The sequence below is a fragment of the Lactuca serriola genome, chromosome 6 (genome assembly GCF_051521515.1).
Source record: "Lactuca serriola cultivar US96UC23 chromosome 6, Lser_US96UC23_V15, whole genome shotgun sequence".
Lineage (NCBI taxonomy): Eukaryota > Viridiplantae > Streptophyta > Magnoliopsida > Asterales > Asteraceae > Lactuca > Lactuca serriola.
The window spans coordinates 191,209,142-191,281,230 of record NC_136413.1 but is presented as its reverse complement, the minus strand read 5'-3'; the positions used below and the strand labels follow the sequence as shown (position 1 = coordinate 191,281,230).

General features: G+C 36.7%; 3 protein-coding genes and 1 pseudogene across 4 annotated transcripts; 2 read left to right on the top strand and 2 right to left on the bottom strand.

The window, feature by feature from the left end:
• Positions 1-25,414: 25,414 nt before the first annotated feature.
• On the bottom strand, positions 25,415-28,473 carry LOC145059300 (pumilio homolog 12-like). Its single transcript, XM_079007154.1, has 5 exons — positions 27,020-28,473; positions 26,773-26,935; positions 26,534-26,697; positions 25,907-26,165; positions 25,415-25,818 (listed from the first exon to the last, which is right to left on the bottom strand). Exons 1-5 carry the CDS (start codon positions 27,988-27,990, stop codon positions 25,699-25,701), a joined length of 1,677 nt encoding a protein of 558 aa, XP_078863280.1. The 5' UTR covers positions 27,991-28,473; the 3' UTR covers positions 25,415-25,698.
• An 11,567-nt stretch (positions 28,474-40,040) lies between these two features.
• LOC145057645 (protein CHROMOSOME TRANSMISSION FIDELITY 7-like) lies at positions 40,041-45,079 on the bottom strand. 2 transcript variants are annotated; one of them, XM_079005513.1, is made up of 9 exons: positions 44,936-45,079; positions 44,755-44,830; positions 43,754-43,981; positions 43,027-43,282; positions 42,845-42,940; positions 42,717-42,785; positions 42,293-42,642; positions 42,072-42,209; positions 40,041-40,203 (listed from the first exon to the last, which is right to left on the bottom strand). In XM_079005513.1, coding segments are annotated over exons 3-9 (1,092 nt in total). In that variant the 5' UTR covers positions 43,936-43,981; positions 44,755-44,830; positions 44,936-45,079; the 3' UTR covers positions 40,041-40,202. The 2 variants fall into 2 exon arrangements, with proteins under 2 accessions (XP_078861639.1, XP_078861640.1); XM_079005514.1 differs by lacking the exon at positions 44,936-45,079 and having other exon boundaries at positions 44,755-44,929.
• LOC145057646 (major allergen Pru ar 1 pseudogene) lies at positions 41,420-41,966 on the top strand (annotated as a pseudogene).
• A 4,572-nt stretch (positions 45,080-49,651) lies between the features above and the next one.
• Positions 49,652-50,682, top strand: LOC145060509 (uncharacterized). The gene is made up of 4 exons (XM_079008159.1): positions 49,652-49,769; positions 49,872-50,023; positions 50,097-50,346; positions 50,441-50,682. The coding sequence occupies exons 1-4, from the start codon at positions 49,652-49,654 to the stop codon at positions 50,680-50,682; spliced, it is 762 nt and encodes a 253-aa protein (XP_078864285.1).
• The last annotated feature ends 21,407 nt before the right edge of the window (positions 50,683-72,089 follow it).

Below are 72,089 nucleotides of genomic sequence, written 5' to 3'. Positions count from 1 at the left end.
TAAATGCTACCTAGTCCTTTCCCCGTGATTTGTAACTACCTTAGACTTGTATGCTAGTGTGTATATGACTAGAAAACATCAAAATCGGACCAAAACCCCAAGATTTGGGAGTTTACCGCCCAAGAACACTTGGGGAGTAAACTCCATTTTAAGGGCCAAAAGTGTCCCAATGACCCTTAAAGCTTTAGAACTCGAACTAGAACCCACCATTGCATGTTTAGGACACCAAAAGCAATTAAAATCAATGATGAAAGTGAGTTCACGGCCAAGGAGGTTCTTGGGCCGTGAACTCCATGTTTAGGTGTTAAAATGCCTTGAAACACTTCCTAAGGATTAGGCTTGAATTAGGACAAGTACCCTAGTGTGTTTGGAGCAAGCAAACATCATTAAAACACCAAGAAAAAGGTGTTCACGGCCCAAGATGTTCCAGGGTCGTGAACTCCATTAAATGGTGCCAAATGGTGCCATAAATCCCCCTAAAGCCTTGAACAATTGCCTTGATGCATTCCTTGTTAAATTGGAGGTTTGAAAGCACCATAAACCTTCCCCCAAAGGAGATTACGGCCGTAATCTCCATGGGATATGGTCCCAGGGCCGTAAACCCCTATAAAGGGGGCAAATGTCACCCAAACACTTGATTTAGCCTTGAAACAATTCACCACTAGAGTTGTATTAATTCTAAGCTTCATTTAGAGACCTTATTGAGAGTTTACGGCCAGGAGTTTACTCCCCTGGGCCGTAAACTCCAAAGCATATGGTCATTTGACCATAAACTCCCATTAGATGTTTTGCACTCCTTTGTTGCAACCCATTTGCCTCCTAGCACTTGACCAAAAGTGTTTTCCTCGCGTTAAAATGTTTATACTTGTATAATTAGTGTTTTAATCACTAATTATTTATATACATATGTCTTCATATGTAATTAGGATCATTGTGTGTGTCTAAAGTCTTCACTTGACACCAAGCACTTGTCCGATCCTTCCTTACGATAACTGTCCGTTCAATTCCAGTCACTTACTGCAGGTGAGTTCATACCCCTTAATCAATGTTTTAAACTGTTTTTAAATGTTTTATGGGGGGGGGGATACAAGTAGAATTATGCTAATTATTATATCAATCGCATGTGATTAATAAGCAACATTCAAATGATTGGCTACTCATTAGCCGTTTTACCAAACAGTTTCCTTCAAATGTTTTTCATAAACACTTTATGTGTTTAAAAACTCCTTATTACACTGTACATTTTACTCTGTATATTACATTTCAAACTTATTTACAATTGTGTTTCAAACAAATGTTCTTTATACTAAACTGTTTTATCAAACCCATGCCTTCAAAACCATTTTATAGATCGACATCAAGTCGGTCTTTTCTTAGAAAATATTTATGTTCAAAGGTTTTACGAATCTTATTTTATGCTTTTAAATTATAAATTGCATGCATCTATATGTATAGTTATATAAGAAATGTTTAAAATACTTAGGAAGGCTATCCACCCTATTTCCTTTTCGCGCTTGAGATGTGGTCTGGTGGGATATCGGGTACTCGTCCGAAGGTCGTTTAAATATTAGTTATATAACATATGTACATATATAGTCATAAAGGCCCTTCCAGTCCATCCCATTCCCTTGGGTAGCAAGGGTATACATCCATTTCCATACGTACAAGTTAGATTACTAGTAAACTACCATATGGTTAGTTTAGGAAGATACTAAAACTATTACTAGAACACAATATCATACAATGAGTCAGTTCATTCATGAGTCAATACTTTCTAGATCATTACTGTACATTACTATACTTGCTAGGTAGAGAGCACGTACATTACAGCTATAACATTACAGTACATTACTATACTTGCTAGATAGAGAGAGCATACATTACAGCTATAACATTACAGTACATTACTATACTATTACATAGATATGTTTACATGATCACACTTACATGAGAACAACTACATGATCACTTACATGATCACACTTACGTATACATAGGACAAACGTCACTAGGTGCTATAGCATGGAACCAGTTCAGGATCTAACTATACCGATGAATCACAACGCAATTGTGATAGTTATATCGAGTATACATGATCATAGTAATGTAGATGCTCACGGCTTGCATACATGCAGGGGTCGTGGGTAGGTCCCAAAATCCCTTTGACAGGGGAGCGTATAGCCTGGGATCTAGACATCACATTATACCTTATCCCTCAAATAAGGCAATTGAGTACCGATGTAGTTATTTATTACAAATACTATAGTACTTGGAAGTATTACCTAGATTTAAGGTAATAGGTACGGTTGTAGTTCGACACTACACCATAGTACTATTTCTTTTCCCATTACATTCACTTCGTAAATTTTCACACGAAGCACGGTAATGTAGAAACTATATTTTGATTAATGATAGTCAGATTTGGGAAAATACACTCTCTTACGTGAGCCATACACACAGACACTAGATGCCTTGGTAGAAGGATACAATTAGTAGGAAACATAGGGCTTCCTAGGATCATACAAAACATTTTTATACTTACAGTTCATATACATTTTTATACTTACAGTTCATATACATTCTCAATACTTACAATTCATATACATACAAATACTTACATACAAATTAAGACACTAAAATACTTATGATCTCACCAGCTTCAAAGCTGATACTCGCTTTTAAAATTACTTGTATCCTCAGGTCATCATAGACAGGTATTGATGCAAGGATTAGGGAAGATGGAGCTCGTTGAAGACTCATCTTTCATTTTGATTTATGCTTTAGTGTTTATCAAAATTTGACAGAACACACTTGTATAATAATTATATTATTAATGCAATGGATGATGTTTGACAGCAAGTGCGGGTTTGTTCAATTGCTCAAAACCAGTTCATAAGCACTCATGAACGCCGCAATAATCTTTTTCTATGTCTAATACCATTTAGACAATCTATGCACCAATTCACGACAATCTTCATTCATATCTACTTCCAACATATGAACGATTGTGGACAATTTGAATAATTCGATTATTCTTAATAAACTCAATTATTCTGGAAGTCATAACATGCAAAATGAAACAATAGTTAAACAATTAACATAAGACGGTAACATTACTTATAAATAAAACTCCTTTATTTAATCATCAAATGTTAATTACATTTATCTATTACACGTTTCTACTACTATCTAATCTATGCTAATATCATCCTTCAACCCAATACTCCTAGCATGCTGCAAGTGCTTAACCCTACTCATTCCCTTCGTAAGCGGATCTGCTGGGTTATCTTCTGATGATATCTTCTTCACTACGAGTTGTCCTTCTTCTACACGATGTCTAATAAAGTGATATTTTTTGTCGATATGTCTTGATCTACCATGATCTCTCGGTTCCTTGGTCAAGGCAACCGCTCCTTCATTATCACAGAAAATCTCCATGGGCTCCTTTATGGCAGGTACAACTCCAAGATCACCGATGAAGTTCTTCAGCCATATTGCCTCCTTCGACGCTTCGCTCGCTGCAATGTACTCTGATTCGCACGTTGAATCAGCTATGGTTTCCTGCTTGGAACTTTTCCAAGTCACTGCTCCTCCATTCAGGATAAAGACCCAACCCGACTGCGAACGGTAGTTGTCCCTGTTGGTCTGAAAACGGGCGTCACTATGCCCTCGCACCTTCAAGTCATCACTCCCTCCGAGGAATAAGAACCATTCCTTCGTCCTCCGAAGGTACTTAAGGATATTCTTCACCGCAATCCAATGGGCTCTGCCAGGGTTCCCTTGATATCTACTAACCATGCTCAAAGCAAAGGCTACATCAGGGTGAGTACAAGTCATAGCGTACATGATTGAGCCAACTGCGGAAGCGTATGGTACTCGGCTCATTTATGCTATTTCAGCTTCGGTACTCGAACTTTGAGTCTTACTCAACTTGGCATTACTTTGTATCGGTAATTCTCCTTCTTAGAGTTTTCCATACTAAAACGTTTTAGTACCTTCTCTAAGTAAGTGTTTTAACTAAGTCCAATTAGTCTCTTACTTCTTTCTCTTACTACCCTTATTACCAAAATGGAAGAAGCCTCTCCGAGGTCCTTCATAGCGAAGCACTTCCCGTGTCAGGACTTAACTTCCTGCTGAGTCGGGATGTCGCTTCCTATGAGTAATATGTCATCGACATATAGAACGAGGAAGCTAACTATACTCCCACTGGCTTTGACATATACACATGATTCATCTTCGCTTCTTACAAATCCAAACTCTTTGACTTTCTCATCGAAGCAAAGATTCCATCTGCGAGACGCTTGTTTAAGTCCATAAATGGACTTCTCAATCTTACACACTCTATTCGGATGCTTTGGATCCACAAACCCCTCTGGCTGAGCCATGTAAACATCTTTAGCCAACTTTCCGTTAAGGAAAGCGGTCTTGACATCCATTTTCCATATCTCATAATCATGAAATGCGGCAATAGCTAGCATCACTCTAATAGATTTTATCTTCGCAACTGGTGAGAAGGTCTCATCATAGTCAACTCCGGGAGTTTGAGTAAAGCCCTTCGCGACCAATCGCGCTTTATATGTGTGTACGTTTCCATCCCCGTCGGTCTTCTTCTTGAATATCCATTTGCACCCAACGGTCTTACGTCCGGGCACATTATCAACCAAATTCCAAACTTGGTTATCATACATGGATTGGATCTCTCTATCCATTGCCTCTTTCCATTTTGCAGACTCCGGGCCTGCCATGGCATCCTTATAGCTATTAGGTTCATCAAGATTTATTAGTGTATCATCACTAATATACGTGTCCCATTCGGTAGTAATATGAAAACCATAAAACTGGGGTTGAACTCTAACTCTATCGGAACGTCTAAGAGGTAAGAACTCGTCAATTGGTTCAACCGGAGTTTCCTCCTCGGGTTGAGTGCCAGCGGTAGAGGTTCCTTCATCTATCGACTCTTGAATCTCTTCAAGCTCGATTTGCCTCCCACTGTCTCCTTGGCCTATGAGTTCTCACTCTCGGAAAACTCCTCTCCTCGCAACAAAGACAACATTGTCCTTCGGTCTATAGAAGAGATATCCAAAGGATTTCTGCGGGTAGCCGATGAAAATACATCACTCACTACGAGGTTCGAGCTTGTCGTGAGTATCTCGTCTTACGAAAGCCTCGCAACCCCAAACCTCGATATGTGCCAACGAGGGAGCTTTCCATGTCCACATCTTGTGAGGTGTTTTGGCAACCTTCTTAGTAGGGACTCGGTTAAGGATATGGGCGGAAGTCTCTAAGGCATACCCCCAAAAAGAGATAGGTAGTGAAGCACGACTCATCATAGAGCGAACCATGTCCAACAAGATTCGATTACGCCTTTCTGCCACACCATTCAACTTCGGTGTCCTAGGAGGCGTCAATTGTGAAACTATTCCACACTCCTTGAGATAATCGTGGAATTCAAGACTTAGGTACTCTCCTCCTCGATCGGATCGAAGCATCTTGATTTTCCTGCTCAATTGATTCTCCACTTCATTCTTGAACTCTTTGAACTTTTCAATGGTTTCTGACTTTTGCTTGATCAAATAGATATACCCATATCTACTATAATCATCGGTAAAAGTCACGTAGAAGCGGTTCCCATCCTTCGTGGTTGATCTAAACGGTCCACATACATCGGTATGTATTAGGTCCAATAGACCCTCACCCCTTTCGCACGTACTCGTGAAGGGTGATTTAGTCATCTTTCCAAGTAAACAAGACTCGCACGTGTCATCTTCCCTAAGGTCGAATGACTCCAACACTCCATCCTTTTGGAGTTGGGCTGTGCATTTCTTGTTGACATGTCCAAGACGACAGTGCCACAAGGATGCTCTATCCATACTATTGGAAGAATCTATGTTCAAAACATCATTTCCTAAGTTATCAACAATCATAACAGTTTCATATATTCCATTACATGGTATAGCTTCAAAATAAAAGACACCATTTAGATAAGCCAAAATAGAACCATTCTCATTATTAAAAGAAAATCTAAAACCTTGTCTAAACAAACCATGAAATGAAATGATGTTTCTAGCCATTTCTGGCGAATAGCAACAATTGTTCAAATCTAAACATAAATTATTCCTAAGCACTAAAGAATACACTCCAATCTTGGTCACAGGCGACGATCTTCTGTTCCCCATGATTAGATTGATCCTTCCTTGCTCCACATCCCTACTTCTTCTTAGTCCCTGCACATTAGAACAAATGTGATAACCACAACCGGTATCAAGAACCCAAGAAATAGCATGATTAGAATCGTTAGATTTAATTGTATATATACCTGCGAAAGATGGCTTGATCTTTCCTTCCTTAATGGCTTGCAGGTACTCTGGGCAGCTTCTCTTCCAATGTCCTATCTTATGGCAGTGGTGGCACTCTGCCTCCTTTGGGTTAGGGTAGGGCTTAGCAGGATCAACTTTGGTCCCACTAGAAGAGGCACCATCTCGGGCTTTAACCTTGCGATAGTTCTTAGACGAAGCCTTCCTCTTCTTTCCCTTTCCTTGTCCAATAGCCAAGACAGGAGCAGCGGGTGGATTGGGAGTTGGTGCAACAGACTTGTCTTTGAAGTTGCTCTCAGCGACCCTCAAGAGACCTTGGAGTTTGCTTAGGGTGACCTCCTCTTTGTTCATGTGGTAGGTCATCCTAAATTGATTGTAGCTCGGAGGCAAAGAGTGAAGCACCATGTCAATCGCCAAGTCTTCCCCGAAGTCAACATTTAACTTGCGAAGGCGGTCGACATACCTTTGCATCTTTTGCAGGTGCATGGTAAGAGATTCTCCATGACCCATCTTAGCGGAAATCATGTTAGTGAAAATCTCATAACGCTCTTGTCTCGCGTTTTGGTGGTATCTCTCCAATAAGTCTTGATGCATCTCGTACGGGTACATGTCCTCATAGGACTTTTGGAATTCAGAGTTCATGGTGGCTATCATGATGCAATGTACCTTCGTTGCATCTCGCTCGTGAGTTTCAAAAGCGGTCATTTCAGCCGGAGTAGCGATTTCATGGTTGATTTTCTTGAGCTTCTCATCGAGGACATACTCCTTATCCTCATAGCGAGCAATGGTGCGAATGTATCTTATCCATTCGCTAAAGTTCGTCCCATCGAAAGTGACCTTTTGACAAAGGCTTATCAATGTGAAAGAACTAGCAGCAGTGTTGTTTGCGTTCGACATCTACAAATAGAAAGGACAAAGATAGATTAGAATATGAATCCCTAATTATCACCCAATAAGAAAAATTAGGGCTAGGATCCAACAACAATATTTACATATTAGAAAAGGGATGCCGTAATCCAACATGCAAATAATATGAAGGTAATTAAATATTTTATTAGTTGATAAATATCTTTAATTAGATCAAGATTATAGTCATATATATCAAAAAATCGGATTAGGGTTGATCTAATATGATTAAGGTAAGTTTCCATAAAATAATCATGAAGAAATCCCGAATCTGGCCTTTCCTAACGCTTGGACTCGCCGAGTGCATCAAGGGACTCGCCGAGTCTGGCCAACTCGCCGAGTCCACTATGGAACTCGCCGAGTCCATGACTCAGAAACACAAAAATCGAATTTTGCAGTTAAGTTTCAAACAAACAAGCAACAATTTAATAGAAACCAAGCTAGGCTCTGATACCACTGATGGGTTTTAGCCATAAGAACTTTCCTATGTGTGCATGCAAAACCCTAATGCTTGGATCTAGGCTTTTTAATTAAACATGCTTTGAATCCAAGACTTCTAACAACTAATTAGGTTTAAGAACAATACAAAATCAGGTCTAGAAGCATACCTTTGAATCTCTTGTTTGATCTTGTTGTCTTGGAGCTCTAGAGTCACAATTGTCACTCCTCTAATGGCTTACAAACACCAAATAGCAAAGAAGATGATTTGGGAGAGAGAGGCTAGGAGGAAATCGGCCAGGGGTTCTCTATTCTCAATGAGGTACCGATTACCCTAAGCCATGGGGTTTATTTATACTTGTAGACTCCTTAAGGGTTACAACTTAAACCCTAGTTGGATAATCTTCTCTTAAAGCAATCCATATCCTTACCATAGATAGCCTTGGACGATTTTGAGCTATCCTTAGCTCTAGAATTCGTCCAACCCCTATCCAATAAGGATTTACAGTCTAAAGTGTAACTATCAAACAATTGACAGTTTATACCCTCTTATTTAATTAATCTCTTTAAGTCACCAAATTAATACCAATTAATTTATGACTTACATTAATCAAATAACAATATTATTATTATTTATATTATTCTCATAATATATTAATAATATTTATTCTCTCTTAATAAATCATCCTATCAAGTTGCTATGGTGAAGGCAACCCAAAAGGACCATGCACAATCGGGTCAAATACTTGCCTAATATAGTTGCAGCCTTAGACACTATTCCAACACTTATGTGGTCCTATATACTTAGTTCACTATAAACAATGCTCTTATACCAATCTGTCACACCCCCAAACCAGAACGACGGAATCGTTCTAGGGCGGATGACTTCATGTAGTATCATAAAAGTTGAGTAAATAGTACAGAAAGCAAACACAACCATCATAAATATAATTTCAAAAAAGTTACATTTTTTATTGTAATACATGTTTCAAAAGAAATTACATTATGATGATATAATAAGTTTGAAATTGACGCCTTAGCGTCCCTTTCCCAAAAGCTGTTGTTATACCTGTATTACTGAATCCCTGAGAAATACAAGTAGTTTTGAAAAAGTGTCAACAATTAAGTTGGTGAGTTCATAAGTGTTTTTGTATAAGAATTGTATGTCTTTTGTATAAAGTAATTGGGTTTGTTTCTAGAAAATCCAATATTTTCCATAAATGAATAGTAGTTTTAAAAGTTCCAACAAAAAACCGGAATGCATAAGTATTTTCCATACCTAAAATAGTGTAAGCAGATTTATATATGTATATATAACCACTAAGGCGTTTGATAGCCTCATAAATCAAATGTTTTAATACTTTATGTGAGTTTTATAATCGTACTATTGACCCAGACTGCTTGTCACAACGTTCTTCAGGCGTTGGAATGATATGACGTTTGTCACCCCAGACCTGGCGGTCCAACTATAGCTAACAGTTTAGGTGCGGGATTGTCAATCTCGTATAGATCTATACATAAGTATCACACTGTCCTTACAGGAGATTATGGTTTATAACACAGGACTTGAAATGCGTACTAGAAAGTACGTGAAGTTAAATGTCTCACAAAAGTTAGTATCAAATAGATTTACTTATGAAAAGTCCATTTTGCTTGTAAATGTAAGTATTTCATTTTTATAGTGTTCATAGATTGTAAAATAGCATGAATAACTCGTAAACTATACCTATTATAGTTTTTCAAAAGTGTGTTTCATTTGAAGGATAAACCTTGGTGTATTACCAACTTCGCATGTAAAGTATAAGATTTGTGATAACGTTATTTTACTTATTTAACATTTATACACAAAATGTAGATAAAGCATTAGAAACTGTATATAACGATTTGCATTTTAACATAAGTTTTTCTTGCATTTCACTTGTATTTCCCCCCCCCCCCCCCTAAAATGTAGTAAAGACATGAATATAGGGGTATGAACTCACCTGGTAAGTGTGATGATTTGAAGAAAATGAGACTTTTCTCGGGCAGCACTTCGATCGAAAAGTGGAAAATTTCTTAGGAGTTTTGGACCTTCTGACCTTCTTCGGAGCTTGGATACGTAACCGGGGCATCGGGTAGTCTCGGGATGCGTAACACTGAGTAAAAGTAGAAAGGGAGAGTAGAATTGAGCACTTAAACCCGAGACCTTCGGTCTCTATTTATAGGGTGCAATTGTGGAGCTCACGTCGTGAGCATGGAGTGGCTCACGTAGTGAGTTCGATCTTATCCCCTCCATAGACTCAACGCCTGATAGCCCGTCTCTGGCACACATCAGTCACTATCTCACATCGTGAGCTTCAGGCTCGCGTCATGAGGCCTCTGTTAGTGTGGGAATTTGTGTCCCGAACTTCGGAAATTCATATCTCTCGCATACGAGTTCCGATTTTGACGTTCTTTAGATCCACGCGTAGGTGAGAATATACTCTACAACTCTCAGTTAGACTTCGTCGGCAAATTTTGACTTTTATTTTTAATATTACATTTTTAACAGGCCGAGACAGGAAAAGTCTGTTAAAAATTTATAACTTCTTCATCTGACCTCCGTTTTTGTCTGTCTTTTTACCGTTGTACTATTATTGTCAAGATCTTTGATCCTTGTTTAGGTTGTGTCGGCTAAAAGTCACTCGATCTCTATTTCGAGTTTTTAGTTGTCGACTGTTATATCCGAAACTTAGAAAATCATAACTTCCTCATACGAAGTCAGATTTGGATGCTCTTTTTATGTATTTTTACGGTTTAATGATATCTACGAATTTCATTTAGATACCTAAGGCTAAAAAGTAGTTTATTGAAATTTTTGCGTTTTACGCTTAACAGTGTTTTACCGGTTTTGCTGCGGAATTTTGATTGGTTATAACTTCTTCGTTATAACTCGGATTTTTGTGTTCTTTATATTTTTGAAAACCTGATTATGATATCTATTACGTCATGCAACCCAATAGAGACTTTTTGAACATTTTATTTTTGACGCTAATTTTATTATATCAAAAGTAGATTACAATCCTTGACTTTTAGGTCATTACATTGATTTGAAATATCGGGTTCTCAGAGTAACGACTAAGGAGATGATTGTTAATCTGACCCTAGTGGTAATATCAAATCGAGTCCGACTAAGATGAGTATATTGTGTGGTTCAGAGGACCAAGATCGATGTAGCATCTGACTTAAGCCAGACGATTGAAGTGAAAGATAATCGAAGCAATCAATAGAAGTATCGCGATCACTATTAAAGTGCTACATGCTAGAATGTGATATATCACATTAGGACATGTAGGAAGGAAACTTCCATTGTGGAATCTGAATCAAATAACCTGAGTCTGAGCATTGCATCATACGATGAGAGGTCATTAGAATATGACCCATCAGTCTATTATGGTAATCGAAGGAAAGAACTTATCTTAATCATGTAAAAAGAAGAAGGATTTTCCAATGAGAATCAAGATTGTAACTCAAAAGTTACAATTGAAAGTCCGACATAATATGCAGAGCATGTGCAGGATTGAGCACCGCCTGCGATCAAGAATTCCAAGAGTTAGATACATGTTCGAAGGAGCAAACAAATTACGATTTTAATTAGGATGAAGAGATAACATATGGAGTCGTTATACAATCCCTTTCTCGTTGATGATTTTGGGACGTAATCATCCTAAGGGGAGATAATTGTAACGCCTATAGATTCGGGCTAGTCAATTTAGAGAAAATAAGCGTCAAAAATGACTTTGTGATAGAAGATTATTTAGAATAAATAATCTTAACTAAGTTATAGTATATGTCACGAGGGTTTCGTACATATAAGGAACGCTGAAATCCGAGTTATAACGAAGAAGTTATGACATGTCGAAGTTTCGCGGCAGAACCGGCACGACACTATGAGATGTAAATAGTGAATTTATGATAGAAGACTTTTTAGCCTTACCGGTCTAAAATAAAGTCGTAGTGTTCGTTAAACCGAGAGCATGCATAAAAAGAATGCCCAAATCTAAATTTGTATGAGGAAGTTATGATTTTTCCAAGTTTCGGATTAATAGTACAAAGCCCGGAGTTCGAATATTAGATCAAAGGATTTCTGTCCGACACAACTTAAATGAGAATCGAAGATCTCGTTAATAGTAGTTCAACGGTGAAAAAGACAGATGAAAATGGACGTCGGATGAAGGTGTTATGAATTTTTAACGAATTTTTCTTGTCCCGGCCTGTTAAAAATATAACTTTAAATATAGAGTCAAAATTAGCCAACGGAGTCTAAATGAAAGTTGTAGAGTACGGTCCCACCAACAAATAGAAATAAATAATGTCGAAAACGGAGCTCGTATGCGAGAGTTATGAATTTTTGAAGTCGAGATGGTGATTTGCGAGACTGTCCGAGGAACGCCCCGTGTAGAGAAAGGGAACGCCTCGCGTACCGAAGTACGCCCTACGTACGAAGTATGAATGCCCCATAGTCTCGCATTGCTCGGTCTGGGAGAAGCCACGATGCACCATGCAAAGCTTGACATGTCGACGTACGAACGCACTGCGTACCCTCGTACGAGCAGCGTTCCGAGGAACACCCAACGCACCACCGAAGGTACGCACAGCGTAGATAGTATCCTCAGCCTATAAAAGGGGTGCAAGGGCCAGCTGTTTTTCACACATTTTTCCATCTATTTCACTCTCTACTCTCTCTCTCTCTCTCTAGCCTATCCCAACCCCCAAATCCTAGGGTACCCTCCTAGCATTAGAAGAAAGCCCCGGAGAGCCCGAAGTCTTCAAGAAAAAAAGTGTTTTTCGGTTTGAAACTCTGTCCGCGCAGAGTCCAGTTTTCAAGAAAACCTCCTGGTTGTAGGGTTTTGGTATACTATAAAATCCTATGGTGCACATACAACCCTAAAAGCTTTGGATCTATGTTTTCTTTAATTATACATGCAATATTGTTTCCAAAGCTTTAAGCCTACAATTGACATAACCAACATAGAAATGAGTTATAGAGTTACCTCTTTGTTGTAGCTTGAATTTTTTGCATTTAAGAACTTAGTGCCCCAAATTTTGTACCTCAAATGGAATCACAACACACCTTGGACAAAGGATGACTTTTGAGAGAGTATTATTACACTAGAAATCGGCTATAGGAACTCTAAGAACCTTAGGGCATCCGATTTTAGCTATGGGGTCAAATATATATATGTTAGGAATCCAAGAGTCATGGGTAAACCCTAATCCATACTCTTGGGCTTATTATCCATGATCTATGAATCAAGTGGGCTAACTCTTTATGGATTCTTTCATAAACTTAGTCCACCATGTATCATAAGCCCAAAACATATATATATATATATATATATATATATATATATATATATATATATACACACACACACATATATATATATATATATATATATAACTAATTTACACAATTAGTCCCCATTAATTTAATTAGTCTCTTTCGATCACTAAATTAATTCCAAATTAATTCTTGATTAATACTAATTAAATCATATGATTTCATATTAATATATTAGAACTTATAATATATTTATAAATCATAAATAACCTCTTCTCACAAGTCCATCCTATCAAATTGTCCTGGTGATATGGAACCCAAATGGACCATGCTACTCTCGGGTCAAGTACATACCAATTATAGTTATGGGCTTAGACACCTTATCTAACAGTCTCCCACTTGGATAAGTCTAATAACTATTATTGCAAGTACGACTCCAAAATCCCGACAATCAATCGTAGCTCTTAAAAGCCGCTGTCAAACTTTGACCTAGTCAATGACACGTCCAATAGATAAGGGACCATATATTCCTCCATTCTAGATATAATATGGACATGAGGCATGGATTATAATCATTCTCTCTGTCCATCTGTTGTTTCCCGATTTTTGATTTATGAGGATCGACTAATTGAACAAATCAAATCAGTCCAGGGTTGGCCAAACACTTAGGGGTGTCATCACTAAATCATCGAGGGGCCTATAGATATCTCTTTTTTCCCTCAAATGGTAAAATGAATGGATAAACTTCGACTCAAATGTTTGCTAGTACTTACTCATCAAATCACACACAACAATATGTTTTATAACACCAAGTTATTGGTGCATTTACATACGTCAATGTGCAATCGACTTGTAAACTACAACTCACATGTCTTGGTTTCAAGAATATAAGATATTATAGTCTCACGATCACTCGTGATAAAATCCATGAAGTGATTCAGATGAGTGTGGGTTGAATCTAATACTCAAATCTTATTACACGAGTACTCATGAACACTGCAGCAAACTTGTGCTATGTCTAAAACGCCTAGACAAACTACAGAACCATTCATGACAGTCTTGCCTCAATACCTACTTCCAAAGTATGATCGACTGTGGATGGTTTGAATAACCTAGTTATTCGGGAAGTCAAAACATGCAAAGTGAAAAACAAGAATAATACTAATCCTATATGCCCCCAAAACTTTTGAGTGCAAATAAAATACCTTTTATTTCATCGTCATATTGATTACCCATTATTCATTGTATAATTTTTCGTATAATCAACTTAATAATTGAATTAAAACAATAGTTGTCCCATTCTCCAAGCATGCACACTATGTTTATCATTGATCCTTACTTTGTGAAATAGATCAATTGACAATATTTCAATGACGCTCATTTCACAATTCCAAATCCTTACCGTAAATGTAAGAATATCAAATTCTTGCAATTTACTGTAATATCTTAGATCCTAAAACTTATATGCAATGATCCTCTTGTAATGAATATGAACAAAAGTCACATAAACATGGCAATAGACATTACAAAGTATTCCAATGGAGAGCAATTCCATGGAAACGAAGTCTAAAATTCAAAGTACATTCCTTTGAACATCCTTCTTGCATTAAGTTTTCTAATTTAACATAGATTTAAAGAATAGCTTCCACTTATGGAAACATTTCCATACTCCCATTTTGACTATCACATCTGAACAAGAGTTGGCTCTTTTCAGAATATGTCAATATGGTTCATCAATTTTTATACTTCCAACTACAAGCAACCAATCATTGGCAAACCTTAGATTGTCCTTAACAGTTGTTTAACCACTTTAATCATATCTAGTTTTATTCCTTTTTTCCTCTTAATGCCCTAGGCATTTGGAAAATTTAGAACGGATAAATATTATAGCACATGTAATCAATCCTATACCCAAAGCATATTGGACACGATTCATGATGTTTTACATAAAGACATGATACTTGACCAGTCTTTTGCTACAATATTTCTATTTGCCATGTTCTCATAATTCGAACTATGAAGAGGGATTCCATAATCATAATCGAATTTTGAGAACGCAATTAACATTTCCATATATAGAATTTCCTTATGTTGAACCACTCAACCATAACATTCATATATATTTGACTATATTTGATTAAAATCTCAATCTAAGCTTTTAGATTTTGAAATGAAGTATAATTTCTTCTCCCTTAATTATAGCAAAACAACTTTTCAAACTCTACAACTTGCGAATTGAAACTTTTGTTTTCTATAATTAAAATTACTAACTTGCATCATTCACCATAATTGATTATGCTCCCACTAACATAATAATCATTACTTCACTAGCATAACACTTATGCTCCCATAGCTTTAACATGTACCTAGAATTCAGCTAGACTTCTAGAAATCAATACTTATTGACTTTCACTACCAAAGTTCAGATTTCTGATACTAGATGCTTTGATAAGACTTTATCTAGGCTTCTCAAACTCATACACCTTTTCTTAGATAGCTCACATGTGTGTCTAAACAATTTCAGAACTTACAGTAATAAGTCCCGAATGTTTAGACCTGTTGCCATTTCTCATAATTCGAACTATGAAGAGGGATGTCGTAATCATAATCGAATTTGAGAATGAAAATATCGCAAATGCTATCTCCTTAAAATCTACTTCGTGAAAGCGTTGCCTCACAATCACTTGGTGTTTGAACTCAATGTGTTCATTAGGTATTTTTGAACTCTATGTGTTCACTTGGTGTTTGAACTCAATGTGTTCATTAGGTATTTTTGAACTCTATGTGTTCACTTGGTGTTTGAACTCAATGTGTTCATTAGGTATTTCCGAACTCTATGTGTTCGCTTGGTATTTTTGGAATCAATGTGTTCATTAAGTATTTTTGAACTAGATGTGTTCACTTGGTGTTGTTGAACTGAGTGTGTTCACTAAGTGTTTTAGAACTAAGTATTCACCAGATGTTTTGAATTAACTGTTCAATAGGAGTGTTAGAACTAGGTGTTTGTTAAGTATATTGAACTAAGTGTTTACCAGTCGTAATTTGTGGACCTTGGCAGTGGTGGACTTTATGTCAATTCCTTAGGTCAATCCTTAGGAATAAATAGATAAAGGATAGTTGATTCTTAGGGTAAATCCTTAAGAAATAAAGGAGATACTGGGAATGAGTATTTAGGTTGATTGTTTGATAATTGAATATAATAAATGTATTATTGTGGGTTGAAAACCCTATATGATCACCAGGATCCCAAGCCTGACCCACTCAGTTTTCTTTGCATTACAGGTAATGGCACAAGGGTATAAGTTGATGGACTTGACGAGAGATTTTGGATTATAGATCAGTAGTTATAAATAACTGTTGTAAGGTCTATTTTATATTGTTTATGCTTTTGGTCTGTATCGGAACATGACATCCCGAGGTTTTATTATTTAATGAAAATACATTCTCTTTGAGAAACGTTTTGATAAATTTTATCCTATTTTGTTTTGGGAACAAATTCCGCAACTCTTTTAATCGAAAGGATTTACACTGATTTTAAAAAACAAAGCATAAACAAATCGGTCTTTTCTGGCTGTGAAATTGGGGATGTCACAGTTGGTATTAGAGCATTAGTTTAAGCGAACTAGGAATTTGTAGGAAATTTCTAGACTTAAACTTAGAATGCTAAGTAATGATTGTGAGGAGTGCGTCTAAAATATGATAGGTAGTACACCTAAATTGACACAAGCACTAGTTTATTTTAGGAATGATGCCTAAAATGCTTTTATATGCTAATTGTTTTGTGTGATAGCTAAATTGATGCTATTATTTGTTCGGATCTATGGTCTGTTGCCGACCGGATCAGGAAACTTTATGTGTATAGGATTCTAAGCGTATGACTACGATATTAGAACTAGCATGTAAACGTTTCGGAGGGATAAGGAGATTTATACGTTTATCGTAAATGAAGCTTTCTTATCTTAAATTCTCGCCGGTACACCGAACGTCTCCTTGGGTGTACAAAAGGTCATGGTGAAGACTTGTAGAGAATTAAGTAAACGAAGGAAATGAAAAGGGCTTATGATAGTGAATGACACCTATCGGAAGATATCGTAAGAGTGGTGTCATGCCTTTATTTTATGTCTGATAAAATAACGGAACGTTTACAGGAGTACGGTACGTCTGAAGTACACCTTTGATTGGCAGGATGATGGAACGGTTGGTGTAATTCTTGAAGTTGTCCCATCGTTTGGAATTTCCATCACCAATCGAGTTGAAGTAGAATTGATGATTGTAGATTGAGCAATGAAGAAATCCTAGTAGAGTCTAGGGAAATTTCTATGATTATTTGGATACTTTCGTATGTGTTAAATTGTTGTGTGATTTTCTTGTATGGTGACTTGGTCGACTGCGGGACAATACTTGGGACGAGTATGAGTAGGTGGGAAAGGTAGTAGATGCATATACTACCGGAAGCATAGGACTCACACTTGGATCAGGGAAAGTCACAAGGTTACCAAGAAGCTAGTAATTGATTCTGTTTTGTTCAAGTGTGTCATTACCCTTATTTCAGTAGTGACTAGTAAGATGGTTGTTATTTTGACCCTAATGGTCATATCAAATTGAGTCCGACTACGAGGAGTTTGTTACGTGGTTCAAAGAACCAAGTTCGAGGTAGCATCTGACTCAAGTCGGAAGATTGAAATCAATGTGATTGATAGTATCGCGCTCGTTAAAGAAAAGGAGTTTGTAGCTAGGCATGCTACATGTTAAAAATGTGATTATATCACATTAGAATATGAAGGAAGGTATATTTCATTCTGGAATTTGACTCTAAGAGACTTGAGTCTAAGCGTTGCATCATACGACGAGAGGTCATTAGAACATGACCCATCGATCTATTACAATAAATGAATGAAAGTACTTATCCTAAGAAGAAGAAGAAGGAGTCCTCAATAAGGATTTATTTTGTAACTCGGAAGTTATGATTGAAAGTACAACATAGTACGATAAGCAGATGCAAGATTGGGCATCCTCTGCGGTCAAGAAAGTCATAGAGTTAAATATTCTTTCGAGGAAACATAAAAGTTACGGTTATTACCTAGGATGAAGAGATAACGTGTGGAATCATTATGCAAGCCCTATTTCGTTGATGATTCCGGGACGTAATCATCCTAAGGAGGAGATAATTGTAACGCCCGTAGATCCGGGCTAGTCAATTTAGAGACGATAAGCATCAAAAATGACTTTTTTATGGAATATTATTTAGAAGGATTAATCTTAACCAAGTTGTAGTATATTTCACAAGGTTTCCGTGCATATAAAGAACGCCAAAATCTGAGTTATAACGAAGAAGTTATGACCTGTCGAAGTTTCGCGACAGAACCGGCACGACCCAGGGCGACGTAAATAGTGAATTTAAGGTAGATAGATATATATCCTTAGTGATCTAAACTAGAGTCGAATATGTCTTCGATAGTAGTCCAACGATAAAAAGACAGACGAAAACGGAGTTCAGATGAAGGAGTTATGAATTTCGAACGGAGTTTTCCTGTCCCGACCTACTAAAGATAATATATAAGTAATATATTTATAATATATTAAAAATAAAGTCAAAATTAGCCAATGGAGTCTAAACGAGAGTTGCATACATAATCTTACCTACGTGTCGATATAAAGAACGTTGAAAACGGAGATCGTTTGCGAAAGTTATGAATTTCTGAAGTTCGGGGCGCGAAACCCCAAAACTGTCAGATACCACGACGTGGCAAGTCTTCTGACAACTCCTGGAGTCCCCCACACGCAGGTTGCGATGACGCATGCAGTCACGACCAAGCCCACGATGTGGAAAAAGGTGTCACGACGTGGCAAGGGCAGATTTTGCCCTATAAATAGATTTGAAGGGCCAGCCGAATTTGGTTGCTCATTCTCTCATCTCTCACCTGTATTGCATCGATTTACGTGAAAAGAATTACCCCCGAAGCCCCGGTATCAACCCCGAGACCTGAAGCAAGTCCCGAAGCCCGAAGATCCCGAGAAGAAAAGAGTTTCCGAGCCGAAGCTCTGCCCGCGAGAAGCCCGGTGTTCGAAGTGATCCCGGTTTCACCGAAGAATACTACTCTTAGAGCTGTAGTGCTGTCCGAGCATCGTCTAACCAAGTGAGTGTGTGGTTACTTTTTTCTAACGCATAAATACGAAGTATTTTATACGAAATACGTGTTATGTGTATATTTTGTTGTTATATGTGTGAATGTATATTCACTTTCTTCTACCGCATAGATATGAAGTATTTGATATGAAGTATGTGCTAGGTGTTTATACATTGTTTTTTTACTTGAGATAGATGTTGAAATAATGTTTTATACATGTTTTAAAAGATTTAAACTGTATATGTGTTTGCATCTACAAATATGTTGGGTAGAACAAGGGTAGATGGAATAGTTGATGTGAGACGAAATAATAAGTATTTTTGAACTCAATGTGTTCATTAGGTATTTTTGAACTCTATGTGTTCACTTGGTGTTTGAACTCAATGTGTTCATTAGGTATTTTTGAACTCTATGTGTTCACTTGGTGTTTGAACTCAATGTGTTCATTAGGTATTTTTGAACTCTATGTGTTCACTTGGTGTTTGAACTCAATGTGTTCATTAGGTATTTTTGAACTCTATGTGTTCACTTGGTGTTTGAACTCAATGTGTTCATTAGGTATTTCCGAACTCTATGTGTTCACTTGGTATTTTTGGACTCAATGTGTTCATTAAGTATTTTTGTACTCAATGTGTTCAATAAGTATTTTTGAACTAGATGTGTTCACTTGGTGTTGTTGAACTGAGTGTGTTCACTAAGTGTTTTAGAACTAAGTATTCACCAGATGTTTTGAATTAACTGTTCACTAGGAGTGTTAGAACTAGGTGTTTGTTAAGTATATTGAACTAAGTGTTTACCAGTCGTAATTTGTGGACCTTGGCAGTGGTGGACTTTATGTCAATTCCTTAGGTCAATCCTTAGGAATAAATAGATAAAGGATAGTTGATTCTTAGGGTAAATCCTTAAGAAATAAAGGAGATACTGGGAATGAGTATTTAGGTTGATTGTTTGACAATTGAATATAATAAATGTATTATTGTGGGTTGAAAACCCTATATGATCACCAGGATCCTAAGCCTGACCCACTCAGTTTTCTTTGCATTACAGGTAATGGCACAAGGGTATAAGTTGATGGACTTGACGAGAGATTTTGGATTATAGATTAGGAGTTATAAATAACTGTTGTAAGGTCTATTTTATATTGTTTATGCTTTTGGTCTGTATCGGAACATGACATCCAAAGGTTTTATTATTTAATGAAAATACGTTATCTTTGAGAAACGTTTTGATACATTTTATCATATTTTGTTTTGGGAACAAATTCTGCAACTCTTTTAATCAAAAGGATTTACTCTGATTTTATAAAACAAAGCATAAACAAATCGGTCTTTTCTGGCCGTGAAATTGGGAATGTCACACTATGGAAGACTTTAAAAACATTTAAAAGAAAGACTTTTCATTTTTCATAACTTGAGAACAAGTTATGGAGTTCATTAAAACCATTTAGATCAATTTTATCAAATAAAACAATCATACAATTTATCATTCATCTATTCTTACTCATAAGGAAATTCATATCAAATAATACAAATAATCAACTTATTATCTTAAAATTTGATATTTTGCCTTTAATTTTGGATGATGGAAATCATTACCTTATCACAAAGACAATTTTTTAATAGTCAAAACAGTTTGTGGTAATGATTCTAATCCAAAACTTGGCCAAAAAACTGAAAAATCGTCCACTGAACAGTCACCACCTCGTGGTGATTTTGACCACCTCGTGGTGATCAGGCAGATTAAAAAAAAACTAGTTTTCTTGCTTTGAACAATTAACCAAGCATCAATATAATAGAAAACTACTCATGGCTCTGATACCACTGTTGGATTTTGGTATACAACAACATCCTATGGTGCACATACAACCCTAAAAGCTTTGGATCTATGTTTTCTCTAATTATACATGCAATATTGTTTCCAAAGCTTTTAGCCTACAACTAACATAAAATTGACATAACCAACATAGAAATGAGTTATAGAGTTACCTCTTTGTTGTAGCTTGTAGTTTTGGCCTTTAAGAACTTAGTGCCCCAAATGTTGCACCTCAAATGGAATCACAACACACCTTGGACAGATGATGACTTTTGAGAGAGTATTCTTGCACTAGAAATCGGCTATAGGAACTCTAAGAACCTTAGGGCATCCGATTTTAGCTATGGGGTCATATATATATATATATATATATATATATATATATATATATATATATATATGTTAGGAATCCAAGAGTCATGGGTAAACCCTAATCCATACTCTTAGGATTATTATCCATGATCCATGAATCAAGTGGGCTAACTCTTTATGGATTCTTTCATAAACTTAGTCCTATATGTATCATAAGCCCAAAATTAGTCCCCGTTAATTTAATTAGTCTCTTTTGATCACTAAATTAATTCTAAATTAATTCTTGATCAATACTAATTAAATCATATGATTTCATATTAATATATTATAATTTATAATATATTAATAAATCATAAATAACCTCTTCTCACAAGTCCATCCTATCAAATTGTCCTGGTGATATGCAACCCAAATGGACTATGCTACTCTCAGGTCAAGTACATACCAATTATAGTTATGGGCTTAGACACCTAATCCAACATCAGTTTCATCAAAGAAGATCATTTTAAGAAGCAAAGTGATGTCCGAATCATCGCCTTATCAGGTGAGTGCATGGTGACTTTCATCTTACACATAGATATTAAGTATTTTATGTAAATTATGTGCTATGTGTGTGTGTGTATATATATATATATATTACATGTTTGCCTGAGATGTATGCTGGATGAAGATCTATACTTCTTTCTTTTCAGATCTAAACTTTTTTCTTTCGAATCTAAAACTTTTCCCTTCAGATCTAAACTTTCTCACTTCAGATCTAAACTTTTTAGATCTAAACTGTATATATGTATTTTATACTTGAGATCTGTGTTGGATGAAAGATCTAAACTTCTTTCTTTTCAGATCTGAACTTTTTCTTCAGATCTAAGTTGTATGTGTATTTGAGATCTATATTAGATGAAATATTTAGACTCGTTTTCCAGATCTAAGTGGTATATGTATTTTATATCTTCAGATCTATGTTGGATGAAAGATTTAGACTTTATTTCAGATTTGAATTCTATTTCTTTTTATCTACGAATATGTTGGGTAGAACATGAGTAGATAAGTGATGAAGGATGAAAGATGATATAGATGAATATTGACAGCTGTGCCACAACCTGTAGATGATTATGAAATACAATGTACTCTAAACATCCTAGCAGTTGCACCTATACGATTATATCGGCAGCTGCGCCTAATAGAGAACATTATAATCCTGGCAGTTGCGCCTAATAGATGATATTGGCAGCTGTGCCTAGTTGATAACAACACAATCCTAGCAGTTGTGCCTAAATGATAATATTGGCAGCTGTGCCTAATAAATGACATTAGTAGCAATGGACTTCGTGTATATTCCTTAGGATAACCCTTAGGAATGAATGAATAGAGGATAGCTGATTTTAGGGTAAATCCTTAGGAATAAAGAAGATAATGGGGAAAGGTAATTGGGTTGATTGCTTGATGATTTAACATAATAATTGTATTATTGTGGGCTAAAAAGTCTATGTACTCACCAGGTTTCCCAACCTGACCCACTCAGTTTATTTGTATCACAGGTTTCAATACGATGTCAACCTTATACTGAGAGATTAAAGGAGATGTAAATCACTAGTGTAAATGAATGTAAGTTATGTTTATGCTTATGTTTCTATATTGAAGATGACATGCCAAAGTTTAAAAATGAATGAAATATATTTCCTCGGAAATGTTTTGGTAACATATTTATCTTGTTTTCTGGGAACAAATTCTGCAACATATTTCTTCAAAAGATACTCTGATTTTTAAAATAAAGCATAAACAAATCGGTCTTTTCTGGCCGTGAAAAAGGGGATGTCACACGGGGCGTACACCCTCGTACGCAAGGCGTACTCTGGAGCGCCTTAGAACGTTGAGCGTACATAGGTACGTAGGGTGTACGCAGTCAGAGGGAAAACCTTAAATTTTAGGGTTTAGACCCTATTTAAGCTCACTTATGTCCTCAAACACCTTTTTACCTTCAGCCTCTCTCCTTATCTCGAAAACTCTAAGAGTGTTTGTGCTTGTGAAGCTTTTTTTGGGCCATTTTTGTTCATTTTTGGAGCTCTTGGAGTAGAAGGAAGATCATTGAAGTGATGGTGTTGCACTCAGGGATTTGGATCCAACATTTAGTCCCCCTTGTGCACCTTGTGAAGGTAAAAGGTTTCAAACTTGATGATAAAATCTCTTGGATCTAGTTTTGCTCAAGTTGTTTCCTTTTTGGTCCTAAACTTAGCCTTTGTGAGTAGGAGGTACTCCAAGGCATTTGAGTTGTCCTTTCAGAGGTTCTTAGGGGTGTTAAGTCATAAAGTTGGGTTCTTGGTCACTAGTTTTCCTTCATGCAAGTGCTAGATGGTCTTAATAGGTTAAGATGCTAGGGTTTTTGGTTTTAAGGACTTAATAGTCATGCTAGGCCATAAAGTTGGAAACTTTATGGCTTAGGACATCTCATTTGACCTAGATATGAAGTTTGGACGTTGGTGCTTAAGGGATTAAGCACTTGGTTAAGAAGTTGGCAAGCAGGCTCGTACGAAGGGCGTACCAAAGGGTACGCTGAGCGTACGAGATCAGCGCCCCGTCCTTTGGTCAACTGCGAGGTACGCCCACGTACATGAGGAGTACACCCCGTGCACTAACTAAGTCAACCTGGTTGACTCGGTTGATTTTGACCTGGTTTTGACTAGGGTTTAACCTAGGGGCATTTTAGGTATTTGGATGGTGGCCTGAGTTTTGGTGGTTTTTATTTGTAAAGGTGATCGGTAGTGTGAGTTTCAGAGCAGCGTGTCAGTTCAACTTTTCACCTGTCGATGAGGTGAGTCTTCTTACCACCTTAAGTGGGCTGAAGGCACCAAGGCCGACCCACTATATTGTATGAGTAGAATTGTATGTTACTGTGTGATTTTGTTTGTTATGCTTGTATGATTTATGCATGGAGCTATATGGGCTCAGGGTCATTATGGACTCAGGGTTAATACGGACCGACGGTTGATTCGGACTCGACACAATTATATGCTATATTTTGGGTTGATGCGACCCCGGGGGTTGATACGGACCTGACACAACCACGTGTTGTTCTTTGATATGTATGTTGTATGTGGTAGTTTGGGAAGCTCAGTAAGCTTTATGCTTACAGTTTGTATTATGGTTTCAGGTACTCCCAGTTCCAAAGGGAAGGGTCCGGCGTGATGACACAACATCCTCCCCACGTGATTTCCGCACTTGTATTTTTATACTCTGATGTTTTGGAGTATTGTAATGAACAATGGTTTTGATACAATCAATGAATGAAAATTTAAATTATTTTAAATGAAAATTTTTAGCACTGTTTTTGGATTGTTACGTAGTTTTTTGGTGCATTTGGAATTATAGAAATTTCACTATTTTTGTGATGATGATACCTAGGAAATCCATTATTTTTGACAACATTGTTGATAGATTTTATTTGTGGATTTCCAGTAGGGTTAGGAAAACTAGACTTAATTGGGTTAAATGGTTGCATAACCCAATTTTAGCGATTTTTTTGTAACGTGTATTTTTCTAACTTCTTGCTAATTTTTAAATAAAATTCTGTGTTTAAAAAAAATGCCCTGTTTGAAATGACTCAACTAAACTTAAATTCCGGTTCATCTTTCTAAATTGAGTTAGACTCGATTACTTTGGGTGAGCGATATTAAAGAATGTGCTTTAAAATATAAAAATGTATTTACATGGTTGTTATAACTTATAATTGATAAAATCTAAAAAAATGACTTAGTTACTTTTAATAAAATATCAGTCGATATTCCCGGTTTCCCACACAATTTATTGTTGCACAACGTATGAGTTATATATATGGGTATACGTCCAGTTAAATATAATGGTTACATAAGTAATGTATACCTTCTCGCAAGCTTAGAAACTACTTCTTCTACCTATAGTTAATCTCTTTTTAAGAACACAGGTAATAGTTCTTCATGGCATAGACACATATGGATAGAGAAAATAGTATATATACATTAAAAAACAGTATGGGGCAATCAAGCAACACAATTATCGAACACCAAAAATAAAGTGAAACAAGCCTAAAAACACACACACACACATACAGTTATCACGAAAACAGATAAATTGCAGCCTTCAGAGTTGAACGGATGTTAAAAGTAAAGTAGCCTAAAAATACACAGTTATCATAAAAATACTACTGTTATATTATGTACGGAATATCGAACACCAAAAATAAAGGGAAACAAGACATTTCCATTTCCAGCCAGACAAACATTAGTAAATAGTAATATGTGATTGTAATAACAACACTATAACTCCACATTCAAGAGTGTATACAACTTGAGATTATTCCCTAATTCGTCTTTTAACACTAAACTTAACACATTAAGTAACAACAATTTCACTACAAACACAACACAACACAACATATATATGTATATCAAACAAGACATTGATTTCACAAACTACATTTGACCTTCCAAGTATTCACAACTTCCAGCTCTTTCTAGATGCCAAGAATTCTCCTCTTTTCAAACCACGCCAATATCTTTTTGCCATAAAGATTGCTTCTCATGGACGACATATTGTCGGATATCACCTCTAGTAGACATTCGTACACGAACCCCTAAAAAGGATAAAATGGTTATTTACTCGCATTTAGACAGTTCACAAGAGTGTAAAAAGTTAAGAAATAAAAGAAACAATTAACTAACCGTGGAAACGGTCAACGCTGATTGGATGACAAAGTTTGCATACGGATCCACAAGAAGCATTGAAGGATTTGGGCTTGTGATCAACTCCATAACAATTACGCTTGAGATATCTTTTCCCGATGCTTTTAAACATTTTTCAACCACATTACTCGCGTATTTGTTGCGCGATAGAGATGCAAAATTTCCTTGAAGCTCCCTCACGAGGTGTGTAGTGAAGTCAAGTACATTCAGCCCCACCATGTGTTGGAGCACATAGTTTCTAGAAAGAAAAAAAAAAGTTTAGTCTTACGTCATGTTTGGTAGATTAACCGAAAAACTATATTAAAAAAAAAAAAAGTTTTGTCTTACGTCATGTTTGGTAGATTAACCGAAAAACTATATTTTTTTCTGAGTAGCTTATAAAATAATAATATTTAATAAAATTTAGGAACATGAAAAGACTCGACAAGATTAATGGGACTAGACAAGAGATCTTGGCCCTCCTTGTTCCATAATGACTAAAAGATTTAGATGGACCGGACAAAAATCTTGTTGTCCGGTATTGTTATACAATACTGAACTGATACACGCCTGTATTGTTATACAAGTTATTGTATAACTATATAGGAAGGGTTTAGATATACAAACCCGTAAGGATGTTCTGCTAGATGTAGCGCGTCTGCTAAAATCTGGGAAACCAGACGGTTTCTAACTTCACCATGTGCATGCTCCACGCAAGCCTGCAGCACACAACAACCACTTCTATCCGTAGCAACTTCAAAACATTTATTTGCTATTTCATTCAAGATAGGCTGCCAAATGCAAGATTGATATTAGTCGAATGAAAAAAATTACTTTACATGTTAAAAAATTAAACACAATTATACCTCATTAACCTCACTAGGGAAATGAATCAAGCAATACTGAATAACATGATGACCATTTGGATCATTAGCCAATCTAGCGGCACCAGGGCGGAGAGCCGCCACTGCTAAGGCTATCTGATATGGGTCTGTCAAGTTCTCTAATAATTTCTGCATTGCTCTAGTCCTGCAAAATAGCAAGAACATACTCATATGGTTATCAAGATCACAATTAGATTAAGAAAAATAGGGAATATATAATTAAACGTACCCATGTGGATTCATACAAACAAGAACCATTTGAACTGGGACATCGGTCAGGGAAAGAAGTATCCGTAATTTGTGATCATCGTTGCAAAATGAAATGAGCTTCTGAACTAAGTAATTCCCGAACTGGTCTTTCATGAGATCGGTGATGGAGTCCAATACCTCATACAGAACCATTTCGATCTCGTCATTTGTTGGGTTTTCGAACTTTGATTGAAGTAATCGACAACCGTTTTGATCCTTGGCTAGCGATACGATCCTACCCCTCAATTCTTTTAGCGATAAAAAGCCCAAAAGCTGGTGATTTCGAAATCTAGTTGAGATCAGATTATGATTATCGCTAACAGGTCTTGGAAAACTGGAGTTGTTAACGTGTATGGTGTTTGGAAGAAACGTTTCATCGAGAATTTGAGCAGACGAGTTTGATGAACAGAGGAAATATGGATTGAGCTGTTCCGTGTGGAGCAAGTCGGCCGATTGGTCAAAGTCAAACACAGAAGAACGAACCTCATGAAAAACATCTCTGTTGCGCCACAGGGGTTGTTGCTGATGTTGACGAGGGTCCACCGTAAAGGGGTGAGCATGGCCCACACTGGAATAAATCCTTCGGCTACTGTTACCGGTGTTTCCACCTCTTAAACCACTATCGCTCCGAAAGGGGTGAACGGAACCCTCGCCGATGCCGATCGGAGATCCAAAACCGCGAAATTCGCCCTGGAGATTCTCGGGGAGGAGCTTCGGGCTGTGGAGGTGAGTGGTGGGGGAGATATTGAGAGAAGAGAACGCACTACATACATCTTCATCCACATCGATTGAAGGAGGAAGAGAACTTGCTATCTGATCCGGATCGTACCCCGGCAAAACACCGGAATCGGTGACAACCCCCGGCGAAAATGACTGAAAAGTACCTTCGTCTCCGGTTGCATAATGTTGCGGTGGGGTTTGTATTATGTTGTTATTTGTCTGAGGCTTCATTGCATCAAATATCAACCAACCAAAAAGTTATTACAGACAAACTTTATGCGTTTGTTCCAGTTGAGGGAGGGTTTTTAATGGGGTTTTATAAGTGGGATCTTAGTTTGAAGAAATATATGTATTGATTGCTAATAAATATCATAAAAGAAAAAGGAGCGTTTCGGAAATTTGGAATATGTTGAAGAATTGGAATTGAACTATGATTTTTGCTTGATTAAATCGGTGTATGATGATGATGATTATGTGAGAGAAAGGGAGATTTTAGAGAGAGAGAGAGAGAGAGAGAGAGAGAGAGAGAGAGGGGGGGGGAGGTGGGGGTTGTATGCATGCAGTAAAGGGAAATATTTGCTCATGCGTGAAGGTGAAGGATAACCAATGGCCGGCGCCTGTCACCTTAAATCGGCAACCTTCCGTCACCGTTTAGTGTGTGTTTGCAGGTCGTGCCATTCTTGAAGGTGGGTCCACATATTTACAGAGGAAATATTTTCCACTTTCTGTGTATTTGCTCTTTTCTCGTTCCTTCAACATAAATTTATGTTGAGACATTCATAAATATATTATTTGTTTTCATTTTGATTATTTTTATATATGATGACATGATATCTAACAAATTTATATGTTTTATATAGGGAATTGTGTTTTTAAGTTTTTATCTAAAAAATCATTATTTTACTAATATTAGTATTATTATTTTCAGAAAAACCATTCATATTTCTTAAATTTTTTTAAAAAACACACTTATATAAGAAAAATCAAAAAACATCATTCTTAAGAAAAATATTTTTTACTAATATACAGCATAATTTCTAGACAAAATTGCAAAAATGATTTCTACGGTTGTCAAAATTATACTTCCTCCATTTCAAATTGATAGTCCACATTTGACTTTTTAAGTCTTTTTTCTTCAATTTTGACTTTAAATATTTTTATTTGTGTTATATATTACTTGAAAAAACTTATAACAATGAAAAACATTTAAAATACAATTCATTCATATATTTTGCATCAATTATTATCTATCAAAAACAAAATTATTAAAGGTCAAAATTAAAGAAAAAAGACTTCAAAACTCAAAATTGGACTATAAATTTGGGACGGAGGTAGTTTGATTTTGGTCCAAAATTGTATTGTAGTGTAAAAATGGTCCGATTTTTGAAACTTTGTATATTTTTTGTCCAAAAATATTAACTTTAACAGGTTGGCTGTTACCTTTTTCAAAATACCAATTTTATCCTGATCATTTCTGCAACAAAACTACAACGACCATTCGTGCATTTCTTTATTTAAATTTTATTCATTTATTATATATTAATTCTTTTTAAATTTCTTTTTATTAGATCAATTTTTATTGTATTATTATATATTAACAAATACTATTTTTAATATATAGTATTTATATAATAAAAAATATTTGTTTATTGTATTATGAGTTTATATTTAGTTAATTATTTTTTAATTTGTTTTTAAGGGTTTATTTCTCTTTTGCTATATTATTACTTATTAATAAGTATTATTTTAAATATATAATCGTTATTTATTAAAAAAAATATTTTATTGTGTTATAATTTGTTTTTTATTAGATTAGTTTTTTTATTGGATTATTACCTCCGTCCCAAATTAATTGTCCACATTTTACTTTTAAAGTCTTTAGTCTTCAACTTTGACCTTAAATATTTTTGTTTTTAATAGATAATACTTGATGGAAAATATATGATTGGGTTGTATTTTAAATATCTTTTCATTGTTATAAATTTCATCAAGTAATATATAACACAAATAAAAATATTTAAAGTCAAAGTTAAAAAAAAAAAAAAACTTCAAAAGTCAAAAGTGGACAATTAATTCGGAACGAGGAAGTATAAGTTATTAACAGTTACTTTTTAATATATAATATTTATATATTAATAAATATTATTTTATTGTATTACTATTTTTTTTAATTGTTTTTAATTTTGTTTTCATTGTTTCCTTTATTATTTTAAATCGAAAAACCCAAAAAAAATCTCACTCACCACACATCTCAAAATTTAGTATAAATATTTAGAAGATAACATATTTTGGACAATACCACCACCATCACCTAATTTGGCGGTGGTGGGATAGGTTAGATTTTTGTAAAAATAAATTAGGATGGTGGTAGTGTTATAAAAAAAGAATTAATCCAATAAAAATGAAATTAAAAAAACTAAAGGAAATTAACAGTTTAAAGACTAAACTACACAAATGGTACCTGTGGTTTGTTCAAAATTGTCACTTTGGTCCAAAAAAAAGTTTGGATTAAGGTCCAAAGTTTTCATTTTGATGCTTGTTTGGTCCAATTTGTTCTGAATTTTTTCAAAACGACGGATTTGCCCCTTTTAATTTGATTTTCTCTTTTTTCTTAATTGTATTTCTAATTTCTAGATTTTAAAAAAAAATAAAAATTAAATTAAATTAAATCTCTCTCTCTCTCTCTCTCAATCTCCAGATCTATAATTCATTCCAAATTGAAAAGGTATTTCTCAAATATAAAAGTCGGTGTGCCCCAAAACAATATTACGATCAATCTACCCAACCTATAGATTCCGACAGTGTATATGTGTCTTTGACTGGAAACCTCCGCCTGCAAAACCTTCGCCTCTCTTAACTGCAAATCCCCTCTCACATCTTCTTGATTCCGACTGTGTATGAGATTTCCATCGAGATTGTAACACCGAAATTTAAAACAAATTTTTCATTTAAAATCGTTTATCTCTTTAACACTTTCAATAAAAATCTCCTTTTTTGGTTAAATTACAATACATGACTCTTTTGTTCAATCAATTAATAAACCAGGATCCTCAAAACAAACGCTTCCTCCGGTGTGTACAATCGATCTGGTGCCGTCCCGTGATCCTGAGAAAACCTGAAACATATAACACAAAACACTATAAGTACGAAGCTTAGTGAGTTCCCCAAAATACCACTCTAACACATATTTGCCACTCATGGCTATAACTCTGTTAAACCTCTGGTTAGTGTGTCTCAATGGGACCCTCCAGTCCCAACTCTTTGTGGACCCTCTGGCCCTAACTCTATGGACCCAAAGGTCCTAACTCTGATAACTCTGAATCATGCATATCACATATCACAATAAATCTCATAAAATAAATAACATACAAATACACTGGCACATAACTCTAAACCTAACTCTGTGGACCCTCTGGTCCTAGCTCTATAGACCTTCCGGTCCTAACTCTGATATACACACAACATAAATCACATAGAAATAATGCAGTGCCACACATCACATAGATAGCATACAATAACTCTGTCACATAACTCTGTTACCACTCTTGGTAAAGTATAGTGAGAAGACTCACCTGGAAAGCAGAAAGCAGATATCCTCACACTTGAATCTCGAACACGCCACCGCCTAACACATAAGGCAAATATCTCTAATTAACACTTAAAGTCTCAACTCTAATTAAACCGGCGATTACTCTTGCCCTCTCTAATCAAATAGTGGGTAAAAGACCATTTTACCCCTCCATGGCCTCTATTACCTATGTTGACCAAACCCCAAAGTCAACAAAAGTCAACACAAGTCAACGGTCAACTCTGACTCGGCGAGTCCATGCGTGTCTTCTGACTCCTCCAAGGCCTCACTCGACTTGTCGAGTGAACCTTCCACTCAACGGGTTTCCACTGGATTCGAATCGCGGGGCAACCCGACTCGACTCGTCGAGTCCAAATATGAACTCGGCGAGTTGCTTTCATGATCATACTCAAACGACCTTCTGAGGTCAGATCTGTTCCTCTAATCCATAGATCCGACCTTCCCAAGCTCAATAAACACGTAAAGGTTCAAACTTTACGTTCATGCAATTCACATATAGCCATAAATGGAGAAATGACAATTTTCAGCTAACCACATGGACCATTTGTGCAGTTTTGTCTAGTTTAAATAAAACAACTCATTTTAGTCATCTATGTCTTCAAAATCTCCCTCTTCTTCATTTTCCTCCCTGGATCCCACATTCTCGTCATTAGATATTTATCGTACGACTTTGTAGTTGAGGCTAGGCGCAGTCGTTCCACACGCGTTATAGTAAAGGGGTGACTCACATCGTTCTTCAACCTGAAAGATTTCATGTGCTTCTATTTCAGCTTCGGTTACTTTAAATACCCCTCTTGGTTTTGTCTTGATAATTGTCCACTTATCTTTCATCTCATTTGTCACTAAAGGGTATGATGTATAAACACTTGTTTTGTGATGACAAATAAAGAAGATCATCCATTTGAAGTCGAGAGTTGGGTTTACCATCAATCAAGTTGTTTTGCTGACTATTACACCGTCTTTTTATCAAACTATATACAATTAAATAATACAACAATCAAGGGTATGATGTCATAATACCCATCTCTAAGATCTCTTGTAATATGACTAGTAGTTTGACACTTTTTCAACATTATATGTCTCCCCCATCACACATACTCCTAAGTTATTGATCGCATGACTCTCACCATATTGTTTGGATTAATTTCATTTTTATTTTTTGGACAACACCACCACCATCTTAAATTATTTTGAAAATTTCTCACTCATCCCACAACTATCGGACTAGGTGGTGGTGGTGGTGTGGTCAAAAATATGTTATCTTCAAAATATTTATAACAAATTAGGAGATGTTGATTTTCTTTGGGTTTTTTATTTAAAATAATGTAGAAAACAATTAAAAGTAGTAATCCAATAAAATAATATTTAATAGTATATAAATATTATATATTAAAAATAATTTTTATTAGTAAGTTATAATCCAATAAAAAAATAATTAATCTAATAAAAAAGAAATTAAAAAAATTAATAATCCAATAAGTAATATTTTTAATGTATTAATATTTCATATTTAGATGGTATTAATTAATAGATAATAATCCAATAAAAATAAATACTCTATTTAAGAAAATTAAAAAATAATTAACTAAATGTAATTAATAAAGTAACATTTATTAATATATAAATATTATATAAAAAATGATATTTATTAATATATTACTATAAAAAAGTAATCTAATAAAATGAAATTAAAAAAAAGATTTAATGTATAATAATTGAATAAAATTAAAAAAAAAAAAAAAAAAAAAAAAGAGAGAGAGAGAGAGAGATGCAAAAACGGTCCTTATATTTCGGTTGTAGAAATGGTACATCAGAGTAAAACTATCATTTTAAAAAAATTAACAGTCAAGTTGTTAAAGTTAATATTTTTGGACAAAAAATGCACAAAGTAACCAAAATTGGACTGCTTTTGCACCACAAAACATTTTTAGACCAAAATCACATAATTTTGACAACCACATGGATTATTTTTACACTTTTGTCTAATTTCTAAGCATTAAACAAAGTTTGTTAACAACTATGGACGAGAACTCATTTGAGCTTAACTAAAATGAAAATTTTAGTTTCACTTAAATTTTTTAGTATTTGTTTTTTTCACTTCAATTTTTTAGTTCCAAAATACAATGTAGTTTATTTTGGTTGTTTCGCTTTATCCAGGTTTATATATATATATATATATATATATATATATATATATATATATATATATAGAGAGAGAGAGAGAGAGAGAGAGATAGAGATGATCAAATGAGAACACCTAAAAAGTTGAGAACGCGAGAACAGTTGTGAACCAATCATCATATAAGGGCATAAAATGAATTTTACAATATAATTAATTATGGATAATTTATGAGTAGTTAATTAATTCCTAAAATCATGGGATTTAATATGATTAATAGATTTTTTACCCAAATATTAGGAACTTATATAACCTATTCTTAATTAACAAAATCAATAAAATGATTTTAAAAAACGTTTTTAGCATAGTTAAAAAAAAACAATATTTTTTTATGCTTTAAGTTTTTTTTTTACCAACCACATCAAAAATAATGACGCATTAATCATTTTATCTGAATATTAGTAATCATGCATGAATAAATATATATTTGTAGTCATATATGAAGCCGGTAATAATCTTGAATGAATAGATGAATTAATTTATATTCATAAATGAGTAAAACACAATTAAAGAAACATCATCATAAATGAAAACATCTAAATATAAATTGCTTAAATCATTAATGAATATACATTTAATCTTATGAATACATTTAAATAGACATTTAATCACTAATGAATACACATTTAGTCAAAAATGAATAGAAAACATTGTTAAGAGACAGAATTTCTAATATGGTATCGGCTTTGGCTTCCTCGGTTAAAGAGATTGATTCGTTGTGGATCTCCAATGGGTTACAGAGGCGTGGAAGTCTGGCGATGATTTTTCTCAGACCGCCTTAAAAACTCTTGAACTAGTCGCTCCCTTTCCACTAGGGGTACATACTCCTCTCTAAACATCTCTACAAACTGTTCCTAGGTCACTGCAATCTTATCCGCAGCGGTTATTAATCTTTAGTGATAAAGTTCCACCAATCCTTCGCCCCATGACGTAGGATATTCTGTGCATACCTAAACTTCAGGTTTTTTGGGCGGCACAAGTGTAGAAGCATCCCTCTACATCAGAGATCTATCTCATCGCAGTCATTGAGACTCTTACACTGTCAAAATCGGGGGGCTTGGTGTTATTGAACTCTCAATAAGGCATGTCCTTATCTCTAATTGAGGTTGTAGCAACAACATCAATGGCAGTGAAAGTAGTCGTACTGGCAACAATAACATACCTCTCGTCAAACAGAGTGATTAGTTCGGTTTTGATAGTTCCAAACATTTCTGGGATCATCTCTCTTACATCTGCGGCTACCGTTGTCTCTATCCAATCATGTATGTCCTCCCCGCTTGGTCCTGACCCTTCCAATCTAGAACCAGAACCGCTTACTCTTGTGATCATCACCATGCTAATTAATACGAATCTATTTGGGTTATCTAAAGGTAACGCTAACCCTTTCCAGTTCCTTACTAACATTGCGACTCTTTCTTATTCATGTATGGATCCTGTGCTTCCGGTAGTACGGGCCCATACTACCTTCCACATCTATCCATACTAGATCCAAGATTTGTCCTAATGTTTCTAAGTCACTACCCTCTTTTATCGGTAGGTCTTTTTACACACCTACTGTTACTAAGACCTGATTACTAACTTGTCCTAGATTTACTTCTAGGGTTTCTCCTACCTAAACCCTTGTACTATAGGAAATCATTCTAAATATCAATAACCGCCTCGTGTAAGCAAGCCGTACGTAATCCACGATTGGATAGTCGGTCGAATAATTACTTCTACCCTAAGCCCACAACCAAACAAGGAGCAGAAAGTAAGGCTGAACTAAGAACTCTAAGGTTATGGAATCCTAAGTAGGTACAACCCTAAATCATATACTTAGTAACTATAGGATTTCAGTACAAGCTTCAAGTAGCACATAAAGGCAATCCCTAAGGCTACAAGGCATCCTAATTAACAGGAAATTCTAACTAATAATTCATGAAAGGTCCTTGGCTTTACACAAACATGCATTTCTAACATATCATATAACAACAGATACAAATAATATGGATATTTTGGCAATCACCGTCCTTTCTAAGCTCCGCCTGACTATACACATCGCATCCATTTCTTCTTTATATCATTTATTTTAAGAAAAGTTTTTTTTAAGATATTTAGATCCTTAGTTTGAGTATGGATCACACGAATGTTCATCCAATTTGCTCAAACCAGGGCTATGATACCAACGTGTAACGTCCCAATTTTTGAAGGCAAAATTTTCATTTTTATTTATTAAAAATATAAGTCTTACAAAGCATTTCAATTTATTATTTTATAAAATATTATCTTAGTGGAAGTCTATAAAACTTTATTGACACTCTGATGCCAATACAGTCGTGTGTGGGCCTTTCCATGGTCAGATGAACAACATGTAAACAATTATTCAACCATTGTAAACCAAGGTTTAGTGAATTCCCTCAAAATATTCCATACCATAACACATATACAATGCATACACATAATGGCCTTCAACATATAGTTGGTCTGCCCTATCCTTGCCTACAACATATAGCCGGTCTGCACTTTGGCCTTTAGCGTAAAGATAGTCTGCCTAAGTCTTTTAGCCGTCAGCTCAAGGCTAGTCCGCCCTCAACTCCAGTTATAATGAAATACACATATAACAACAATCCACATAATAGGAAACTAACTATCCTAGCCTAATTTCATAAGTGCACACTACATGGTAGCTATATCCTAACATACATAGGATATATACTAGAGTATACAATGTAGTGAGAAGAACTCACATTGATAGATTCTCAAAGGATTAACAGTCAACCAGACAGTTTAAGTGACGACCAATACTTTAATGAGGATTAACCTATATGACTATAGTTTATTTAGTACTACAGGTATTGGTCATGTAGGATAGAGATAACACTAATCCCAATTAATACCGATAGTTCTACTAAATAAGGATCGACCAGGTTGGACAGTTGAGAGGCAGGACCATTTCGAGATATAGCTTTTCTGAAATCCAACAACCAGCCAACGTGTCCATTCTAGAAACCTCTCCCATAAGTAGATCAAACAGTATAATGACTTGTAATTACTGATAAATCTTAATTATAGGTTCCTAGTAACGACTTATAACTATAATTATAAATTACTCGATGGCAAAATAAGTGTGGCTCACTTACAGAGTGCTATTGATGAGAACCGAGATCTAAGTGGGCAGAATACTGACTTGGGATCTCCTACTTGAAGGCTACTACTCAGAAGATTACTCAAGAGTGTCGCAGGACTTCGTCGCATGCCAAAAATGAAGGGAAAAGGGGGCTAAATAACAAAAGTTTCTAGGAGAAATCGATTGGATGGTGTGAGGAGGAATGGAGGAATGAGCTGTTATTTACAGGATGAATTATTGGGATGAGCGTCATGCATCATGGTGGCGCGCCACGCTCCTGGTAAAAAACATAGCGACATGGCGAAATGTTGTCCTGACACGTTTCACAAAGTGGGTGGGGCTACATGGTTTTGTCGGGCGCGCAGCGCTCCTTACGCGCAAGCGTGCCATTTTTCAAATTTCAAAATTGCGTATATTCTTCATACGAACTCCATTTTCGAGGTAAAGTGGTATTACACAACACGTCCGAAAGTAAGGAGTTGAATCTAGTATGGTAGGAACGCAATGCATGCAAGTTAGATGACACGACACAAGTTAAGCAGTATGTCACACTTACATGGGGGTTACGCGATGGTAACCCGACGTCAGATAAGATCATTAACTGCTTGGAGTTGGTCAGTTGCCTCTTTTGCATATTTTTGGATTCATGTGATTTTACTATGATTTACTTAGGCTGCAAGGAAAGGTAACATATTTGTCATACTATTTTTCCTTCCACGTTATCGTTACCTTGGATTTTCCACACCTCTCCTATTTTTTTCCATATATAGGGAATGGTTTGCTATGCCAAGTTTGTTATTTATATATTATATGAAACGACTAACTTTAAATAAAAAATTATAAATTTAATAAAAAAAAAAAATTTTAAAAAATACACAAAATTTAAATTAAAACTTAAGAAACATAATAATAAAGATAACAGCAAAACATAAGAAACATAATTATAAATATAAAAACTAGTAAATTAACTGCACACCATGACAAAACGTCAAACTCCGTTACCACTTTGTTTGTTTTCATCCATTTGATATAGATTTGATCTTTCTCACTTTGATGTATTTCGTTGAGCTAACATGCGTTAACTTTCCTTCAAAAGCTTTCCATACCAAATGACCGTCCAATAATACATTGACCCATGCACGAGCCAAAATCGTATCTTCTACAAGGTCCAAGTTATAACCAAGGACTTCTCTATCTAATGGAATCAAATTGAGAGTTTGTAGAAGACATTTTACAAAGATAGAATTGAGTGAGGTAAGATGATTGTTGAAGGTTTTGAAAATGGTAAGAATTGGTATCAGTTGTTGGTATTTATTTTGAAAAAAAAAATGTTAAAATTTTGAATTTTAGGGTTAAGAAACGGCCAAAAAATGATAAAGATGAGAGAGAATGTGACAAACTTTTGTCGAGTGGGAACCTGGAACGTGTCATGTGGAGCAGTGCGTATCGAGCCACATCAACGTATGTCGGAGGACATGTCGTATCACTTTATAGTCTTATGTTTTATGTCCCTTTGTGACTCGATGCCCTCTTGATGACCTCTAGTCACTCTTGTTTTTATGTTGTTTGCTGACTTGACGTTCTCTACATTGTCGTTTGTTGTCGTTTTTCTATTGTTACTGATGTTGTTGATGTTGGGAGATTGCTTCCTCATCGGCGAGATATAATTCGAAATTAGGTTGCAGAGTAAAATGTAAAGTTTTAAAAATTGATGTTTATTTTATCTTTTATATATATATCCAAAGTCAAAAGGACTAACACCAAATCAAGTTACATATTCAAGCATTTAATATATAATTCAAAATAAAAAGTTTTTTTATATATAGATTTAACATTTAATAATAACAAATTCTTATACTTATATTTTTTTAACCTCAATAAATTTTGATATAACAATTTTCATGTTTCTTAATTTTAAAGTTAGATTATTAATATTTTAGAAGTTGCGATTTTAATCCCTTATTAAATTTTGTTGTTATGTTTTTAGTCTCTTACATAATTATTATTTTTTGTTTTTATTTTTATTAATAGTAACTTTTATATAAAAGTTATAAATTTTTATGGTCTTTATTTATTTACGTTCTTACTTTCTATTCATAGATTATATAGACGTTATAGATTTTTATGGTATTTCCTATTTATTATGGTATTAAGAGCAAAACTTTATTTTGATATTTTTTTGGTCCATTTGATATGGAGTAATCATCTTTTAAATGTGGACATTTAAAATTTAAAAAGCACGATTTTATATACAACTTACAAAGAAGTTTTTTGACGCAATGCGAGTACTGCTTTCTGAAAAGGAAAAGTATCACACAAACCAATAAGTTTCCAAGCTTTTATGCCAAAAAAAAAAACAATGCTTTATTATTGTTATTATTATTATTATTAAGAAAAATCACTCATGTTTTTTTTTAATTTTTTTTTCAAAATAACCACTCACATCAAATAAATTTCATAAAAACATTATTTTATAAGAAAATTGTTTTTTGTTCTTTAAAATATTGGTTTTCTTACTTGAAAGTTTTAATTTTGGTTTGTTTTTTTATTTTTATATATAATAAAGTAAACTAAAACAAAACAATTGTTTTTTCAAATAAATGTTTTGGTTCATTTTTTTCATATATATATATATATATATATATATATATATATATATATATATATATATATATATATATATATATATAGTTATTATCTTTATTTTATTGCTAATAAATTTATTTTTTATAGTATATGTATTTAATTTTTATAAGACAAAATCTGTTTTCGCATTTTCGCAAGATATTTATGTTTTCGCATGAACATACTTCTATATATATATATATATATATATATATATATATATATATATATATATATATATTAAAAGTGGAACAACATTTTAAAAGTAATGTTTTTCACTATTGATTTTGGCCATAATTATTTTGGTTTGTTGGCACTTTTAGTCCCTAATATCAAACTTTTTCCACTTTAGATTTTGGCCATATTGGTTTTGGTTTGTTGTTAATTTTAGTCCTTAATATCAATGTTTTTCTACTTTAGTCCCTTGACTCATTGAGTTTATCAATAGTAATAACTCTAGCTATTTTAACACTTTTAATCTTTTGAATCAAAACTTTTACATTTTCGTATAAAAAACATAAAAAAAACACCCCATGCAAAGCATGAGTTCTCCACTAGTTTATATATAAGAAAGGAACCCAAACCAAAATAATTGGTTTTCTATTTTTTTTGTTTTGGTATTGTTTATGTTTTATCGTATTTGTCTATGTGTTTTTTTTTTTGCAAACTTTGTCATCCGCTAATAAGTTTTATATGAAAGTATATGATATACGAGTAATAGTTTTGCAAAGATATTCATGATGTATATTGGATGTAACGTCCCAAAAACAATAGTATTTTTTTTTCAATTTTAAAGGCATTATAATAGAAATCATAAGTCACCAACACAATGTTTTACAACCATATGAAAATCAGAGTAATAAGATCATAGGATCTCTCAAAATATGAAACTACTGTATGATGTGTACAATCAAGTCATTGTCTTCCCCAGGTCATCTAAGGTACCTAAAACATTTAAATCAACAATTATAAGTCAAACCTTTGTGAGTTTCCCACAAAACAATAACATACAATATGTGCACACATGAGCCTACAGTCTGACTGGATATCTCCTAATGCCTAAAGTACACTCGGACCGCTCTCATTGGGCCTACAATCTGACTTGACCGCCTCGCAAGACATACAGTACACCTAGACTGCCCATTTATCTTGGCTTACAACACAAAGCAGAACTGCCTTAACATAACCACAATATGTCGACATATACTAACAAATAAACAATATCCATTAAGCACAGTTAATCATACAGATCTACTAATCTAACATTTCACTACAACAAACCAACATCCTACACCCAAGGATACATACTGGTAAGATGAGTCACCTATACAACAAACATGGACCAATCCTCAATCTACAACCCAAAAACCCTCAAGTTGGCCAAAAATCAACTTAGTTAAAAAGTCAACAGTCAAAATCAAAAATGGCCACCACGTCATAGCAGCTACACGACAAAATAGTCACGACCAGACCAGCCACCACGCCTGGTAGCCTCCCAAACAAATCAGTCACGAAGAACCCCCTCCTCCACGAAGTAGTAAGCATGATGACATGTTGTTCTGGACAGCTTAATGGATACCCTTAATCCATTAAGCCACACTATCATCTCTTCTAGAAAGCTTCTTAACGCCCATAAGCTTCATAAAAACTTTTTATTTATGTACATGCAAGTCTTGAACTTGGTTAGGTCAAAAATGGCGAAAATGAGGTCAAAATGTCATGCATGTAACCAAAACTCAACCATTATTCAAATTTGGAACACTAAACCTCAAAGGACCTCAAGGATCCATAAAGGTACCAACTTTATAGAATCCATCCACTCGAACTCTCCCAAACACGGAGAAACATGCATACAATTCAAGATCTAGCAGCATAACACATAAATATTGGATTTTAAGACTTGCAATGGTCTAGAAAATACGTTAACGCTAAAATTGTGAAACTTATACTTAATTTTGTTTGGTTCCTATGGTTTATAGCGACTAAAACCCATTTCAAATGAGGACAAGTAACAGAATGTTGATCTTGCCATTGCCACTATAATTGCATCAGGTACAACTTCCCAATCCTCTACCCATTTAAACCTATAAATACATCCCACGTCATCCTTCAATCTCCATACTCAACACTCAAATCAACCCATTTTTTATCCTTAAAAACCATGGGTGTCTTGACATATACCGATGAACACATTTCCACCATCTCTCCATCAAGAATTTTCAAGGCCTCAATTATCGACTCCCACAATTTGATGCCAAAACTCTTGCCAAATGCTATTAAAAGTGTTGAGTTTATCAAAGGTGATGGTGGGGTCGGAAGCATTAAGCAGATTAACTTTGCAGGAGGTAAACTTATATCTAATCCAATATCTATTAATAGGGGCAAATATTTGTGTTTAATTTCAAAAATATATGTAGGTTATGTGAAGCACCAAATAGATGAAGTCAATGAAAAGACATTCACATACAAGTGTAGTTTGATTGAAGGTATGAATGGGTATATAAGACAAGATTAAGGTGTTGTATGATATTAAGATTGAGAAGGTGTCGTATGATAATGGCACCATTGCTAAAATGACCACAACTATTTACACCCATGGTGATTTCCCGCTCAAGGAAGAAGAATTAAATGTAGGAAAAGAAAAGGTGTTAGAGCTATACAAGATTGTGGAAGCCTACCTCCTCAAAAACCCTAATGCATATGTTTAATAATTCACAGTGTTTTCTTGAATAAATATCATACCATGAATAAAATTTAACTCAAAAAAAGTGTTTCTTGAAATAATGAAAAGAATTCAAGATTTATTGACTTACTATGAATATGAATTTGTTGTGTAAACCAAGAAAGATTTGGTGTTGGTGTAACTTGATGCTAACAACTTCCCCACATTTGTTGGCTGAGAAAATGCTAAATCAAACTGTTCAAGAATCACATCCAAACTAAAACTTTTCCTACATTCATGTGAAAAAAAAAAGTTTAGAACTTTGAAAGCATAAAAGTGTGTGTGTGTGTGTGTGTGAAGTGGTAAGGGTACCTTGTGGCTTCAAGTAAATGAGTGGCAATGTGTTTTCTTCTGTTGGAGGGTGTGACCCAAATTGCACGGATGCCACAAACAGCAGGGATTGAGTCTTTTTCACAAATGATTGCTCCAAGGAGTGTGGTGTCGTTTGAATTTCTTTGATTTTTATCTTTTTTTATGATTTCTCTTTGGAAACTAATGCTACCAAATTGTAGAGTGGTTGGAGTTGACTTTTTGACCTCCTTTAGAGTGGTGGTGACATCATGGTTTTGGTGGTCTGAGTTTGAAACTAAAGAATAAGCTTTGTTTATTGGCTCTGCAACTAGACATCCAGCAACCCGTTGAGAGGAGATATAAAGATAAACCTATACATGAAAATTTGAAAGATTAGTTACAAAAAAGTAATTAAATCAAGAAAATATTTATGAAAAATAGTCACCTTACAGTTTTTATGGAAGATCCATCCATCACCAAGCTCCATCTCCATCATCTTTATAACCTCCTCAACCTGTAATTACAAGATTTTATTAAGCAAGAAATTGATTATTTAAAAGATGTTGAATGTACCTTTTTAATATGAGCAGGAGGATCATCATTAAGGACCAAAATAACACGTCCATGTTCTAATGAGTGTGTATCTATAACTCTTTCATTACGCCAACCCTTGAGTGTAAAATAAAATCAATGAAGAATGAATGAGTAAAAGAAAATTTTGGAAACATCAAAGATATAAGGATAAAGAATCTAACCTTGAAATGAATACCATGAGTGTAGCTTTTGTGAAATTCTTTGTGAACCCTTGTATCTTCTTCATCTCCAGGAGCAAACTTGAATCCACAAGTTTTACAAGTGTGTAATAGAAAATCGGATTGACCTAAATCCAAATGAAACTGTGCATACTTCCTTTTCTTGTTTAAAACCTTTTTGGAATTTGTTGCAACTACTAACTCTTGTCTAAAATTAAGTTTGTTTGGATCATTTTCTTTGAAAAGATCATCATTAGCTCTGCATATCCAAAACCAAAAGTCAACTTTAGTCAGGTAATTTTCTTGTATGGTAATAAAAATGGAACAAACTGCTATTTCTTTGTTCTAGAGGTAAAGATTCTTTTTGACTTCTAAAGTGAAATAAACTAATTCCATGCTAACAGGCCCAAATAGTTTTTTGTCTCCATGAATGCAAAAAGCAAAACATTTGATATTCAATTAATTTCTTACATACACGAAATCAGATATCAGCTTCGATTTGCTAACTGATAATCTTCTCAATGACACTAATAATAACAAAACTGAAACAGTTTGTGAAATTCTTATATTAAGAATTTAAAACTGTGGCAATGTTGATGTCCAGTAGTTAGTAGCATAATCTACATCAGTTGCAATATCAGAAAGCATCAGAAACACCACGTGGACTTTTATTATAACAACTTATGCAAATGTGAAAGTGGATAGAGATAAGACTGAACAATGAATATACCTCCTATCTGTGTTTGTAGCTCTTCGCGTGTATATGATGGGAATTTCAGGTTCTCTGGTGAAGTCTTCATCATCGGACAAGTTATCCAAAAGGGGGGGAAGAGGTGGATCTAGGGCTTGGCTTCGTGATGTGGAAGAAGAAGAAGAAGAAGGTATGAAGAATGAATTTATTTTCGATTGCATTGCTTGTTGTTGCTGTGAATAACAACTTGAGCTGAAGAATGGCTTCCTAAATTACATTCAAAATATGATATAAGCATCAACAACATCATAACTGAACATAGTATGGTCAGGTTATCACATAATTGAACCAAACTCAGATTCACAGAAACAGAAGCAAATTCACATTCACAGAAACTAAAGAACCAATTCAAAAATCAACCATGGTGACCCAAACTGAAAACTCCCAATTCTCCTCCAAAAAAGCCCTAAATCAACAAGTCTAAATTCATTTGAAAGAAACTGCAATGAATCCGTTGATATTTCGCCTCTTATACAAATAACCAACAATCTTCATCAAATCACAAGAAGAACACGAATTTGTGACAGAGCAATGCTGTAGGATGGGCTCTGTTGGTTAGAAATCGGATTTACGAGGCTAATAACAAAATGGCAACTTCTGATGTGCTTGGATACCTCTCATATTAATTGCCTACTGTGGATAAATTCCTGAAACATGGTACATCCAATATTGATGATATATATTATATTGTCAACTTTTTAACTAAACCATGGCAATCGATTCCAACCCAGTTAGTTTCACAAATTAGAAGTGTGATTCCAACCGCATCTGGAATCAGTATTCAAGTGTTCCAGGGAAGGTTTTCAAAAAAACGAACAAATACTTGCATCGAAATCCGATCCCATCCCATTAAAGGAGGAAGAAGAACGAAATAAGAAGCATTTTTATGTGGAGATGAAAATACAATGGAATAATATCGATTTCAGTTTCTGTTGTACTAAAAAACTAGAATAGAATAAGAAACACATATCAGTAATTACCGTTGCAGGGCCTGAAGACGGCCGTCAAAGAATGTTCACCGGAGGCGACGGACTGTGAAAACTGGTACTGTAGGGCCTATACAGATTCCAGATGGAAAATTGAAGAAACACGAATCCAGCGATAAGAATAGAGAGCGACAGCAGGCAAAAATAAATAGAACGAATGCTGGAAGAAACGAACCCGTAGCAATGGGGTCGAAAGTCGAAGGTCTCCGGTAACAGTGGGGTGCGGCGCTCCGGCCGGTGGCTTCACAGGAGAGAAGCAGCACAAATGAGGCGTCTTTTGTTTTTGTTGTGTCGCTGTTTGGAATGCAAAACTGCGAAGTCATCTTTTGGCGCCGATGCTATGAAATTTGAGTTTCATTTTAATAGATTTTGATTTCCCACCGGGGAAAATAAAAATTATTAATTTAAATAAAAATCTTTTTTGTTATATCATATTTTCATCATTTATTTTCAAGTAAATCACGAATAGTCCCTATGGTTTGGGGTATATATTGTGCGTTTGGTCCCTAATTTTTTTTCTTAACTTGGAGGATTCTTATAGTTTGTTTTTGTTACTTTGTGGAAAATAGCCAAAAAAAAAAATTAAAATTGCAAATTTGGCCACCAAAATCGCAGATGGAAATGGTTCATGTGCGATTTGTACGTCCCATCTGCAAATATACAAGTGACTAAAGCATAGACGTACTTACTACGTCGTGGAGGAGGGGGTTCTTCGTGACTGATTTGTTTGGGTTGCTACCAGGCGTGGTGGCTGGTCTGGTCGTAACTATTTTGTCATAGAGTTGCCATGACGTGGTGGCCATTTTTGACTTTTACCATTGACTTTTTTACTAAGTTGACTTTTGGCCAACTTGAGAGTTTTTGGGTTGTAGATTGAGGATTGGTCAATGTTTGTTGTATAGGTGACTCATAGTACCATTTCTTGGATTCGTGTGAGCTATATTGTTTATTTGTTAAACTGCGAGGTGAGTTTTCTCACTATACTTTGTAGGGCAGTATGTATCCTTGGGTGTAGGATGTTGGTATATTGTAGTGAAATGTTAGATTAGTAGATCTGTATGATTAACTGTGTTTAATGGATATTGTTTATTTGTTAGTATGTGTCGACATATTGTGGTTATGTTAAGGCATTTCTGCTTTGTGTTGTAAGCCAAGATACACGGGCAGTCTAGGTGTATTATATGTCTTGTGAGGCGGTCCAATCAGATTGTAGGCCCAATGAGAGCGGTCTGAGTGTACTTTAGGCATTAGGAGATGATCCAGTCACACTGTAGGCTCATGTGTGCACATACAATTTGTTATTGTTTTGTGGGAAACTCACTAAGTTTTGACTTACAATTGTTGATTTAAATGTTTTAGGTACCTCAGATGACCTGCGGAAGACAATGACGTGATTGTACACATCATACAATAGTTTCATATTTTAAGAGATAATATGATCTTATTGCTCTGATTTTCATCTGGTTGTAAAACATTGTGTTGGTGACTTATGATTTCTATTATAATGCCTTTAAAATTGAAAAAAAAAAAAAATTTGTTTTTGGGATGTTACATCCAATATGCATCATGAATACCTTTGCAAACCTATTATATCATATACTTTCATATAAAACTTATTAGCGGACGACAAAGTTTGCAAAAAAAAAAAAAAAAAAAAAACATAGAAAAATACAATAAAACATAAACAATACCAAAACGAAAAAAATAGAAAACCAATTATTTTGGTTTGGGTTCTTTTCTTATATATAAACTAGTGGAGAATTCATGTTTTACATGGGGTGTTTTTTTTGTGTTTTTTATATCAAAATGTAAAAGTTTTTATTCCAAATATCAAAAGTGTCAAAATAGTTAAAGAGTTATTATTATTGATAAGTTCAATGAGTCATGGGACTAAAGTAGAAAAGCATTGATATGAAGGACTAAAATTGGCAACAAACCAAAACCAATGTGGCCAAAATCCAAAGTGGAAAAAGTTTGATATTAGGGACTAAAAGTGACAACAAACCAAAACAATTATGACCAAAATCCAAAGTGGAAAACAATATTTTTAAAATGTTGTTCACTTTATATATATATATATATATATATATATATATATATATATATATATATATATATATATGAAAAAAATAAACCAAACCATTTATTTGAAAAAACAATTGTTTTGTATTAGTTTACTTTATTATATATAAAAATCGAAAAAAACAAACCAAAATACCAAAATTAAAACTTTCAAGTAAGAAAACCAATATTTTAAAGAACAAAAAACAATTTTCTTAAAAAATAATGTTTTTTTTTAAATTTATCCGATGTGAGTGGTTATTCCGAGAAAAAAAATTAGTGTTTTTTCTGAATAATAATAATAATAATAATAATAATAATAATAATAATAATAATAATAATAATAAAGCATTGTTTTTTTTTGCATAAAAGCTTGGAAACTTATTGATTTGTGTGATATTTTTCCTTTTCACAAAGTAGTAGAAGTCATCACTCTCATTAAGCACCAAAGAACTTCTTTGTAAGTTGTATATAAAACGTGCTTTTTAAATTTTAAAAGTTCAAATTTAAAAAGATGATTACTTCATATCAAATGGACCAAAAAAATATCAAAACAAAGTTTTGCTCTTAATGCCATAATAAATAGGAAATACCATAAAAATCTATAAGGTCTATATAATCTATGAATAGAAAGTAAGAACATAAATAAATATCATAAAAGTTTATAACTTTTATATAAAAGTTACTATTAATAAAAATAAAAACAAAAAAAAATTATGTAAGACTACAAGATATAACAAAAAAAATAATTATGTAAGACTACAAGATATAAGAAAGGATTAAAATCGCAACTTCTAAAATATTAATAATCTAACTTTAAAGTTAAAAAAACATGAAAATTGTTATATCAAAATTTATTAAGGTTAAAAAAATATAAATACAAGAATATGTTATTATTAAATGTTAAATCTATATATCTAGAGAGACTTCTTATTTTGAATTATATATTAGATGCTTGAATATGTAACTTGATTTGGTGTTTTAAAACTTTACATTTTACTCTGCAACCTAATTTCGAATTATATCTCGTCGATGAGGAAGCAATCTCCCAACATCAACAACATCAGTAACAATAGAAAAACGACAACAAACGACAATTAAGAGAACATCAAGTCAGCAACAACAACATAAAAACAAGAGCGACAAGAGGTCATCAAGAGGACATCGAATCACAAAGGGACATAAAACATAAGACTATAAAGTGACACGACATGTCCTCCAGCATACGTTAATGTGGCTCGATACACACTGCTCCACATGTCACGTGCCAGGTTCTCACCCGACAAAAGTTTGTCACATTCTCTCTCATCTTTATCCTTTTTTGGACGTTTCTTAACCCTAAAATTCAAAATTTTAACATTTTTTTCAAAATAAATACTAACAACTAAGACCAATTCTTACCATTTTCAAAACCTTCAACAATCATCTTGCCTCACTCAACTCTATCTCTATAAAATGTCTTCTACAAACTCTCAATTTGATTTCATTAAGATAGAGAAGTCCTTGGTTATAACTTGGACCTCGTGGAAGATACGATTTTGGCCTGTGCATGGGTCATTTGACGGTCATTTGGTCTGGAAAGCTTTTGAAGGAAAGTTAACACATGTTAGCTCAACGAAATACATCAAAGTGAGAAAGATCAAATCTACATTAAATGGATGAAAACAAACAATGTGGTAACGGAGTTTGGCGTTTTGTCATGGTGTGCAGTTAATTACTAGTTTTTATATTTATAATTATGTTTCTTATGTTTTGCTGTTATATTTATTATTATGTTTCTTAAGTTTTAATTTAAATTTTTTGTACTTTTTTTAAATTTAATTAAATTTATAGTTTTTATTATTTAAATTTAGTCGTTTCATATAATATATATAAATAACAAACTTGGCATAGCAAACCATTCTCTTTATATGGAAAAAATAGGAGAGGTGTGGAAAATCTGAGGTGACAATAACGTGGAAGGAAAAACAGTATGACAAATATGTTACCTTTCCTTGCAACCTAAGTAAATCATAGCAAAATCACATGAATCCAAAAATATGCAAAAGAGGCAACTGACCAACTCCAAGCAGTTAATGATCTTATCTGACGTCGGGTTACCATCGTGTAACCCCCATGTAAGTGTGACATACTGCTTAACTTGTGTCATGTCATCTAACTTGCATGCATCGCGTTCCTACTATACTAGATTCAACTTCTTACTTTTGGATGTGTTGTGTAATTCCACTTTACGCGTTTGTTCTTATTACACATTACCCATTTATGAAATAACAATGTACATCACTGTTCTATGTTCTTATTACACATTAATTACCTATTTCTAAAATAGCAATGTACATCACCGTTCTATGTCAAAAGGCATCTATACATCGTGTATCTGTAGTGCAGCTTGGTACTTAGCAAGTTTTTATTTTTACTCTTGTGATTCACATTATATAGCCAAAAAACTATAATCCAATTCTAATAATCAAATAACTATTTCTAGTATCAGTCTAACATGTAACAATGTATTAACCAACTTGATACTTGAAATTTCTTGACTTTTACCCTTTTATCAAATTGCCCCTTTACATCATAATTCACACACAACACCTTATCATTCAAAATATTAGGGGTGTTACAAAAAGTCCAAAACGACCTTATATCCAACCTAATATTTGGCAATAATAACAAGAAATACAATAAATATAACTAGCAAAAGTGACATGTTTTAGAAATGGGTAATGTGTAATAAGAACATAGAACAGTGAAATATGAGCTTGCATAAAGTAGGAATGGGTATTCATTATTCAGTTTTGTACAAAGTATATGTACTTGTTTTTAACTGTATATGTGGATGACATTCTTATTACTAGCCATTTTCAATATTGTTTTGAAGCAAGGATTTGCAACAGGGAAGAGGGATTTTCTTGGGGTAGATGGGGCTTTCATGAAAGGACCTTTCCATGGTCAAATTTTATCTGTTGTGGTACATTTTCTCTTATGTTGTGGTTGAAGCACGTATTTTGATTTGTATTTTTACTTTTATTTATTGGTTTATATTGCACAAGCTTTAGATGGGAATAATGGAATATATCCTTTAGCATATGTTGTGGTTGAAGCTGAGACATTGAACTCTTGGACATGGTTTTTAACTCACTTGGGTAATGACCTAGGGTTGGCTTCAAATTCATATTTTACATTTATATCAGACAGACAAAAGGTTATTTTCTTGTGTTTTGTATACTAATATCTAAAGGAAAAGATATCATTGACATAATGTATCTTTCTTGTAGGGTTTAAGTTTTGCCATCGCAGACTTGTTTCCTTGTGCAGAGCACCATTATTGTATTTGCCACATACACGACAATATGAGGTCACGTTGGAGAGGGGATGAGTTTAAGGAACTGATTTGGAATTGTTCAACAACATGTATTGTGCAAGAGTTTGAAAAAGGAATGGAAGAAGTTAGAAAACTAAACCAAGAATGTTATGAGTGGCTTAAACAAATACCACCTCAACATGAGGCACGTTCTCACTTTACAGGTTTGACCATGTTATATATTATAATGTTTGATAACTATTGTTATACACTCTAATGTTTGCTAACCATTTTTACATGTATTATGTTAATTAATAGGAAGAGCACATTCTTATATTGTGATAAACAACACATGCGAGTGCTTTAATAGCAAAATAATAAAAGGACGTGATACACCAATTATCAATTGCTTAGAGTTCATCTGGGAGTACATCATGAAGAGGGTTGTGAATGTTGACAAAGAAATTGACAAAGCAACAAACCCTTTGACTCCAACAACTACCAAGCTATTGCAAAATATCAAAGATGAGGCAGAGGAGTATATAGCATCGTTCTTGTAATGACCCGTCTCTGGTATGTTGCTTCCATGGCATTTATTTAGAAGCTTTCAATAGGGACTCGGCGAGTCTATAGCCCGACTCGTCGAGTAGGGACGGGATTTCGAGCACGTGTTAGTCGGCGACTCTGCGAGTCCATATTCGGGACTCGGCGAGTCTGCCTGCCAGGAAGAAATCCTAAATCCCCGGGTTTGCTCCCTATTTAAGCAGTGTTATGTGCCCCAAACTCGCCTCCTTCACCCTCAGAGAGCTGTGAGAAACCCTAATCCATCCCTTGATTGATTAAAGTGTTTTTGTGTGGAATCTTGAAGGTTTGAAGAAGAAAAAGAAGAAAGAACCAAAGAGAAGAGGTGTAGAGCAAAGATCCAAGGGCAAAATCAGAGTTCATTGAGGTATTTCTCGGATTCCTTCTGTTTTATGCTTTAAACCTCCATTAGAACATTTCTAGGGCTAGTTTGATGTATTTTCCAACCTTATAGATGTAGGGATGCCTTAATAGGTCGAGATATCCCTAGATCTGTTCATTTAGGAGTTGTAGAGCCCGGATCTATTGCCTTTTTGAAGTTGCTTTGCATGAGAACCCTAGATCTAGCCTTTATCATGCTTTTTGAGCCTTATTATCTTCATGGATGCTTATGGACACGTAAAGATAGAATCTTTACGTGTTAATCGAGCTAAGGAAGCCCAGATCTATAAGTTTTAGACGCTGGATTCAAGCATAATCGAGTTTAGAGTAGCTGCATGGATGCGACTCGGCGACTCGGAAGAACGACTCGGCGAGTCGAGTCGCGAGTCCCCGATTTTTTCCCTTTTGAGTGATGTCGAGTGGGGACCTGTGAGTAGGAGAGTGGAATCAGTGGGTTGGAGGGCAAACTCAGTGATGAAAGGACTCGACGAGTTGTTCATACAACTCGGCGAGTCCAAGACAATCTTCTTAGCTCAAGAACAACTCGTCGAGTTGTTCATACGACTCGGCGAGTCGGATGCAGATTGCCTGAGTTTTAGAATCAAATGGGAACTCGTCGAGTTGATGCCATACTCGACGAGTAGCCACGAGTAGGGTTGAGAAGTGAGAATAGAGACTCATCGAGTTGGCGGCCCAACTCGGCAAGTCAGGTCAACTGTAGGTTGACTTTGACCGGGAGAGTTGACTTTGACCAGCGGTAAAAGAGTCATTTTACCCCAATGCAGTGATTAGTATCTGATTGAGTGTGTTTATGGAATTGTAGCCGGGGAGATACCAGAGCAGCAGCAGATAGCTTCCAGAGCCATACACATAGCAGCAAGTTCACGAGGTGAGTTTCCTTCAAGTAGGAACGGGTCTACGGCCACAATGCCGGCCCGTTTAGTTAGCAGTAGTTCCGGACTTCAGTCTGATGCAGTAGTTAGAGTGCTTGATGTCTTTGTGATTCAAGCATGTTTGTGTTATGTGTTTCGGACTTCAGTCCGATGCAGTATATGTGTTATGTTAGCAAATATGTGTTTATGTTATGCTATGTTTAGTCAGTTCCGGACTTCGGTCTGATGCAGTTAGTTCCGGACTCCGATCCGATGCAGGGGACGAGGTCCCAGTCAGTTTCGGACTTCGGTCCGACGCACTCAGTTCCGGACTTCGGTCCGATGCAGTGGGCAAGGCCCAGTATGTGCTTTATATGTTGTATGGTATGTGGTAGTTTGGGGGAGCTCACTAAGCTTCGTGCTTACGGTTTCAGCTTTTGGTTTCAAGTACTTCCGCAAGTAAAGGGAAGAGCTCGGGATGATGGCATCGCACACACCACAACTTCAGTTTTGTCCTGGGAGTTGATTCAGTTTCTTATATATGTTTTGACACAGTTGTGACACAACTTTTCTCACAGTATTTTAGTATGGTTTGAGATACGCAGCGTATGGTTTTGTTATGTGATACACAATTTTTATGATTTTTGGTTATATTAAAAATGAAATTTTCGGGTCGTATTTTCAGGATGTTTCAAGTTGGTATCAGAGCCTTGGTTTGAGGGATTTGGATACACTTCCGGGTGTATCTAAACTCAAACTAAGGAAAAAATAAAAATATTTTCAAAAGTAAAACGTTTTCGAAAGAATTTTGAAAAGCACTTAGAAAGAAAAGAATTTTTAAACGAGATAAGGGTGTGGTGCATGCGATCAACCGAGCTCAAGTAAGTACTCCCAAATTACCCATACAAGTTTATTAGTTCAGTTTCAGTTTTAGTTCCAGTTTCAGTTACAGTTTCAGTAGAACAACATGCTAGTATAGGACTAAGGATCTAGGAGGATGCCTTATGTGCCTGCTATATGTGTTTCAGCTTTATGAGAATTGCATGCTAGTATTGAGTAGACAGCAGTAGGATAGCCTGTTTAGGTTATGCCTGGTAGCGCGAGCTTAGCATTGTATGCTAGTGCAGTTCCTCGTTATGAGAATAGATTTTCTCGAAGGATTATCCGAGCCTCATCACATGTGATGGTATTCAGGTGATGGCTAATTAGCATTACAAGGAGGCCTTCAGCAGCTGAGGACTGGTTTGAGTGGAGTCAGAGATTTCCCTAGGGCAAGCCTAGGGTGAGAGTAGCAGAGATCAGTAGTAGTAGAAGTGACTTGGTGGAGTCAAGGCAATTCTTGAGGAAAGTACGGATAGATGTGGAAGGTAGTATGGGCCCGTACTACTGAAAGCAGAGGATCCGTACTCGAATCAAGGAAGGTTGAGACAAGACCAGGAAGATAGTAGTAGTATCAATGATCCCTTGAGATATTTCAGTTTTCTGATGTTGCTATGGTGTGTTTCAGAATGGTGGTTTTGCGTTCGAGGCCAGCAGCCGGCAGTGGAGGTGCCGGGGAGGGATCAGGATCAGGCTCGGGGGACGAGCGTATGGATGAGCAGACCAGAGAGTTTCTTTCTTCAGAGATTACTCGTATCATACTGGAGCAGACTTCTGTGATCTTCGGTTCGATCAAGGAGGGTATCCTAGAGCTGATGGATGAGAGGTTGGGCACCTTCCGTGCCGAGGTGGCGGCCATGATGGGGTCGCGCACACTTACGTTTAGGGAGTTCAGGGCATGTGGAGCTCCAGATTACCACAGGGCACGGGACCCTATAGCGAGTACTAGATGGTTGGCGGATGTGGCCAACGCTTTCCGCACGAGCAGGTGTCCCGAGGGGGACAAGGTTAGATTGGCGTCCTGTCTTCTGAAGGTCAGGGCACGGGATTGGTGGGAAGAGGTCGGACATACCATTGGAGATGATGCAGCGCTAGATGCCATGACCTGGGCTGATTTCTCTACCAGGTTCAGAGCGTAGTTTGCACCGGTTATTGAGGTGCATCAGTTAGCTAGAGAGTTTCAGGACCTCACCCAGACTACAGAGACCGTGGCGGAGATCACCGCCAAGTTCAGGGAGAGGGATCTTCTCGTTCCTCAGTATGCAGCCGATGAGGAGATGAAGAAGGCCCGTTATCATGAGATGTTGCGGAGCTATATCCGCCAGTTTGTGAGCCGGTCCAGCTGTAAAACGCTGGATGACATGATTGCTAGGGCTCGGGAGAGGGAGATTGACCTTGAGATGGAGAAGAAGAGGAAACCGGAGGCGGTTTCGGGTACAGGTAGTTCGGGCAAAAAGCCCAAGGTTTCAAATCACAGATCCAGGAGTCAGCAGAGCCACGGTCGATGTGGCAAGTGTGGGAGATTGCACGATGGGGTGTGCAAAGCAGGGAGTTCTGGCTGCTACAAGTGCGGTCGTACTGGGCATTTGAGCAGGGATTGTACGGCCCCTGCTACTGCCATTGCAGCATCAGATCTAATTTGCTTTCAGTGCAATCAGAGGGGACATAAAAAGTCCCAGTGTCCGAGTTTAGCCGCAGCAGGGAAGGTGGCTGCACCAGCCCCTGCTACTTTGAGGATTACAGATGGCCGACAGGGCCGAGCCGAGACGCCGGTGGCGAAGAGTAGAGCTTTTCAGATGACAGCAAAGGAGGCACGAGCGACTCCTGATGTGGTGACGGGTATGTATCTTCCCTTCATCTCTATATTATTATTGATTGATTATTTCTTATGATTATATGTTTTATATAGGGTCGTTCTCTGTGAACGACATTTCTGCTATAATATTATTTGATTCGGGGGCTACCCAATCATTTGTATCGCTAGCGCTTAGCAAGAGATTTAGCAGAGCTCCAGGGGAGCTGGATTGTCCACTAGAGGTTGAGATAGCAGATGACAGGTTTTCTCTTCAGTTGTTCGACGAGCAGTTTTCGGTGGACCTGGTTCCTATTCCCCTGCGAGGGAATAAGGTTATAATAGGCATGGATTGGTTGAGTCCCAATGGGGCGGTGATTGATTGTGAGCTGCAGCTAGTGAGGGTTCGCACTCCCAGTGGGAGAGAGTTAGTGATTCAGGGCGAGAGGCCATAGCGTGGACCAGCCTTTTGTTCCGCCGCGAGAGCGAGGCACTATTTCCAACAGGGTTGCGCCGGTTATGTAGCTTATGTCTTGGATGCCCGGGAGAAGGGCAAGACGACAGCTGACGAGGTTCCAGTGGTGCGAGACTTCCCGGATGTATTTCCCGAGGATTTACTGGGAATACCTCCTGAGAGGCAGGTCGAGTTTAGGATCGACCTAATTCCTGGTGCGGCTCCGATAGCCAAGGCACCGTACCGCCTAGCTCCCACTGAGATGCAGGAGTTGTCTACGCAGCTGCAGGAGCTGCTAGACAAGGGTTTCATTCGGCCGAGCAGTTCGCCTTGGGGAGCGCCGATCCTGTTTGTGAGAAAGAAGGATGGGTCGCACCGTATGTGTATAGATTACCGGAAGTTGAATAAGGTAATGGTAAAGAACCGTTACCCACTCCCGAGGATAGATGATTTGTTTGACCAGCTTCAGGGAGCGTCTTGGTTTTCCAAGATCGATCTACGTTCCGGGTATCATCAGATGCGAGTCAGAGATGAGGATGTGCAGAAGACTGCTTTCAGGACCAGGTATGGTCATTATGAGTTTGTGGTGATGCCGTTTGGACTCACCAATGCTCCGGCCGCGTTCATGGATCTCATGAATCGCGTGTGCAGGCCGATGCTGGATCGGTCAGTGATAGTATTCATAGATGATATTTTGGTGTATTCCAAGACGCAGGAGCAACACGAGGAGCACCTAAGGGAGGTGCTAGAAGTTTTGAGGAGGGATAGACTTTTCGCGAAGTTCTCCAAGTGCGAGTTCTGGTTGCGCGAGGTGCAGTTCCTTGGTCACCTCGTCAATCAGAAGGGTATTTTGGTAGATCCGGCCAAGATAGAGGTCGTGATGCAGTGGGAGGTTCCGAAGTCTCCATCCGAGATTCGAAGCTTCCTAAGTTTGGCAGGGTATTATAGGAGATTCATTCAGGATTTCTCCAAGATAGCAGTGTCGCTCACCCGACTGACCAAGAAGTCGGTGGTGTTCCGTTGGGGGCCTGAGCAGCAGGCAGCATTTGAGACCCTCAGGCGGAGGTTGTGCGAGGCTCCAATCCTTACCCTTCCAGAAGGAGTAGAGGATTTTGTAGTCTACTGTGATGCCTCAATCACAGGTATGGGAGCAATATTGATGCAGCGAGGCCATGTGATAGCTTACGCCTCGAGACAGTTGAAGCCTCACGAGGCTAACTATCCTACCCATGATGTAGAGCTGGGGGCGGTTGTGTTTGCCCTCAAGATTTGGAGACATTACCTTTATGGGGTCCGTTGTACTATCTACATGGATCACAAGAGTTTGAGGTACCTTATGGATCAGCCGAGTCTAAACATGAGACAAAGGAGGTGGTTGGATGTGCTGAAGGATTATGATTGTGAAATCCTTTACCATCCAGGGAAGGCCAACGTAGTGGCCGACGCCCTAAGCCGCAAGGTAACAGCAACCCCTATCAGAGACTTATGTCGGAGGATGACAGTGATTACTCCGTTGTTGGAACGGATCAGGGAGGCTCGGGTTGAGGGCCTCAAGGAGGAGAGACAGAAGTGTGAGAGGATAGTGGGCCGAGTAGCTTCGTTTGATTATGATAGTCGGGGGTTATTGACCCTTCATGGGAGAGTATGGGTACCGTACTGGGGCAGAGTACGGCAGGTGTTGATGGACGAGGCTCATAAGTCTCGATTTTCTATCCACCCAAGGGCGACAAAGATGTATAGAGATCTTCGAACCGATTACTGGTGGCCCTGCATGAAGCGGGATGTTGCCTGGTATGTAGAGAGGTGCCTGACCTGCAGGAAGGTCAAGGCAGAACACCAGAGGCCTCACGGCAAGATGCAGCCGTTAGACATTCCCGTGTGGAAATGGGAGGACATCACCATGGATTTTATCACCAAGCTTCCCAGGACCGCACGTGGGGTAGATTCGATTTGGGTAATAGTGGATCGGTTGACGAAGAGTGCTCATTTCATACCGATTCAAGAGAGCATATCGGCAGAAAAGTTAGCCGATATCTATGTGCGGGAGGTAGTGGCACGTCATGGAGTGCCGGTATCGGTGGTGTCAGACTGAGATGTCCATTTTACATCCAGATTCTGGAAGCGGTTTCACGACGAGATGGGTACTCGTCTCCATTTCAGCACCGCTTTCCACCCTCAGACGGACGGGCAGAGCGAGAGGACGATTCAGACTCTCAAGGACATGCTCTGGGCATGTGTCCTATACTTTGGTGGTAGTTGGGATACGTATCTTCCGTTAGCGGAATTTTCGTATAACAACAGTTATCATGCGAGCATTGATCGACCTCCCTTTGAGATGCTTTATGGGAGGAAGTGTAGGACCCCAATTTGTTGGGGCGAGGTCGGTCAGCGGGTCATTGGGAGCACAGAGGTGGTGCTCAAGACGACCGAGTTGATTCAGCAGGTCCGTAGTAGACTGCAGACTGCACAGAGTCGGCAGAAGAGCTACGCCGACAAGAGGCGTTTAGACTTGGAGTTCCGGGTGGGCGATATGGTCCTTCTGAAGGTCTCACCTTGGAAGGGTGTCATCAGGTTTCGGAAGAGGGGCAAGCTGGGTCCCAGGTTCATTGGTCCTTTCAGGGTTTTGGCCCGAGTGGGTCGGGTTGCTTATCGGTTGGATCTTCCAGTAGAGCTTAGCCAGATCCACAACACTTTCCATGTGTCGCAGTTGAGGAAGTGTTTGGTGGATGAGTCAGCAGTTGTTCCCTTAGAAGATATTCAGGTTGATAGCAGCCTGAATTACATCGAGAGGCCGGTCGCGCTTCTGGACCGGAAGACAAAGACCTTGAGGAACAAGGTGATTTAGTTAGTGAAGGTGCAGTGGCAGCACCGGAAGGGGTCTGAGTGGACGTGGGAGGCTGAGGAGGAAATGAGAGAGCACTACCCGGAGTTATTTGCAGATTCAGCCGTAGCAGACTTCGAGGACGAAGTCTGAGAAAAGTGGGGGAGAATTGTAACGACCCGTCTCTGGTATGTTGCTTCCATGGCATTTATTTAGAAGCTTTCAATAGGGACTCGGCGAGTCTATAGCCCGACTCGTCGAGTAGGGACGGGATTTCGAGCACGTGTTAGTCGTCGACTCTGCGAGTCCATATTCGGGACTCGGCGAGTCTGCCTGCCAGGAAGAAATCCTACATCCCCGGGTTTGCTCCCTATTTAAGCAGTGTTATGTGCCCCAAACTCGCCTCCTTCACCCTCAGAGAGCTGTGAGAAACCCTAATCCATCCCTTGATTGATTAAAGTGTTTTTGTGTGGAATCTTGAAGGTTTGAAGAAGAAAAAGAAGAAAGAACCAAAGAGAAGAGGTGTAGAGCAAAGATCCAAGGGCAAAATCAGAGTTCATTGAGGTATTTCTCGGATTCCTTCTGTTTTATGCTTTAAACCTCCATTAGAACATTTCTAGGGCTAGTTTGATGTATTTTCCAACCTTATAGATGTAGGGATGCCTTAATAGGTCGAGATATCCCTAGATCTGTTCATTTAGGAGTTGTAGAGCCCGGATCTATTGCCTTTTTGAAGTTGCTTTGCATGAGAACCCTAGATCTAGCCTTTATCATGCTTTTTGAGCCTTATTATCTTCATGGATGCTTATGGACACGTAAAGATAGAATCTTTACGTGTTAATCGAGCTAAGGAAGCCCAGATCTATAAGTTTTAGACGCTGGATTCAAGCATAATCGAGTTTAGAGTAGCTGCATGGATGCGACTCGGCGACTCGGAAGAACGACTCGGCGAGTCGAGTCGCGAGTCCCCGATTTTTTCCCTTTTGAGTGATGTCGAGTGGGGACCTGTGAGTAGGAGAGTGGAATCAGTGGGTTGGAGGGCAAACTCAGTGATGAAAGGACTCGACGAGTTGTTCATACAACTCGGCGAGTCCAAGACAATCTTCTTAGCTCAAGAACAACTCGTCGAGTTGTTCATACGACTCGGCGAGTCGGATGCAGATTGCCTGAGTTTTAGAATCAAAGGGGAACTCGTCGAGTTGATGCCATACTCGACGAGTAGCCACGAGTAGGGTTGAGAAGTGAGAATAGAGACTCAGCGAGTTGGCGGCCCAACTCGGCGAGTCAGGTCAACTGTAGGTTGACTTTGACCGGGAGAGTTGACTTTGACCAGCGGTAAAAGAGTCATTTTACCCCAATGCAATGATTAGTATCTGATTGAGTGTGTTTATGGAATTATAGCCGGGGAGATACCGGAGCAGCAGTAGATAGCTTCCAGAGCCATACACACAACAACAAGTTCACGAGGTGAGTTTCCTTCTAGTAGGAACGGGTCTACGGCCACAATGCCGGCCCGTTTAGTTAGCAGTAGTTCCGGACTTCAGTCTGATGCAGTAGTTAGAGTCCTTGATGTCTTTGTGATTCAAGCATGTTTGTGTTATGTGTTCCGGACTTCAGTCCGATGCAGTATATGTGTTATGTTAGCAAATACGTGTTTATGTTATGCTATGTTCAGTTAGTTCCGGACTTCGGTCCGATGCAGTTAGTTCCGGACTCCGGTCCGATGTAGGGGACGAGGTCCCAGTCAGTTCCGGACTTCGGTCCGATGCAGTCAGTTCCGGACTTCGGTCCGATGCAGTGGGCAAGGCCGAGTATGTGCTTTATATGTTGTATGGTAGGGATGAGATTTAGAACCGGAAACCCGGACCGGAACCGGAACCGTTAGAACCGGAATACATAAAACCGGTTCCGGTTCCGGGTTTAAAAATTGGCTTTATCCGGGTTTGGGTCCATCGGGTCCGGGTAAAACGGGTCTAAAAACCGGAACCGGTGTTTGGAACCGGAACCACTTTTAGGGCTGGAACCGGTTTTTGTGAAACGTTTAAAAGATTCATATCTCATTCGTTTCAACTCCGATTGACATGCGTTTTTTTCCAACATGTAGTTTAGAGTTTGTACATGTTTTTAGACTATAAATTTGCCATTTTTAGTTTAACATTCATTGACTTACAGTTCCCCAAAGTCGAGATATCAAAGCTGGAAGTTTTTAGTTTTTTTTGTATTCGGTGAAAGTTTTAAAACATGCATATCTAATTTGTTTGAAGTCGGATTGACATATGGTTTTTTGCAACTTGTAGTTTACAGTTTGTACATGAGTTTAGACTTTAATTTTGTAATTTTTGGTTTAACATTCAATGATTTACAGTCCTCCAAAGTCGGGATATCAAAACTGAAAATTTTCAATTTTTCAGCAATTTGTTTTTATACTTTGTATTATGTGAAAATGTTAACACATGCATATCTCATTCGTTTAAAGTCGGATTGACATGCGATTTTTTCCAGAGTGTATTTTAGAGTTTGTACATGATTTTAGACTATAATTTTGTTAATTTTAGTTTCATATTCAATGAGTTACAGGCCACCAAAGTCGGGATATCAATATGAAAATTTTCAAAGTTCAATCCACTAAGTAGTAAGTAATTACCAAAAAATTCCGGTTTTTCCGGGTTTTCCGGTTCTAAACCCACTTTATCCGGTTCCAACCTACCCACTTTGATGTTTTCGGGTTTTCCGGTTCTAGACCCACTTTACCCGGAACCATACCCGGAACCGAACCGGAACCGGTTCCTATATACCGGTCCGGTTTCCGGTTCTACAAAATCCCATTAACCGGTTCCGGGTTTTCCGGGTCCGGGTCCATCCGGTCCGGGTTTGGACCCACTTTCATCCCTATTGTATGGTATGTGGTAGTTTGGGGGAGCTCATTAAGCTTCGTGCTTACGGTTTCAGTTTTTGGTTTCAGGTACTTCCGCAAGTAAAGGGAAGAGCTCGGGATGATGGCATCGCACACACCACAGCTTCAGTTTTGTCGTGGGAGTTGATTCAGTTTCTTAGATATGTTTTGACACAGTTGTGACACAACTTTTCTCATAGTATTTTAGTATGGTTTGAGATACGCAGCGTATGGTTTTGTTATGTGATACACAATTTTTATGATTTTTGGTTATATTAAAAATGAAATTTTCGAGTCGTATTTTCGGGATGTTTCAGTTCTGTGGAAATGGGAAGTACCAAGTGAGTGGACCTTGGCAAGATCAGTGTGTAGTGAATGTGAATCAACGAACTTGTTCATGCAATAAGTGGGAAATAACTGGAATGTCATGCTAACATGTTGTATCTGCAATTTGGGACATGAGGAGAAATAATGTTTCAATTGGTATTCCAGAAACCTTTGTTCATGAATGTTATTGGCTATTAACCTGGAGGAACATGTACTCATTCAAAGTGGATCCAATAAATGGTAGAAGAATGCGGATGAAGTCACCTTGTCCAACTACTTTGTTGCCTCCAAAACACCGTGTCCCAATAGGGAGACCAAAAAAGAAAAGAAGGAAGTCAGCTACAGAAAAGAGGATATGATCAAAGGAAATACAGTTTCTAGAGCACAAAAAACTGTTACATGTACCAAATGTAACAACAAATGACACAATTCTAGGACTTGCAAAGGGCAGTTACCAACTATTGGTGGTGCATTTGGGAAGAAGAAGGGAAAAAAGAAGTAGGAGAAAGGAGAAAGGAAAAGAGAAAAAGAAAGGAAAAGAAAAGAAGAAAGGAAAAGACAAGGATCCATTGTAAACTCTTATGTCATGTGATGCTTTTATTTTGGTTAAACTATTATTTTATGTGATGTTTGTATTTTGGTTAAATTGTATTGTGTTTAGTATCACCAAAACAATTGTATTTGGTACTTAGACATTTGTTTTTGGTTAAACTCTTATGTAATGCTTTTGTTTTAATGTTATCTAATGTATCAATTATTAGTCCTTTGACATTTGTTTTTGGTCATTTCATTTGGCATGTTTTTGGTCATTTCATTTAGCATGTTTTTGGTCATATGTTAAATGAAAAGTACCAAAAGATAACATTTACAATGCATCTATTAATGTACCAAAACATACCCTTTCTCTCCCAATTCCAGCAATACAAGATTGTAATAATCCATTGTAATCCATTATAAGATAACAAAGTGCAACTATTAGTTGTACCAAAATATACCCTTTCATTAAAATGCAGCAATACAAACATGCTAATATTACCCTTGCATTAGATGATCTTCAACCAAAAACCATTACTGATATACCTAATACTACAACTTGTAAACAATTATCCCAAAAAACAAAATCCAACAGACAATTAACAACATTTTTCAGGTTCCGGTTTTGGATTTCAAGTTCTTCATTTTGGATTTCAAGGTCATGATTTTGGATTTGAAGTTCTTCATTATGGATTTCAAGCTCAAGATGTTGGCTTTCAGCCTGATGCGTATGATTTTCTTCATCTACCCACGAAATAAATCCACTTCTTGGTCCCTGAAGTTTTCAATGGCCTAGATTAGCACAAACTAGGGTTCATACTAGAAATTACCAAAAAAATTGATAACTCAATACCTGTAAAGGGCATGCATATAAAGGCCTACCAGGGTTTCTCTTTGTTCCTGAAGTTCGTATGATCCATACAAATGGATTTCTCGAGTTTACACACTCTATTGGGGTACTCTGTACTGACAAAACCCTCTGGCTGAACCATGTAAACATCTTCAGCCAACTTTCCATTAAGGAAAGCGGTTTTGACATCCATTTTCCATGTTTCATAGTCATGAAATGCAGCAATGGCTAACAGAACCCTAATAGACTTTATCTTGGCCACTGGTGAAAAGGTTTCATCATAATCAACTCCCGGAGTTTAAGAATAACCCTTTGCAACCAGTCGTGCCTTATAAGTGTGTACATTACCATCCATGTCGGTCTTCTTCTTGAAGATCCATTTGCACCCAACTACCTTACGATCAGGTACATGGTCAACCAAGTTCCAAACTTGATTGTCATACATGGACTGTATCTCGCTATCCATAGCCTTTTTCCATTTAGCAGCCTCAGGGCCTGCCATGGCTTCCGTGTAGCTGTTAGGCTCATCCAGACCTACTAGTGTCTCATCACTAATAAGTGTCTCACCCTCTATAGTAATATGGAAACCATAGTAATGCTCAGGTGCATTCCTAACTCTCGTGGAACGTCTCAGAGGTACAGACTCATCAATTGGCTCAACAGGAGTTTCCTCCTCAAGTTGAGGGCTAGGGTTTGAAGTTCCTTCACCACTTGACTCTTGAATTTCTTCAAGATCAATTTGCCTCCCACTGTCTCCTTGGCTTATAAACTCTCTCTCTCGAAAGACTCCTCTTCTTGCTACAAAGACCACATTATCACTAGGTCTGTAGAAGAGGTAACCAAAGGATCTTTGTGGGTAGCCGATGAAAATACACCTCTCGCTTCGGGGTTCTAGCTTGTCATGAGTCTCGCGCCTCAAAAAAGCCTCGCAACCCCAAATCTTGAAGTGGTCTAGTTTAGGTACTTTACCAGTCCACATCTCGTGAGGAGTTTTGGCAACTTTCTGTAGGGTTTCAAAGCACTCCATGGATGATGACAATGGGCCCCTTTGATGAATTCTAGGTTAAAAGCCCAAGACTTGTCTTTTCCCTATAAATAGTCATGTATTATTCATAATTAGGGTTAAGAGTGTAAGGCAAAATGTAGCCGCCACGTGAGGTTTCTTATGTAGTGTTAGATTCTTTAGTCTATGCTTTAAGTGTAATTTATTCCTCATATTTCAATAAATCGAGTGATCATTCGACATAATCTTCATATTTGTGTTTGTTCTTATTTTCCGCATCTTGTTCATCAAATCTAAATTAGGGTTTTAATCCCTACAATTGGTATCAGAGCAGGTCTTTGAAGATCTATTGATTTTTGAAGTATCGGTTCTTGATTTGGTGATTTTCTGCACATATATTGAAGATTATTGGTGTTTTGGCGATATGGAATCAAAATTCTGTTCAAGTTACTGTTCATGGAAATTTATGCTTTTCATCTACTGTTCATCTGGTATTATTTCAATCAGATTCGTTCTTCTGTTCATATTAGATATGTTTGCTCGCTTAATCCAAAAAATCAATCGATTTTTTTTGTGGCCCAAAATCTTGGCCATTCCACTGTTCATGAGCCGCATATCCAATTTTATCTCAAGATCCTGTATGCGTCACTTGCAATTGATTTCATTCATTTAGTATTCGATTCTAAATCTACAATTGATGATTTTTTTTAATCGTCTGAGGTTAATGGTTTCAACGTGTGAACATCAATTATCAAGAATCGATTTTTGTTTGTCTTAATCCAAGATCTTGTTTTTCATCAATTTTCTCGTTCCTGATCTTATCGTCAATTTGATTTCATGATTATTAATTTGATTCATGTCGAACTTGGTAATTGCTGATGATCCTTGAGTGAAATCGATCTTTGGAGAATCAATTTTATGTTTGTCGAATGCAAATCTTGAAGTCCTATGAGGAACTGATGGTGAACGAAGGAACTGCACTGTATCTCGATTTGAATGGTCAAACCCAAAAAGTCAAAATTGACTATAAATCGGGGTTAACTATGAAGGAATCAGACTTACCCGCAAATCTTCAACCTGCGAATGTTTGTTGATCGTGATTCACAACAAATCAGTGGCTGGAGTCGGATTTGGAGCTTGTATTGCTCGCACACAAGGAAACTCTGATTCGCATCGGCAATTCAAAAGGTTAATTTGGATTGGAAGGTTTTGCTGCTAACCACTCGTTCTTCTCCTACGAACGTTCTCTGACTGTGGTATTGTGATTATCTTCTTCAATTGGAAGTCAAAATCAATATGAATGAACTTACCTACGAATGGTCTAGGAATCGGGACTGGGATTCTGGGTTGCAGTTATTTCCTAACGAAAGTCAAAATTAAGATCGGTTTCTGACTCGACTGTTTGTTGTTGATATATTCGGTGCTTATAATGCTCGCTTTCAGGGTCACACTGATTTTCATCGACATTGATTTGGGGTTCAATAAACCTGGACCAAACTTGGATTCGATTGCTTGTGCTCAAGAAGAACATGGAACAAACTTGGGTTCGTTTGTTAGCCAGGAACGAAGGGTTGGTAATTTCAAAGATTTGGATTTCAATCGCGAGTTACTGTCCGTTCCAGTCGCATTCATCGGCATCTAAATGGGAAAGAAGACTTAATGTTTCATTTTTGATCCCTTCAACTTCAAATATTTGACAATTCTGGTCCATGAATTTTTTGTGACTTGGCAATATTGGTCCATTTCTAGATTTTGTTACAAATAAAAGGGTATATTGATGCAGAATTTCCATTTCAGTCCCCTGACTTTCAGCAAATGACAGTTTCTGCCCTATATTCAGAAAAGTTTACAAATTTGAGGGCTGGTGAACAGTTTTGAATTCTTTAACGCACATATTTTTTGTGAACAGAAAATTATGGATTCCATCAAGTCTTGGCGGTTCGGAAAGTCATTTTTCGTGATAACGTCAAATTTTCACGACTTTTTCGGATTTTATACTTCATCGTTAATATCATTTTGTCACAGGGGAGCTTAGTAAATTTTTATCCATTCAAGATCATTCTCATGACCATTTGAAGACTTTATAATCATGTTTTTGATTATAAATCGGGGGAGAATTTGGTATGGCCATTCGAAATTAGATTTGTGACTTTTCAAAGTTGAAGATTTTTGATAAAGCTTGTGGTAGAATTATGAAGGTAGCTTTTACAGCAGAAGTTCTTCATCGAGCTCTGTTAAAGCTTTTACAGAGAAGTATCCTTTACAGCGGAAGTTTTTCATCGAGCTCTGCTAAGGACTTGTTATATCTCCGACTTTTTGTATTTTCTCGATCAAGTGGCGTTACGAATCTTAAAGTTTGGGTTGTTACATGATATTTTTTGATGGCTTATATCATTAGCTTATTTGAAGATCGTTGTGACTTGGAGGGGGAGCTCTTCAAAGACAAGAAGTGATTCAGTTTCTTTGTTCTGAAATGGGATTTTATGGCGGGTTTGGTTTTCATGAAGATTCTTTGGGATTACATTCGAAAATGAAGTTTAAAGACATTACTTCAGTGCTTAATTTATATATCCTAGAGCCCGTGTTTGAAGACTATTGAAGAATCAAGATTCGTGGATTGCTTCATATATTCCTCGTTGCGGATCTTTTTATTTGCTAGATGCTTGTTTTGGAAGTTAAAGCATTGTCATCCATTCCATACTTTGAGGGGGAGATTGTAGGGTTTCAAAGCACTCCATGGATGATGACAATGGGCCCCTTTGATGAATTCTAGGTTAAAAGCCCAAGACTTGTCTTTTCCCTATAAATAGTCATGTATTATTCATAATTAGGGTTAAGAGTGTAAGGCAAAATGTAGCCGCCACGTGAGGTTTCTTATGTAGTGTTAGATTCTTTAGTCTATGCTTTAAGTGTAATTTATTCCTCATATTTCAATAAATCGAGTGATCATTCGACATAATCTTCATATTTGTGTTTGTTCTTATTTTCCGCATCTTGTTCATCAAATCTAAATTAGGGTTTTAATCCCTACACTTTCTTTGTAAGGACTAGGTTAAGGATATGGGCGACAGTCTCTAAGGCATACCCCCAAAATGAGATTGGTAGCGAAGCTCGATTCATCATGGAACGAACCATATCCAACAAGGTTCGATTACGCCTCTCAGCTACACCATTCAACTGTGGTGTCCTGGGAGGTGTCAATTGTGAGACAATGTGACAATAGTCAAATTCAGGTCAAGTCTGAGCCGAACAAAGTCATCGAGTCAAACCGGTCAACTCAATTAAACCTTGTATATTAGGGTTGTGTTGTGTAATTACTGTATAACTCACTATTTTAATGAGGAAACATCACTTGGAAAAATTCGTGTGTTTAATTTTCCTTAACCTTAGTGCTAAACAATGAAAAAAAACAATAAAACAATGTTGCATACTCATCGGGAGTGTATAAGACCCTTTAATTAATGATTTATCACGTTTTTAAGGATAAAACCTTATCCAAAAGAAAGTGGGTGGAGTACAAAGGTGGAGTGTTGACTTTCCTTATTTTATGACACAAGCAACCCCATACCCACTCCATGCCTAACCCACACTCCTCCCCACCATACCTTGTCACTTCCTTGTACTTTTTACCTCTCTCACAAGCCATCCCCACGTTTTTAGGGCTGGTCACTCAACCTCTCTCCTCATTTTCTTTCAATTGCTCTCATTTCACCAAGGATCCAACTCCACTTTTCTCTCTAATTCGAGATCCCAAGGCTGATCATCAAGTGTTCTCCCACTCTTGGTAAGTAAAATTCACCCTTCTTGTGATTATTGCACTTCATTCTACTCAAATCATTGATTGCTTACACAAACTCCATCACTATGATGTTAGATTCTCGAAAATCTTCAAAGCATCTTCAAGTGTTCTTGAGTTGATCACTTCCATTCTTCAACAATCATTTACTGAAATCACTCAAGGTGAGTTCATACCCCTACATTTTCATGTTTTCTCAAGTTTTTAGGGGGGGATACAAGTTAAAACACCACGAACATAACTAAACTTTTCTAACAGCTTTCATCAGAAAAGTTGGGCTCCATTCACGGACTGTTTTGGACAACTTAAACATTTTTGTTTTCAAAACTATTTTAGGTGCATCTAGTTCAAGTTTTTAGATTTAAAATGACTACTTGAACATCTCCGTACGATTTTTCTACAATTTATGGTGATTTTTACAAAACTATTTATCATTTCAAACATCAATCCGGACCAATCTGTGATTATGGACTTGTTCACACAAGTTAGAAGTCACTAAAAATTATGGAAAAATTTATGAACAAACTAGACTCATTTTCAAAACTCTCAGAAGTTACAGAACTTGATTTGGACATTTTATGATTTTTCTACAAATTTTCCAATAACAGTTACAGAAAAATGTCATAACAGTTCCGACGCCTGAAGAACGTCGTTTTCAGGCCATCTAGGTCATAGCATGCTTATAATAGCTCACAGAAAGTATTAACAAACATAAAAATTTACGGGAATTTCATTGACATCATACGCGTTATGTTGAATTAAACTCCTATTATTTTCTGTAAATAAGGAAGATTACTTATGCGTTGCGGTCTTTGTATATATATAAGACTACAATACACATTTTTAAGGAAAATTATCAGAATTTTCTGGAGCAACCATACATTTACGAGACAAGGTTTTCATAAATTGCATACAAAAACTTATGAACTCACCAACCATTGTGTTGACACCTTTTTCAAACAACTTGTATTCTCAGGAAATCACTAAACAGGAAATCAAGTGCATTTTGAGGATGGGACGTTAAGGCGTCAAACATTTCATATTTTGTCAAAATATTGTAATTGATTTCGAAACATGTAATACATACAATGATGCAACTTTTTCAATTATATATATGTTGGTTGTGTTTGCTTAAATCACTATTGCATTTGTTGTTATGATACTACACATGAAGTCCTCCACCCCCGGACGTTTCCGCCATCCTTGGTTTTGGGGTGTGACAGACAATCCCACATTCCCTAAGACAGTCGAGGAACTCTGAAATAAGATACTCACCACCTCGATCGGATCAAAGCATCTTAATGTTCCTGCCCAATTGATTCTCGGCTTCCTGTTTAAATTCCTTAAACCTTTCAAAGTCTCCGACTTATGCTCGATTAAGTAGACATATCCATATCTACTGTAATCATCAGTAAAAGTCAAATAATAACGATTAGCATCCCTTGTGGCATGTTTTAATGGTCCACACACATCTGTGTGTACAAGGCCCATCAAACCTTCACCCCTCTCACACGAGCCTGTGAAGGGTGACTTTGTCATTTTTCCAAGTAAGCATGATTCGCAACTATCATCTGACTTTAGGTCAAACGACTCCAAGACTCCATCCTTTTGGAGTTGGCCTATGCGTTTCTTGCTTATATGCCCAAGACGACAACACCATAATGATGCTTTATCCAAGTTATTATTATTAATAGAATCAATACACATCACATTATTTCCTAAGTTATCTACAACAGACACAGCTTCATACACACCATCACAAGGTAATGCTTTAAAATAAAGAACATTATTAAAGAAAGCATCAATAGAACCAACTTCATTATTGAATGAAAAAGTAAACCCTTGTTTATACAATGCATGAAAGGAAATAATATTTCTTTCCATTTATGGCGAGTAACAACATTTATTCAAATCTAAATTTAACCCACTACTTAGCGACAAAGTATAAACTCCAATCTTGGTGACAGGTGTAACTTTCCTATTCCCCATGATTAAGTTTATCCTTCCTTGCTCCACATTCTCACTTCTTCTTAGTCCCTGCAAGTCACAACAAATATGAATACCACAACCGGTATCAAGGACCCAAGAGTTAGAATTGGGTGAGTTATTAGAAATGATAGTGTAAATACCTGCATGGTTGGGTTTAACTTTCCCATCCTTCACATCTTGATGGTACTTTAGGCAGTTCCGCTTCCAATGTGCCTTTTCATGGCAATAGAAGCATTCAGCCTCTTTTGGGTCAGAAGGAGTGATGAAACCTTTCTTGGTTCCACTTGAAGAAGAGCCATCAAGGGTCCTAACCTTGGTACCCTTCAAAGAACTCTTTCAATTCTTCCCTCGTCCTTTCCCGATTGCCAAGACAGGGGGCGGTGTTGGTAGGAGTAGAAGTAACAATCGTCTTACCCTTAAGACCATTTTCCGCGGTCTTTAAGAGTCCTTAAAGTTTGCTGAGTGTGACCTCTTCCTTGTTCATGTGGTATGTCATGCGGAATTGATCATAACATGAAGGTAAGGAGTGCAAAATGATATCTATTGCAAGCTCCTCAGGGAAGTTCACATTTAGCTTCAGCAAACGATCCACAAATCTTTGCATTTTCTGCATGTGGCCCGTGATGGGTTCACCATCCTTCATGCGAGTTGTTATCATGGAGGAGATGATTTCATACCTCTCTTGACGAGCGCTTTGATGGTATCTTTCCATCAAGTCTTGGTGCATCTCATAGGGGTAGAAATCTTCATAGGATTTTTGGAGATTCGCGGTCATAGTAGCCATCATGATGCATGCCACTTTGGTGGCATCCCTATCATGTGCCCTAAACTCAGCGATCTCTTGAGGAGTAGCAACTGTCTCATCAATCTCCTTAAGCTCCTTATCGAGGACATATTCCTTGTCCTCGTAGCGAGTAATCATCCTGATGTTTCTGATCCATTCATTAAAGTTGGATCCATCAAAAGTGACTTTCCCACACAAGTTCATAAGAGAAAAGGAGCCACTAGGATTAGAGCCAGAAGCAGCATTGTTTGCAGACATCTGATAAGAGAAGAAAGAAGGAATAGTTTAGATATAGAGATAGTCCTTAATAAAACACCCAAATGTAGTATTAAGGCTAGGACCCAATCACAATTTATTATACTTAGAAGAGGTATGTTGTAATCTAAGTAATAACATATTTGAAAGGTAGGTGAATGACGATTCACCAATTCCCACCAAAGTCGAAATATTAATAAATATTTAATTTGGTTCTTAGAAACTCCTAGATTCTTTTAAGATTCAATGAACTTTTCAAAGGCATGTTTCAATCTCGAGTGTACCCTCCAAGTTTTGTGACTGGGATGCCGAGGATCACAAAACGAGGTGTGAAGTAACCATGCAAATTACTTGGTACCCTTAATAAATTACCCCTCAATCGATGTGCCGGTTAACCACACACGCTCCATCGATACTATGATAAATATTAAGTCACCCTTTACCTACCTTGTTAAGTCCAAGTTAGTGTGCCGGTTAACCACACACGCTCCACTAACGACTTAGACAAAGTGTAAAGTGTAATTTCATGGATTAGCACCTTATTCACATTTTTCCTAAAGTCACTAAGATTGGGAATTTAATAAAACATTTAGTTACTTTATAATATTCATCATACTTTTAATGAGAATTTATAAGTCCTTGTCTTACCCGTTCGGCTAACGACCCTCGACTAGTCAAGCAAGCGGTGGGTGAGAGTGGACACCCATTAAGTTGCCATTTTATAGGCAACAACCTTATACCCACCTTATAGACTAGCTTCGTGAATGAGGCGTACTAGCGGTAAGACGACTTTGATCTTATATATATATATATATATATATATATATATATATATATATATATATATATTATTGACTTATAATATTATAAGTATAAGGGTTGAATTTTAACTTTTAAAATTCTAAGGGTTGGAACTAAAGTTTTTAATATGACTTTACTTGTTCCAAAACTTGAGGGCAAGTTTTGTAAACTTTCAAAACTTTTCATTTCTTGTAACTTATGAGTTAAATAGAGTAATAAAAATGAAGACTCTTCATTTTTCTAACTCTTGTGTTCTTTTAATGGTTTTAATTCAAGTGTGACTCTTGGTTTTCCATAACTTGAGGACAAGTTATGGACTCCATTAAAATACATTATGATCAAGAATTAAACTACCACATAGGTTACAAATAATTCCTATGATCATCTAAACATCATAAGATCAAGAACATGAATATGAACATTTTCATGAATAAAAAATTACACATAAAACTTTGTAATTTTGATAAAAAGTTGTTGTAAATGGATTAGCAAAGACATTACACCATCTAAAACAAGTTTTCAAGTACCAAAACAGTTTAGGGTAATGTTTCTAGTCCATTTCCAGCAACTAAAGTCGAAAATCTGCACTCTGATGCTTCTACTCGCCGAGTGCATGAACCTACTCGGCGAGTAGGTTGAAGATTCACATGAACTCGGCGAGTCCCCCCATGGACTCAGCGAGTTCATCAGGCAGATAGCAAGTTTTTCGACTTTTTCCAATATTTTGCATCAAGTATCAAACAAATAATCCTAGGCTCTGATACCACTGATGGGTTTTGAGCATTCTAACACTTCCTAAGTGTACATGCAACCCTAATAAACCTTGGATCTATGTTTGTCTAAGATACATGCAAATAATTATTTTTTCAAGGTTCATATCCTAACTAGCATGGCATGGGGAACATGAATCAAATAAAGCTAATAGAAATACTTACCTTGTAGTAGTAGTTGATT

What these genes read in the sequence shown, in the direction of transcription:
- LOC145059300 (XM_079007154.1), bottom strand. Translation starts at nt 27,990, where the DNA reads ATGAAGCCTCAGACAAATAACAACATAATACAAACCCCACCGCAACAT. An exon ending in CTAGCAGAACATCCTTACGG is followed by an intron (nt 26,166 to 26,533) that starts GTTTGTATATCT and finishes TTTTCTTTCTAG; the next exon opens with AAACTATGTGCTCCAACACA. An exon ending in CAGCGTTGACCGTTTCCACG is followed by an intron (nt 25,819 to 25,906) that starts GTTAGTTAATTG and finishes TATCCTTTTTAG; the next exon opens with GGGTTCGTGTACGAATGTCT.
- LOC145057645 (XM_079005513.1), bottom strand. Translation starts at nt 43,935, where the DNA reads ATGCAATCGAAAATAAATTCATTCTTCATACCTTCTTCTTCTTCTTCT. An exon ending in CTCATGGTATTCATTTCAAG is followed by an intron (nt 42,941 to 43,026) that starts GTTAGATTCTTT and finishes TTTACACTCAAG; the next exon opens with GGTTGGCGTAATGAAAGAGT. An exon ending in CTCCTGCTCATATTAAAAAG is followed by an intron (nt 42,786 to 42,844) that starts GTACATTCAACA and finishes TTGTAATTACAG; the next exon opens with GTTGAGGAGGTTATAAAGAT.
- LOC145060509 (XM_079008159.1), top strand. Translation starts at nt 49,652, where the DNA reads ATGTGGATGACATTCTTATTACTAGCCATTTTCAATATTGTTTTGAAG. An exon ending in CATGAAAGGACCTTTCCATG is followed by an intron (nt 49,770 to 49,871) that starts GTCAAATTTTAT and finishes ATATTGCACAAG; the next exon opens with CTTTAGATGGGAATAATGGA. An exon ending in TTATATCAGACAGACAAAAG is followed by an intron (nt 50,024 to 50,096) that starts GTTATTTTCTTG and finishes TCTTTCTTGTAG; the next exon opens with GGTTTAAGTTTTGCCATCGC.